The sequence below is a fragment of the Rhinopithecus roxellana genome, chromosome 10 (genome assembly GCF_007565055.1).
Source record: "Rhinopithecus roxellana isolate Shanxi Qingling chromosome 10, ASM756505v1, whole genome shotgun sequence".
Taxonomy (NCBI): domain Eukaryota; kingdom Metazoa; phylum Chordata; class Mammalia; order Primates; family Cercopithecidae; genus Rhinopithecus; species Rhinopithecus roxellana.
The window spans coordinates 56,209,668-56,270,615 of record NC_044558.1 but is presented as its reverse complement, the minus strand read 5'-3'; the positions used below and the strand labels follow the sequence as shown (position 1 = coordinate 56,270,615).

Genomic DNA, 60,948 nt, shown 5'->3' with positions numbered 1-60,948 from the left:
GCTGCATACAGCACAGGGACCCCGGGCTTGGCCCATGAGATCACTTTTTCCTCCTAAGCCTCCTGGTCTATGATGGAAGGGACTTCCATGAAGACCTCTGACTTGCCCTGGAGACATTTTCCCCATTGTCTTGGAGATTAATATTTGGCTTCTTGTTCCTTATGCAAATTTCTGTAGCCAGCTTGGATTTCTTCTCAGAAAATGAGATTTTTTCTTCTATTGCATTGTCAGCCTGCACATTTTCTGAACTTTTATCATCTTTTTGGCTTTTAAAACTGAATGCTGGGAATCCAAGATGGCCAAATAGGAATGGCTCCAGTCTACAGCTCCCAGCGTGAGTGACGCAGAAGAGGTGATTTCCTCCTTTCCCACTGAGGTACTGGGTTCATCTCACTGGGGCATGTCAGACAGTGGGTCCAGGACTGTGGGTGCAGCCCACTGAGTCAGAACCAAATCACTGAGGCAAAACATTGAACAGGACACCAAAAAATGGAAAAATAGCCTACATTCATGAATTGGAAGAACCAATACAATTTTATTAAAATGGCCATACTACCCAAAACAATGTACAGATTCAATGAAATCATTATCAAAATACCAACAACATTTTTCACAGACATAGAAAAGCAATCTAGGCTGGTGTTGAGCATCTGTGGCTTTTCCAGGTGCACACTGCAAGCTCTCAGTGGATCTACCATTCTGGGGTCTGGAGGATGGTGGCCCTCTTCTCACAGGCATCGCCTCACCTGGGAATTGCAAGGGGTCAGGAAATTCCCTTTCCTAGCCAAGGGAAGCCGTGACAGACAGCTCTTGGAAAATTGAGTCACTCCCACCCTAATACTGCACTTTTCCAAGGGTTTTAGCAAACGGCACACCAGGAGATTATATCCTGTGCCTGGCTCAGAGGGTTCCACACCCACGGAGCCTCACTCAATGTGGCAGCGAGGCTGAGGGAGGGGCGCCCACCATTGCTGAGGCTTGAGTAGGTAAATAAAGCAGCCAGCAAGCTCGAACTGGGTGGAGCCCACCACCCCTCAAGGAGGGCTGCCTGCCTCTGTAGACTCCACCTCTGGGGGCAGGGCATAGTGAACAGAAGGCTGCAGAAACCTCTGCCGATTTAAATGTCCTTGTCTGACAGATTTGAAGAGACTAGTGGTTCTCCCAGTACGGAGTGTGAGATCTGAGAACAGACAGATTGCCTCCTAAAGTGGGTCCCTGACCCCTGAGTAGCTTAACTGCAAGGCACCCCCCAGTAGGGACAGAATGACACCTCACATGGCTGGTTACCCTTCTGAGATGAAGCTTCCAGAGGAACGATCTGTCAGCAACATTTACTGTTCAGCAATATTCGCTGTTCTGCAACCTCTGCTGCTGATACCCAGGCAAACAGGGTCTGGAGTGGACCTCCAGCAAACTCTAACAGAGCTGCAGCTGAGGGTCCTGACTGTTACAAGGAAAACTAACAAACAGAAAGGACATCCACACCAAAACCCCATCTGTACATCGCCATCATCAAAGACCAAAGGTAGACAAAACCACAAAGATGGGGGAAAAACAGAGCAGAAAAGCTGAAAATTCTGTAAATCAGAGCATCTCTCCCCCTCCAAAGGAATACAGCTCCTCACCAGCAATGGAACAAAGCTGAGCGGAGAATGACTTTGATGAGTTGAGAGAAGAAGGCTTCAGATGATCAAACTTCTCCGAGCTAAAGCAGGAAGTTCGAACCCATCGCAAAGAAGTTAAAACCTTGAAAAGAGATTAGACAAATGGTGAACTAGAATAACCAGTGTAGAGAAGTCCTTAAATGACCTGATGGAGCTGAAAACCATGGCACAAGAACTACATGATGAATGCACAAGCTTCAGTAACCAATTCGATCAACCGGAAGAAAGGGTATCAGTGATTGCAGATGAAATGAATGAAATGAAGCAAGAAGAGAAGTTTAGAGAAAAAAGAGTAAAAAGAAAAGAACAAAGCCTCCAAGAAATATGGGAGTATATGAAAAGGCCAAATCTACATCTCATTGGTGTACCTGAAAGTGACGGGCAGAATGGAACCAAATTGGAAAACACTGCAGGATATTGTCCAGGAGAACTTCCCCAACCTAGCAAAGCAGGCCAACATTCAAATTCAGGAAATACAGATAACACCACAAAGATATCTCTCTAGAAGAGCAACTCCAAGACACATAAATGTCAGATTCACCAAAGTTGAAATGAAGGAAAAAAAGGGCAGCCAGAGAGAAAGGTCGGGTTGCACACAAAGGGAAGCCCATCAGACTAACAGCAGATCTCTCGGCAGAAATTCTACAAGCCAGAAGAGAGTGGGGGCCAATATTCAACATTCTTAAAGAAAAGAATTTTCAACCCAGAATTTCATATCCAGCCAAATAAAGCTTCATAAATGAAGGAGAAATAAAATCCTTTACAGACAAGTAAATGCTGAGAGATTTTGTCACCACCAGGCCTTACAAGAGCTCCTGAAGGAAGCACTAAACATGGAAAGGAACAACCAGTACAAGCCACTGCAAAAACATGCAAAATGCAAAGACCATTGATGCTAGGAAGAAACTGCATCAACTAACGAGCAAAATAACCAGCTAACATCATAATGACAGGATCAAATTCACACACAAAAATATTAACCTTAAATGTAAATGGGCTAAATTCTCCAATTAAAAGACACAGACTGGCAAATTGGATAAAGAGTCAAGACCCATCAGTGTGCTGCATTCAGGAGATCCAGCTCACATGCAGAGACACACATAGGCTCAAAATAAAGGGATGGAGGAAGATCTACCAAGCAAATGGAAAACAAAAAAAGGCAGGGATTGCAATCTTAGTCTCTGGTGAAACGGACTTTAAACCATCAAAGATCAAAGGAGACAAAGAAGGCCATTATGTAATGGTAAAGGGATGAATTCAACAGGAAGAGCTAACTATCCTAAGTATATATGCACCCAATACAGGAGCACCCAGATTCATAAAGCAAGTCCTTAGAGACTTACAAAGAGACTTAGACTCCCATACAATAATAATGGGAGACTTCAATGCCCCACTGTCAACATTAGACAGATCAACGAGACAGAAAGTTAACAAGGATATCCAGGAAGTGAACTCAGTTCTGCACCAAGTGGACCTAATAGACATCTACAGAACTCTCCATCCCAAATCAACAGAATATACATTCTTCTCAGCACCACATCACACTTATTCCAAAATTGACCACATAATTGGAAGTAAAGCACTCCTCAGCAAATGTAAAAGAACAGAAATTATAACAAACTGTCTCTCAGACCACAGTGCAATCAAACTAGAACTCAGGACTAAGAAACTCAATCAAAACCACTCAACTACATGGAAACTGAACAACCTGCTCCTGTAGGACTACTGGGTACATAACGAAATGAAGGCAGAAATAAAGATGTTCCTTGAAACCAGTGAGAACAAAGATATAACATAGTAGAATCGCTGGGACACATTTAAAGCAGTATGCAGAGGGAATTTTATAGCACTAAATGCCCCCACAAGAGAAAGCAGGAAAGATCTAAAATCAACACCCTAACTTCACAATTAAAAGAACTAGGGAAGCAAGAGCAAACACATTCAAAAGTTAGCAGAAAGCAAGAAATAACTAAGATCAGAGCCGAACTGAAGGAGATAGAGACACAAAAAACCCTTAAAAAAATCAATGAATCCAGGGGCTGATTTTGTGAAAAATCAACAAAATTGATAGACTGTTAGCCAGACTAATAAAGAAGAAAACAGAGAAGAACCAAATAGATGCAATAAAAAATGATGAAGGGGGCCGCGTGCGGTGGCTCGTGCCTGTAATCCCAGCACTTTGGGAGACCGAGGCGGGCGGATCACAAGGTCAGGAGATCGAGACCATCCTGGCTAACATGGTGAAACTCCATCTCTACTAAAAATACAAAAAATTAGCCAAACGTGGTGGCGGACACCTGTAGTCCCAGCTACTCGGGAGGCTGAGGCAGGAGAATGGCGTGAACCCAGGAGGCAGAGCTTGTAGTGAGCAGAGATCGTGCCACTGCACTCCAGCCTGGGCAAAAAAGCGAGACTCCGTCTCAAAAAAAAAAAAAAAAAAAAAAAAAAGATAAAGGGGATATCAACACCAATCCCACAGAAATACAAACTACCATCAGAGAATACTATAAACCCCTCTATACATATAAACTAGAAAATCTAGAAGAAATGGATAAATTCCTGGACACATACACCTTTCCAAGACTAAACCAGGAAGAAGTTGAATCCCTGAATAGATCAATAACAGGCTCTGAAATTCAGGCAATAATCAATAGCCTATCAATAAAAAAGAGTCCAGGACCAGACAGATTCATAGCCAAATTCTACCAGAGGTACAAGGAGTAACTGGTACCATTCCTTCTGAAACTATTCCAATCAATAGAAAAAGAAGGAATCCTCCCTAACTCATTTTATGAGGCCAGCATCATTCTGATACCAAAGCCTGGCAGAGACATAATAAAAAAAGAGAGAATTTTAGACCAATATCCCTGATGAACATCCATGCAAAAATCCTCAGTAAAATACTGACAAACTGAATCCAGCAGCACATCAAAAAGCTCATCCACCATGATCAAGTGGGCTTCAACCCTAGGATGCAAGGCTGGTTCAACATATGCAAATCAATAAACATAAACTATCATATAAACCGAACCAAATACAAAAACCTCATGACTATCTCAATAGATGCATAAAAGGCCTTTGACAAAATTCAACAGCCCTTCATGCTAAAAACTCTCAATAAATTCGGTATTGATGGGAGGTATCTCAAAATAATAAGAGCTATTTATGACAAACCCACAGCCAATATCATACTGAATGGGCAAAAACTGGAAGCATTCCCTTTGAAAACTGGCACAAGACAGGGATGCCCCCTCTCACCACTCCTATTCAACATAGTGTTAGAAGTTCTGTCTAGGACAGTCAGGCAAGAGAAAGAAATAAAGTGTATTCGATTAGGGAAAGAAGAAGTCAAATTGTCCCTGTTTGCAGATGACATGATTGTATACTTAGAAAACCCCATCGTCTCAGCCCAAAATCTCCTTAAGCTGATAAGCAACTTCAACAAAGTCTCAGGATACAAAATCAATGTGCAAAAATAACAAGCATTCCTATACACCAATAATAGACAGACAGCCAAATCATGAGTGAACTCCCATTCACAATTGCTTCAAAGAGAATAAAATACCTAGGAATCCAACTTACAAGGGATGTGAAGGACCTCTTCAAGGAGAACTACAAACCACTGCTCAAAGAAATAAAAGAGGACACAAACAATGGAAGAACATTCCATGCTCATGGATAGGAAGAACCAATATTGTGAAAATGGCCGTACTGCCTAAGGTAATTTATAGATTCAATGCCATACCCATCAAGCTACCAATGACTTTCTTCACAGAATTGGATAAAACTGCTTTAAAGTTCATATGGAACTGAAAAGGAGCCTGCATTGTCATGACAATCCTAAGCCAAAAGAACAAAGCTGGAGGCATCATGCTACCTGACTTCAAACTCTACTACAAAGCTACAGTATCAAAAACAGCATGGTACTCATGCAAAAACAGATATGTATACCAATGGAACAGAACAGAGGCCTCAGAAATAACACCACACATCTACAACCGTCTGATCTTTGACAAACCTGAAAACAAAACAAAACAAAACAAAACAAAACAAAACAAAACAAGAAATTGGGAAAGGTTCCCTATTTAATAAATGGTAGTGGGAAAACTAGCTAGCTATATGTGGAAAGCTGAAACTGGATCCCTTCCTTATACCTTATACAAAAATTAATTCAAGATGGATGAAAGACTTAAATGTTAGACCTAAAACCATAAAAGCCCTACAAGATAATCTAGGCAATACCATTCAGGACATAGGCACAGGCAAGGACTTCATGACTAAAACACCAAAAGCAATGGCAACGAAAGCCAAAATTGACAAATGGGATCAAATTAAACTGAAGAGCTTCTGCACAGCAAAAGAAGCTACCCAGAGTGAACAGCAACCTACAGAATGGGAGAAAATTTTTACAATCTACCCATCTGACAAAGGGCTAATATCCAGAATCTACAAAGAATTCCAACAAAATTACAAGAAAAAAACAAACAACCCCATCAAAAAGTGGGCAAAGGATATGAACAGACACTTCTCAAAAGAAGACATTTATGCAGCCAACAGACACATGAAAAAATGCTCATCATCACTGGCCATCAGAGAAATGCAAATCAAAACCACAATGAGATACCATCTCATACCAGTTAGAATGGCAATCATTAAAAAGTCAGGAAACAACAGGTGCTGGAGAGGATGTGGAGAAATAAGAACACTTTAACACTGTTGGTGGGAGTGAAAATTAATTTTGGGAGTGAAAATTAATGGGAGTGAAATAATAATCCCAAAGGATTATAAATCAGTCTACTATAAAGACACATGTACATGCATGTTTATTGTGGCACTACTCACAATAGCAAAGACTTGGAAGCAACCCAAATGTCCATCAATAACAGACTGAATTAAGAAAATGTGGCACATATACACCATGGAATACTATGCAGCCATAAAAAGGATGAGTTTATGTCCTTTGCAGGGACACGGATGAAGCTGGAAACCATCATTCTGAGCAAACTATCATAAGGACAGAAAATGAAACACCGCATGTTCTCACTCATAGGTGGGAATTGAACAATGAGAGCACTTGCACACAGGGAGGGGAACATCACACACCAGGGCCTGTCATAGCATGGGACACTGGGGGAGGGATAGCATTAGGAGAAATACCCAATGTAAATGATGACTTAGTGGGTGCAGAAAACCAACATGGCACATGTATACCTATGTAACAAACCTGCACTTGCACATTGTGCATATGTACCCAAGAACTTAAATTATAATAATAAAAATAATAAATAAATAAATAAATAAATAAGAAAGCAGAGAGAAGGGAATGGAGACTTAGAACCCACAGGAAGGAAACACCCAGGGCTGCTGGGAAGGTGAATGGAAGGACTTCCACATGCTGGAGTCCCAGGGCTCACCCGCTCACCTCTGGATATGCCCTGTGCCCAGCCCTGGGTGCTGGCTGCACTGTCCTCTGCCCTCCCCTGCCAGGACCCACATCCAGAATCTTCTCAGTGACCAGGGTTTCCTTCAACTGTACGTTGTCAAGGGCCATACACAGGGACATTTCCCAACCTTCACACCCACTGCTCCACTCTTATTCATCCTGAGAGTAACAGGACCCTTGCCTGGGGTGACAGCTGCTCCCCAGACACTCCAGTTGGGAGCAATCCCAGGAAGTCCCAGAGGGGGCATTCAGAGGGAAGAGGTGTCTGGGAGACACCCCCTTACCCCGAATGTGAAATCCCTCAGATTTGCCTCTGGCTTGCAGATTTCTTCCCTGCTACCTAAGTCCTTTGACAACCGAAATGAGTGACTGAGGCTTAAGTCTGAATCATCCAGGGTTACTAAGGCTGCATCAGGGTGTCTTGGAACTGCACCGAGGTTCTCTCGCCCTGCACAGAAAAGCCGAACACTGACATTGGGATAGCAGCAAGGGAAAGTGAGATATTTATTGCAGGGCAACAAACAAGGAGAATTGGGCAGCTCAAGCATAAGACCCTATGTCCCCTATGGCGCACAGGTAAGGGCCAAGATCAGGGGCCAGAAGGGAAGACTCTTGATGTTGGGACTCAAAGACCCCATGCTCCTGAGAGAGGACCAGGACAGCAAAGAGGAGTGAGGCAGCTTCTGTGGCTCCCCTGGCCTCTGTGGGATTGGGCCCCAGTCCCTGCACAGGTCCCTCAGACTAGACCTGGCTCCCTGTCTGAGGAAAGAGGCCTGGAAGGAGGAGAAAAGGAGAGACCCTTATTTTGCTAAGAGTCAAAAATAGGGGCCTTGGACTGGTTTTCACTAGACTTTTCATGGCCATTATTGCTCTGTGGTGACAATGCTCTACCTATGGCTCACAGGAGATGATGTGGGCCGTGGGTCCAGTTTCGGTGCAGCTTCACCTTCAGGGGACCCCAGGCCAGGGTTTGTGCCCTCACCATGATCTGCCTCTTGGGAGAGGTCTCCTGGGGTGAGTCACACCTCCTGCATGCCTACCCAGTGAGTGATGAATTAAATCAGCAATCGTTAATTCATTTTTGTTTTGTGTGTGTGGTTGGCTTTGTGTATGTGTGTCTGTGCACAGGCAAGTGTATGTCAAGAGGGTAAAATAATCAAAGCCTCCACACTATGGAGGCTTCAGATTAAATATCAAGCTTTTGCTTTGCTTTGGGAGTGACAACATAGATTGACCTTGAGTGAGCTGGCACAAGAGCATTCAGGGGCTTGGAGCCTCCTGAGGACTCTCCCTGGTCATATTTGTATTGTTGCCAGAAAAGACGGTGCTGATCCAGACCCCAGGAGCAGGTTCTTGGATCTCACATAGGAATGAATTCAAGGCGAGTCACAGAGCACAGTGACATAAGCAAATTTATTGGAAACTACTCTGTTACAGAATAGGGCATCCTCAGAAAGCAGGAGGAGGAGAGTGCCAGCCTTTGTTAGTGCCTTCCTTAAGACTGGGTACTAGCAAACCAGCAGGAACTATATATATTCTGTATAACCATACATATTCTGTAATCATAATTGGTGGTCAGTTTGAAATGTGCCTATTTTCAGACTGTAAGTATTAACCTTAGAGGTGCCTTGTGAGTGCCGAGCTATTCACTTCAAGATGGAGTCATGCTATCATGTTTTATTAAGCCAGAGACCTGGTAAGCAGGTGTTCCTCTAACAGTATCTTCAACATTCACATGTCTGACACCAACGTTCATTACATGTTCTAAATTGAATGGCCCTGCAACATCTGACCTCACTCTCGGTTTTACAATGAACACCAATTTGTTCAACAACATAGGGTTCCCTAAAGGCTCCATAGGCTGGATTTTCATCCTGAAGAAAGAAAACTAAGATGCCTGGGAAGGTACCTACCAAATAAAATTTATACTGAGACCAGGAATCTGTACCCCTCTCTCCTAATGCTTTCTGTGTTGAGTCCACACTTGCAAGATCATCAGAACACTGAAGACATTGACAGCTGGGGTCCCTGGAAACAATGGCAATTCAAGGAAATTTCTGTCCAGCACACAGCAGGGACTCAACAAAGGGTAGCATAAAGTAAAAGATGAGCCCAGAAGTGACTCTCATTCCCTGCCACTGGAGGAGTGGGTGTGTTGGGATATGGTGGAGGACCTGAGAGATGGCACAGGGAAAGTGCAATGACTTTAAAGTGAGGGCCAGTCACTGAGGGCCACAGAAGGCACAGGTGAGGAGCAGAGGCCTCAGTTGCCCCAGGGAAGGGACCTGGGACCTGCGAGTGCCTATTGACAGCTTCTTGCTGGCTCACCCTTAGGGGTCTATTTCTGTGACCTGAGGATACTCCAGCATCCATGGAAAGAAAACAATTGTTCCTTATCTCGGTGGCAAGAATGGCTGGGAGAGGGCGGGGTAACTTTCCTCTTCAAATCCACTCTCAGGTCATGCCTCTCATCTCTGGCCTCCAGGAAGGCGCCTGCCTCTTCCTGCCACTGTTCTCTAAGGCCACCCAAAATGTAGAAGCTACTTTGGAACTAGGAAACAGGCAGAGGTTGGAACAGTTCTGAGGACTCAGAGGAAGACAGGAAAATGTGGGAAAGTTTGGTACTTTCCAAAGACTTGTTGAATGGTTTTGACCAAAATGCTGATAATGACATGGACAATGAAATCCAGGCTGAGGTTCTTTCAGATGGAGATGAGGAACTTGTTGGGAACTGGAGCAAAGGTGATTCACTACATTTTAGCAAAGAGACTGGTGGCATTTTGTCCCTGCCCTAGAGATTTGTGGAACTCTGAACTTGAGAGGGATGATTTAGGGTATCTGGCAGAAGAAATTTTTAAGCAGCAAAGCATTCAAGAGGTGATTTGGGTGTGTTAAAGGCATTCAGATTTAAAAGCAAAAAAGATGGTAAAAGTTCAGAATATGTGCAGCCTGACAATGCAATAGAAAAGAAAATCTCATTTTCTGAGGAGAAATCCAAGCTGGTACAGAAATTTGCATAAGGAACAAGAAGCCAAATGTTAATCCCCAAGGCAATGGGGAAAATATCTCCAGGGCATGTCAGAGGTCTTCTGAATGGTATTGCCTAGGTTTTCTTGTAGGGTTTTTATGGTTTTAGGTCTAACATTTGAGTCTTTAATCCATCTTGAATTAATTTTTGTATAAGGTGTAAGGAAGGGATCCAGTTTCAGCTTTCTACATATGAGTGGCCAGTTTTCCCAGCACCATTTATTAAATAGGGAATTCTTTCCCCATTTCTTGTTTTTATCAGGTTTGTCAAAGATCAGATGCTTGTAGATGTGTGGTATTATTTCTGAGGGCTCTGTTCTGTTCCATTGGTCTATATATCTGTTTTGGTGCCAGTACCATGGTGTTTTGGTTACTGTAGGCTTGTAGCATAGTTTGAAGTCAGGTAGCGTGATGCCTCCAGCTTTGTTCTTTTGGCGTAGGATTGTCTTGGCAATGCGGGTTCTTGTTTGGTTCCATATGAACTTTAAAGTAATTTTTTCCAATTCCGTGAAGAAAGTCATTGGTAGCTTGATGGGGATGGCATTGAATCTACAAATTACTTTGGGCAGTACGGCCATTTTCACGATATTGATTCCTCCTATCCATGAGAATGTTCTTCCATTGTTTGTGTCCTCTTTTATTTCATTGAGCAGTGGTTTGTAGTTCTCCTTGAAGAGATCCTTCACATCCCTTGTAAGTTGGATTCCTAGGTATTTTATTCTCTTTGAAGCAATTGTGAATGGGAGTTCTCTCATGATTTGGCTCTCTGTTTGTCTGTTATTGGTGTATAAGAATGCTTGTGATTTTTGCACATTGATTTTGTATCCTGAGACTTTGCTGAAGTTGCTTATCAGTTTAAGGAGATTTTCGGCTGAGACAATGGGGTAACTAAGATCAGAGAAGAAATGAAGGAGATAGAGACACAAATAATTCTTCAAAAAATCAATGAATCTAGGAGCTAGTTTTTTGAAAAGCTTAACAAAATTGATAGACTGCTAGCAAGACTAATAGAGAAGAAAAGAGAGAAGAATCAAATAGATGCAATAAAAAATGATAAAGGGGATATCACCACTGATCCCACAGAAATAGAAATACAAACTGCCATCAGAAAATACTATAAACACCTCTACACAAATAAACTACAAAATCTAGAAGAAATGGATAAATTCCTGGACACATACACCCTCCCAAGACTAAATCATGAAAAAGTGGAATCTCTGAAAAGACCAATTGAACAGGCTCTGAAATTGAGGCAATAATTAATAGCTTATCAACCAAAAAGTCCAGGACTAGACGGATTCACAGCCAAATTCTACCAGAGGTACAAAGAGGAGCTGGTACCATTCCTTCTGAAACTATTCCAATCAATAGAAAAAGAGGGAATCCTCCCTAATTCATTTTATGAGGCCAGCATCATCCTGATACCAAAGCCTGGCAGAGACATAATAAAAAAAAGAGAGAATTTTAGACCAATATCCCTGATGAACATCCATGCAAAAATCCTCAATAAAATACTGACAAACCGAATCCAGCAGCACATCAAAAAGCTCATCCACCATGATCAAGTGGGCTTCATCCCTGGGATGCAAAGCTGGTTCAACATACACACATCAATAAACATAATCCATCATATAAACAGAACTAAAGACAAAAACCACATGATTATCTCAATAGATTCACAAAAGGCCTTTGAAAAAATTCAACAGCCCTTCATGCTAAAAACTCTCAATAAACTAGGTATTGATGGGACGTATCTCAAGATAATTACAGGTATTTATGACAAACCCACAGCCATTATCATACTGAATGGCTAAAACTGGAAACATTCCCTTTGAAAACTGGCACAAGACAGCAATGCCCTCTCTCACCACTCCTATTCAACATAGTGTTGGAACTTCTGGCCGGGGCAATTGGGCAATAGAAGGAAACAAAGGGTATTCAATTAGGAAAAGAGGAAGTCAAATTGTCCCTGTTTGCAGATGACATGATTGTATATTTAGAAGATCCCATTGCCTCAGCCCAAAATCTCCTTAAACTGATAAGCAACTTCAGCAAAGTCTCAGGATACAAAATCAATGTGCAAAAATCACAAGAATTCCTATACACCAATAACAGACAAACAGAGAGCCAAATTATGAGTGAACTCCCATTCACAACTGCTACAAAGAGAATAAAATACCTAGGAATCAAATTTACAAGGGATGTGAAAGACCTCTTCAAGGAGAACTACAAAACCCTGCTCTATGAAATAAAAGAAGACACAAACAAATGGAAGAAAATTCTGTGCTCATGGATAAGAACAATCAATATTGTGATAATGGTCATATTGCCCAAAGTAATTTATAGATTCAATGTCATTCCCATCAAGCTACCAATGACTTTCTTCACATAATTGGAAAAAATTACTTTAAAGTTCATATGGAACCAAAAAAAGCCTGTATTGCCAAGACAATCCTAAGCCAAAAGAACAATGTTGGAGGCATCACGCTACCTGACTTCAAACTATGCTACAAGGCTACAGTAACCAAAACACCATGGTACTAGTACCAAAGCAGAGATGTAGACCAATGGAACAGAATAGAGCCTTCATAAATAATACCACACATCTACAACCATCTGATCTTTGACAAACCTGATAAAAACAAGAAATGGGGAAAGGATTCCCTATTTAATAAATGGTGCTGGGAAAACTGGCTAGCCACATGTAAAAAGCTGAAACTGGATCCCTTCCTACATCTTATACAAAAATTAATTCAAGATGGATTAAAGACTTAAATGTTAGACCTAAAACCATAAAAACCCCACAAGAAAACCTAGGTAATACCATTCAGGACATAGGCAGCAGCAAGGACTTCATTACTAAAACACCGAAAGCAATGGCAACAAAAGCCAAAATTGACAAATGGGATCTAATTAAACTAACGAGCTTTTGCACAGCAAAAGAAGCTACCATCACAGTGAATAGGCAACCTACAGAATGGGAGAAAATTTTTACAATCCACCCATCTGACAACAGGCTAATATCCAGAATCTACAAAGAATTCCAACACATTTACAAGAAAAAAAACCAAACAACTCCATCAAAAAGTGGGCAAAGGATATGAACAGACACTTCCCAAAAGAAGACATTTATGCAGCCAACAGACATATGAAAAAATGCTCATCATCACTGGCCATCAGAGAAATGCAAATCAAAACCACAATGAGATACCATCTCACATCAGTTAGAATGGCAATCATTAAAAAGCCAGGAAACAACAGTGCTGGAGAGGATGTGGAGAAACAGGAACACTTTTACACTATGGGACTGTAAACTAGTTCAACCATTATGGAAGACAGTTGGTGATTCCTCAGGGATCTAGAACTAGAAATACCGTTTGACCCAGCCATCCCATTATTGGGCATATATCCAAAGGATTATAAATCATGCTGCTATAAAGACACATGCAGATGTATGTTTATTGTGGCACTATTCACCATAGCAAAGACTTGGAACCAACCAAAATGTCCATCAATGATAGACTGGATTAAGAAAATGTGGCACATATACACCATGGAATACTATGCAGCCATAAAAAAGTATGAGTTCATGTCCTTCGCAGGGACATGGATGAAGCTAGAAACCATCATTTGAGCAAACTTTTGCAAGGACAGAAAACCAAGCACTGCATGTTCTCACTCATAGGTGGGAAATGAACAATGAGAACACTTGGACGCAGGGTGGGGAACATTACACACCGGGGCCTGTCATGGGGTGGGAGACTGGGGGAGAGATAGCATTAGGAGATATACCTAATGTAAATGACAAATTAACTGGTGTAGCACACCAACATGGCATATGTATACATATGTAACAAACCTGCATGTTGTACATATGTACCCTAGATCTTAAAGTATAATTTAAAAAAATGATGTTGTAGAAGAAAATGTAGTAGTAGTTATAGTAGCTTTAGCTAGCCCCATGAAGCCCACACTACTTGCCAGCATTGTTCTAAGTATTTGGCAAATGTTGAATCACTTAAATATTGACAACACTTTGTGAAGTAGGAACCATTATTATCTGTTGCGGGAAGTCAGGGACCCTGAACAGAGGGACCGGCTGAAGCCATGGCAGAAGAACATAAATTGTGAAGATTTCATTGACATTTATTACTTCCCCAAATTAATACTTTTATAATTTCTTATGGCTGTATTTACTTCAATCTCTGAACATGAATTGTGAAGATTTCATGGACACTTATCACTTCCCCAATAAATACCCTTGTGATTTCCTATGCCTGTCTTTACTTTAATCTCTTAATCCCGTCATCTTCTTCATAAACTGAGGAGGATGAATGTCACCTCAGGACCCTCTGATGATTGTGTCAACTGCACAAATTGTTTGCAGAGCATGTGTGTTTGAACAATATGAAATCTGGGCATCTTGAAAAAAGAACAGGATAACAGCAATGTTCAGAGAACATCAGAGATAAGACTTCTGGCCATCAGTGAGCCGGATGGAACAGAGCCATATTTCTCCTCTTTCAAAAGCAAATAGGAGAAATATTGCTGAATTCTTTTTCGCAGTAAGGAACATCCCTGAGAAAGAGAATGTGCCCTGAGGGTAGGCCTATGAATGGTCCCCTCAAAGCATGCCGTCTTTTATGGTCGAAGTCAAAGGGTTGAAATAAGCCCTGGTCTCCTGTAGTGCTCCCAGGCTTATTAGGATGAGGAAAATTCCTGCCTAATAAATTTTGGTCAGACAGGTTGTCTGCTCTCAAACCCTGTTTCCTGATAAGATGTTATCAATGACAATGTGTGCCTGAAACTTCAATAGCAATTTTAATTTCACCTCATCCAGTGGTCCTGTGATCTCACCCTGTCTCCATTTGCCTTGTGATATTTTATTACCTTGTGAAGTATGTGATCTCTGTGACCCACACCCTATTCGTGCACTCCCTCCCCTTTTGAAAATCACTGATAAAAACTTGCTGGTTTTACGGTTCGGGGGAACATCACGGATCCTGCCGACATGTGATGTCTCCCCCGGAAACCCAGCTTTAAATTTCTCTCTCTTGTACTCTTTCCCTTTATTTCTCAAACCAGCTGAGACACCTAGGAAATAGAAAAGAACCCATGATAAATATCGGGGGTGGGGTTCCCCCAATATCTGGCATGCCAACATGGTCTTTGTTTTTTCCTAAGTGCATGTGGGAACCTGATTCCCTTTGGGAGGTGCGGAGAAACAACATCAGCTTGCTTCACAGAAACGTGTGTTCGACTCCCTGATGACTGATGAGTAGTCTGTATATGGTCTGGGTTAACTATCGGTCATGCAGAGTCCAAACAACATGCTTATCTCTGCTATATTAAAATGTTGAAACAGGGTGGTGTTCGAAAATATGGTCACATGGAAAATATGGTCACTCTATTCAGGACAGTGGAACAATACTGTCCTTGGTTTCTTGAAAAAGGAACCTTAGATGTAGAAGTATGGGATCGTGTTGCTGCAGCATTCAGGGAACTGGTCTCCACAGGGAATTATGTTCCTGTCACCATTTGGGGTGACTAGGCCTTGGTACGAGCCATCTTGATGACATACCAATCCTGTGACTCCCTATAGTTACCACAGTTTTCTGAACTGACAACACTCCACCTCCTCCTCAACCATCCTCTCCCACATGGCCTTTGTAATCTGATCAGCCTCTCCTTTCAGCTACTCCTCTCCCACTTGAAAATGTTGAAAATTCAATGTCTAACTCTGGGGACTTTGGATTATGGTCACCCGCTGATGATCTTATTTCTTTTCACCAAGAGCCAGTACTTGCAGCAGCTGCAGCCCCAACTCACACAGCCCAGGATCATATATACACTAATTCTTCTCTTTTCAAACCTCCAGAGTCACCTGATGGCTCTGGGACCAAGCTACAATTTACCTATAATTCTTCAGGCCCTCCCACTTCCACTTCAGCCCCTCACCTTCCTGTCATTTCAGGTCCTCAGCTGGTCACATTGCCATCCACTCAGACTATGGCTTCATATCCTTCTTCACACATGAATGCCAGTAATCACCAGTATACTTGTGCTCCTTCTGCTCCCCCAATCCCCCTTTCTCACACTCTCATTCCAGTCAACCCTCTCAGCCTCAGTTTCCCTTATCTATGCATGCTTTTCCTGTCACTTCTATGCCAACTCCATCTCAGATGCCTACTCTCGAAACTTCAATGCAACACCTACTATGCCAAAACAAAGAAACAAGTGGATTAGACGCGTGGACTTATCTGGTTGCACTAGACCCACCTAACTTCCAAGGGGTACAAATGCGTTATGTACCTCTTAATCTTACCTTTTTAAAAGAATTTAAGGATGCTTGTACTCAGTATGGCCCTACTTCTCCTTATGTTAAAATGGTATTACAAACTCTTTGTACAGTGGTCACTTTACTTCCTTTAGACTGGGACCTTTTGGCAAAAGCTGTTCTGACCCCATCTCAGCATTTACAATTTCGTACTTGGTGGTCAGAAGAGGCTGGTTTGCAGGTTCAACTAAATTGGACTAATGGCATTCTAATTACTCAAGCTCAGCTCACAGGCTCTGATAGTTCCTCTGATACTTATGCCCAATTGAACTTTGATGCTTTTACCACAGAACAAGTAACAAAGGTGTGTATGAGAGCTTGGGATAAATTACGCAAATAAAAACTTGCTGGTTTTACAGCTTGGGGAACATCACAGATCCTGCCGACATGTGATGTCTCCCCCGGACACCCAACTTTAAATATCTCTCTCTTGTGCTCTTTCCCTTTATTTCTCAAACCAGCCGAGACACCTAGGAAATAGAAAAGAACCATCATTATCCCCATGTTAAAGATGAGGAATTTGCAGAAACTATTTCGGTTAAAGGACATGACCAAGGGTCACACAGTAAGTGGCAGAGCCAAGATTCAAATTCAGATAGGCTAGATCCAGAGTCCGCTCTATGAACTGTTGCATAAAGACAAAAGAAATGTTAATCATTTATAATTACAGGAGAAAAGCAGGCTAAAAAACAGTTTGAAAACTGTGATTCTAATTCTGTATCAAACACTTAAAAAATCATATGATTATACACATAGAAAAATTGTTGTGTTGCATGCCATGGTGTTAATAGTATTACCTCTCAGAAGTTGCATTTAAGTGATTCTTATTTCCTTTTAAATAATTTTCTGTAATGTCTATATTTTCTATAATAAAACTTCATGATTTCTCCTTTTGAAAAAAAAAAAAAAAAAGCATATAAAGATGGAACAAAAATTCCAGTCTTGATTTGGTCAATGTGGGTGCTAATAAAAGCAGCTCTTGAGCCATTTCAAACAGATGATGAGGCAGATTCAGATGAGGAAGAGGAGGACAAGTGAAAAGAACTAAATTCAGATTCTGAATGTGAGGAACAGAAAACGGAGGAAATTAAAGAAACGAAAGGGAAACTGAAAAAAGTGTGTTTTACTAACCCGTCAACACCACTTGCTGAATTAAGTGAAAGACCATCTCCTCTCTCTCCCCTTAATGGGTGAGAAGATGAATTAGCTACAAAACTTACTGCTCCTGTAGTTGCAACATTAAAACCTGGAGAAATTGGTGGTGCTATACACAATTCTATTCAACAGGCTAGAGCCAAGGGAGACCTTGAAGCATGGGAATTTCCCATAACTATAATCCAGCAGGGAGGACAGAATATAGCTAATTGGACTACCTTTCCTTTTAAGCTGTTAAAGGAATTCAAGCAAGCCATTAGTCAATATGGGCCAAACTCTCCTTTTGTGCAAACTTTATTAAAAAATGTTTCTCTTGATAATAGATTAATACCATATGATTGGGATACTTTAACAAAATCTGTTCTCACTCCATCTCAGTACTTTCAGTTTAAAACCTTGTGGGTTGATGAAGCTCAAACTCAGGCAAGGGAAAATACACGAACACAACCACCTGTGACTGTTTTCTTTGAACAGTTAATGGGAGTCAGACCTGATTGGGGTTGACTAGAAAATCAAGCAGTAATGGAGGATGTTGCTGTTGCTCAGCTGCACTCTGTATGCTTATGAGCATGGGAAAGGATAAATGTTTTAGGGTGAAAATATCCTTCCTTCAGTTCTATCTGACAGGGACCTAAAGAACCATATATTGAGTCTATTGCTCAGCTCTAAGAGGCTGTGTATAAAGCCATAACTGAAAAAGCAGCTCAAGATGTTGTAATACAGGTTCTTGCATACAATAAGGCTAATGCAGAGTGTAAAACTTCTATTAGAGCCCTGAGAGGGAAGGCTCACTTAGCTGAATATATTAAGGCTTGCAATGGTATTGGAGGTAACTCCAGAAATGAGGCTGGATTATGCCCCATTTCTCAGGCTCTTGTTTCAATTGTGTGCAGTTTGGGCATACAAAAAAGGAATGCAGAAAAGGAAGCCAAAAGGCAAGAGCTACTACCATCAAACAACAGAAAAGCCCTGGTGTATGCCTCCATTGTGAAAAAGGCAATCACTGGGCAAGTCAGTGTCATCGTAAAATTAGCAAAGATGGACAACCTGTCTTGGGATATGGGAAGAGTGGCCTGCCTTGAGCCCCTCAACAAACTGAGGCATATCCAGCACAGCCAGTGCCCTTACAAATGTACAACAATTGTCCCCTGCCACAGTAGGCAGTGCTGTCATAGACCTCTGCAGCACAATTCCCATCTGCTTGCTTCCTGGAAAGTCACCAAAAAAGGTCCCTTTGGGGGTTAAAGAGTTGGTTTATTACTTGGAAAGTCTAGTCTAAGTTTGAAAGTTGTCACTGTGCATATGGGAATAATTGATTCTGATTATACCGGAGAAATTCAATTAGTCATTAGTTCCTCAGCTCATCAGCTCACTTCATTTCATTCATTTGATCTCTATCACTGATACCCTTTCTTCCACTTGATCAAATCATCTACTGAAGCTTGTGCATGCATCCCGTAGTTCTTGTGCCATGGTTTTCAGCTCCATCAGGTCATTTAAGGACTTCTCTACACTGTTTATTCTAGTTAGCCATTCATCTAATCTTTTTTCAAGATTTTTAGCTTCTTTATGATGGGTTTGAACATCCTTCTTTAGCTGGGAGAAGTCTGTAATTACTGATCGTCTGAAACCTTCTTCTCTCAACTTGTCAAAGTCATTCTCCATCCAGCTTTGTTCCATTGCTGGTGAGGAGCTGCGTTCCTTTGGAGGAGAAGAGGTGCTCTGATTTTTAGAATTTTCAACTTTTCTGCTCTGTTTTCTCCCCATCTTTGTGGTTTTATCTACCTTTGGTCTTTGATGATGGTGGTGTACAGACGGGATTTTGGTGTGGATGTCCTTTCTGTTTGTTAGTTTTCCTTGTAACAGTTAGGACCCTCAGCTGCAGGTCTGTTGGAGTTTGCTGGAGGTCCACTCCAGACCCTGTTTTCCTGGGTATCACCAGCGGAGGCTGTAGAATAGCAAATATTGCAGAACGGCAGATGTTGCTGCCTGATCCTTCCTCTGGAAGCTTTGTCTCAGAGGGGCACCTAGCTGTATGAGTTGCCAGTCAGCCCATACTGGGAAGTGTCTCCCAGTTAGGCTACTTGGGAGTCAGGGACCCATTTGAGGAGGCATTCTGTCCATTCTCAGATCTCAAAATCCATGCTGGGAAAACCACTACACTCTTCCATGCTGTCAGATGGGGACGTTTAAGTCTGCAGAAGTTTCTGCTGCCTTTTGTTCAGCTATGTCCTGCCCCCAGAAGTGGAGTCTATAGAGGCAGGCAGATCTCCTTGAGCTGTGGTGGGCTCCACCCAGTTCGAGATTCCTGGTCACTTTTTTTACCTCAGCAATGGTGGACACCCCTCTCCCAGCCTTGCTGCTGCCTTGCAGTTCAATCTCAGACTGCAGTGCTAGCAGTGAGCAAGGCTCCATAGGCATGGGACCCTCTGAGCCAGGTGCGTGATATAATCTCCTGGTGTGCCGTTTGCTAAGGCTGTTGGAAAATTGCAGCGTTAGGGTGGGAGTGTCCTGATATTCCAAGTACCGTCTGTCACGGTTTCCCTTTGCTAGGAAAGGGAATTCCCTGATCCCTTGTGCTTCCCAGGTGAGGTGATGCACCGCTCTTCTCCATGTGCTGCACCCACTGTCTGACTGGTCCCAGAGAGATGAACCCTGTACCTCAGTTGGAAATGCAGAAATCACCCATCTTCTGCATCACTCACACTGGGAGCTGCAGACTGGTGCTGTTCCTATCTGGCCATCTTGGAAGCAGGAGGAACTATTCTACCCTTTATATGCTTTTTAAAAATCTCTGCCAATTCTCTCACATTCATCTAACTCCATAGTCCCTTGTTCCGGAACCATGGGCAAAACTGCTTTACTGCACTAAAGAGTGATAACAAATTCTGAGTACTAACTTTCATTCCCCATCTTCATAAAAAATGCTCTAAGAAATTTAAATAAGCAGAATGTCTGCTTTCACTTTGTCCCATTGTTACTCTGGTTCTTCTGAGCACTGAGCTTTCCTGCCAAGCTTCTTTTAGACGTCTTTGGGTGTCCTTTGATGATGCGTCCTTTGCTTTCACATGCCCTGGTGTTCCTTCACCAGAGTCTTTGTCGCTCCACGTTGGGTGCCAGGAATGTTGGGGCTGCCAGACCCAACACCAGGTCATGGGGGTGACAAAGTCTGGCAGAGTCAAAGGATTGAGAAAAGACAGTTTGAAAGAGAGAAGTGGGACCGGGGGACCATTGCGATTGTGGAGGCTGTGAAGGCTGTCAGACAGGGATGTTTAAGTCTGCAGACGTTTCTACTGCCTTTTTTTCAGCTATGTCCTTCCCCCAGAGGTGGAGTCTATAGAGGCAGCAAGCCTTGTGGTGCTGTGGTGGGCTCCACCCAGTTCAAACTTCCTGGCCACTTTGTTTCCCTACTCAAGCCTCAGCAACGGTGGACAACTATCCTCCTGCTGGGCTGCTGCCTCACAGATCAATCTCAGACTGCCATACTAGCAGTGAGCAAGGCTCCATGGGTGTGGGACATGCTGAGCCAGGCATGAGATACAATCTTCTGGTGTGCCGTTTGCTAGGACAGTTGGAAAATCACAGTATTTGTGCAGGAGTGTCCTGTTTTTCCAGGTACAGTCCGTCATGCCTTCCTTTGGCTAGGAAAGGGAAATCCCCCAACCCCTTATGCTTCCAGGGTGAAGCAATGCCCTGCCCTGCTTAAGCTTGCCCTGCGTGGGTTGCACCCACTGTCCAACCAGTCCCAGTGAGATGAACCAGGTACCTCAGTTGGAAATGCAGAAATCTCCCATCTTCTGCATTGATCACACTGGGAGCTGCAGACTGCAGCTGTTCCTATTTGCCCATCTTCTCCCTGCTTTCTTTACATCTGAGTTTGGATACCCCCATAGGATCCTGCAATCTTTCTGCCCCAAAAAACTGCTATAGCAGGAGGGAACTTGTTCCTGCCCACCCTTTGTCTACTCCTTCTCCTCCTAGAGAGCCTGACCATGCCCTAGTTTTCTGAGGAGTGATTGATATTCTAGGGTGCTGAGCAGGATGAGGAAACTCAGGTTCAGAGAGGGATTTCCATCTAATCTGCCTGGAAACCATGTGTAGCTACCCAATAAGGTCTTTCTATGTTCAAAAGATCACGGACCAGGGTTGTAGGAGTAGGAGATTTGTAGAGATAGTTTTGACCCCTGTACTTAGAGCAGAGGGGTGTGTTTTCCATGGAGGGTGTGTGTGGGCAGCTGTGTGTGAGTGAGCCTGTGTGGGCTCTGTGTGTGTTCCTGTGTGAATATATGTGTGTGCTCCTTCATGGACACAGCATGCATGTAGTGGGCACAGCAAGGCAAGAGAAATCAGGAGACTAAGGACACATTGCCAAGTGATAATATCTTCCTATTGGGCAGGACTTGGGGTGTGCAAAGGCGTGCATGAGTACTGCAGAAGCAGTTCAAAGAGCAGAGAGGTGGGGCCAGAATAAATATGTTGCAGAAAGACAGTCATCAAGGAGGAAAGTGAGGATTCTGACCAAAATGCCTGAGGGTTTCCCTGCCTACCACAGCCCTCTGTGTTCTTAAATCCTCCTGTGTCAACAGAGGCCAGACTCTGGGTTCCCCCACAGCCTGTCTGTGTCTGTCCTCTGCAAAGCCATGTGGCTCTACCTGGCAGTCTTCGTGGGCCTGTACTACCTTCTGCACTGGTACCGGGAGAGGCAGGTGCTGAGCCACCTGAGAGATAGGTATGTGTTCATCACGGGCTGTGACTCTGGCTTCGGGAAACTGCTGGCCAGACAGCTGGACGCACGAGGCTTGCGGGTGCTGGCTGCGTGTCTGACGGAGAAAGGAGCCGAGCAGCTGAGGGACCAGACTTCAGACAGGCTGGAGACGGTGACCCTGGATGTCACCAAGACAGAGAGTGTTGTTGCAGCCACCCAATGGGTGAAGGAACGCGTGGGGGACAGAGGTAACCACCCAGATTTCTCAAGTCTGTCTGTGTCTTCCCTCTGTGTGAAGGGACCACCTCCTGTCTGCTCCCTGGGAAGGTTTCTACAGTGTCTTTCCAGGTTGAAGTAACAGTAGCTTTCTAGTATTTCTCACTAATCAGGCTGGCCTGAGCCCCATCTCTTTCCAATCTTTAACCTATCCCGACATTGGAGGTGTATAGTCTTGGGGAGAGTTTGCCCTGATGAGATTTTTCTCTCCAGAATTCCTCTCTATCCTCTCCCTCTTGTCTAAGCAGAAATCATGGATTGTTTGATGCTGAGAGCCTGGGTTAGAGATCTGGAGACTTGCTGGAGCATGGTTGAGAAGGGAGCATGGGGCTGCAAGGGTGCACGGAGGCTGTAGCTGTGCTGGAGCTGGGCTTGCGTTCCCAGCACTTTACCTTGTTCTTGCTAGGGCCTATCAGCATCCACCAAGAGCTACGACCATCTCCATCTTCAGAGGAGGGTATCAGCATAAGGACTGCTTAAGGAAAGCAGAACTAGTAAGGTGTTACTTTTTCTTTCTTTCTTCTTTTCACTACACTAATTCATCTGTCTTATTACAGGGGAAGAAAGAAACATGGATTTATTTTATGTAACAATAAATGCAGAATATGATCTTTGTTGAAAATAATGAAAAGAATAAAGATGAAAACAAAAGTTTCCCTGAAATTGTCATCCATACATAAGTCCTTTTTACAATTATACATATTTAGGATTTTATATTTTGTTCTTAGTTTCAGTCACCTTAGATTCTCTGGAGAAGATAAACATTTTTACACCATAATGATCATTTTTATAAAATTGTATGTAATTATTTAGAATACTGTATCATTCCAATAGCCTACCTATGTAAACCATACTGAGTGGTTGGATATGATAGTTTTTATCGTCATAAATGTCGTCTTGGTGGACTTTTATTGGCCAGCATCTCTATAAGTGTGAGATGTCTGGGTGGAGGAATCTGCATTTGCATCAGGGCAGGGCCTGTTATTGAGCAGGGGATGGATTCATATGCCTAGGCCAACCCTTCCAGATCAACAACTGCCACCCCCTGCCCGGACTCAAGGGACCCTGTGCTCCTGCCCCCTAGTTCTATGGGTTGAAAGCTCTATTGACTTGAAGTCTTGGGGATCGTGTATTTGCATCTTCCAGAGAGATTTTCCCAGAGCTGAGTGAACTTGGGACCAAAGGGAAGGATGAAGAGTGGGCTTCTGATGCAGTAGGAGGAGAGGGTGACATTTTCTGGGGCAGAGGGTGGAGTCTGTGTACTGAGAGGGATGATGCAACCTTGCTTTCTTCCCAAAGCCTGTGCACTGGAATTCCCCAGTGCTTTCTATAAAAATGTTACTGGATATTGATGCAGGATGTTTCAAGACCGGTGCCCTGAGGTCAAACACAGGATATTCTCCAAGCTCCCCTAAGCCTAGGACTTCAGGTCTGTCTTTTTCTGTCTTCCCTCTCTCCCTCACTCTCCCTTTCTCATGTCTCTTATTCCATCAACAGATGGTTGCAGAACACTCACTATACAAGGCGTTAGCATACCTGAAAATGCAGGTGAATGTCTATAATGTCAGCAACATTCATGTTTAACTAACCAAACATTGGTCTTCATGTTTCCAGACGTGGACAATAGTTCTTTAACATGATTTCTTTAACATGCAATCCTCAAATAGGGATAATAGCTTATTGTCTTTCAGGCAGTGAGCTGGGCCCTGAAGAGTAAATGGAAAAAGAACTGGGTTCCATGGCCCACCAACTGCTGAATGTCCAGACCCAACCCCTGCAGATACTGTGGTGCTTGTTTTACCCTCCTCCCCATCCCACACCTGTCATTCTGCCTTCACTTTATTGGGATGTGAGTTGCACCCTAACTGTCCACCTGCACAGGCACAACACAGTGATGCTGTCTCATCTTCCCACTGTCCCAGGACTCTGGGGACTGGTGAATAATGCTGGCATCTCCTTGCCTGTGGCCCCCAATGAGTTGCTGACCAAGCAGGACTTTGTGACCATATTGGACGTGAACTTGTTGGGGGTGATCGACGTGACTCTGAGCCTGCTGCCCTTAGTGAGGAAGGCCAAGGGCCGTGTGGTCAACGTCTCCAGTATCTGTGGCCGGGTGTCACTTTTTGGTGGAGGCTATTGCATCTCCAAGTATGGCGTGGAAGCCTTCTCCGACTCCCTCAGGTATGGTTCTGGGACGAGGCCCGCCCTAGTCTTCCTGCTCCTGTCTTTGTGGGGAAGTCTTTTCCAGGGAGTTCCTTGAATCCCAGCCTGTAAGGCCCTTTCATGAGATCCCTCTCTGTCTTCTTGTGTGACACTCTTGTCTTCCTCTTTCTGGATTGAGCTGGCCATTCACTGGGAAGCACCTTCCTGAGTGCTGGGTGGCAGGACGGGCCTCAGGTCAGAGAGTTTCTTGAATGATACCTCTTCCCTGGATGGATCTCTTGGTCAGAAACAGCCAGAGGCAGAATTGGACCTGGATCTTTGGCTTCTGATCCTGCCAAGAGGAACACAGTACTGAGGTTCCCAAGCCAAGGACAGGGGAATACTGTGTATCAATGACTAATCCCAGGGAAGGACCCTAAACACTTCTTCCCATTGTACCTTGGTATTGGAGCCACAAAGGCAGACCAGGCAGTCAGCACTGGATGGAAGAATGCTTTGCACCCTAGAGAAGGAGCAGAGAAAGATCAGCTACAACAGTGTGTGTTGGTCCCCTGGCCAGGGAGGCTTTCCCGGCAGCTGACAATGGGCATGTGGCTTGCTCAAACCCCTCTCTTGCTGTAGTAGATGGCCCCCGACCCCTCCTCCCTGGAATCTGAAATACTTGTAAAGCTGGGCCATGCCTTAGTGCCGCAAAGACACACATGCTCATGCAGATGCAAGAGCACTCACTGAGTCAGAAACAGGGAAAGATACTTCCACACCAGGAGATGGGTGCCTGGCTTTGGGGCTCTTCCTCTCTAGGGAGAGAAATGCTTCAAGCCCTAAGGCCATTCCTTCATGGCTCTCTGAAACCCAAAGACAGTATGCAGAAGATGGTCTTTCCCAGCAGAATTCATGTCCAGAGCCCCTTTGACAATGGGTAGAGCATCTGAGTCCACACAGCAGATGCTTTAGGCCCTTGTCTAAGTGACAAAAAAATCCATCCTTAATCAACAACAAGGTTTTGTCTGTGAACTAAATCTTGATACCTGAGAGAGGTACAAGAGATCTAGAATCAACTGCCAATGCTTATAAGGTTGGTGATCAAGTCAACCTTGCTGGTCATGGTACCCATCTGAGTTGGGAAGAGTCTTGGAGATTCTGTCTGAGCTGGGGATTAAGAACTCGAGCTGGGGATTGAGAACTCCACCTGGCAGCCTGGTAAGGAAGGCTGTGAAGGGATCCTGGATGAAGGAATGCGATCAGCCCAGGCTCAGGGTGAGCATTAGCCACCTGCATGTACTGCAGAGTCCTCTTGTGGTGAAGGTCAAGGCCAGACCTGGTGGGGGATGCTGGGCAGGTGGGCATAGGTGGGCTCCTTGATGGCCTGTGAGTCCTGGACAGGAGCTGTGCTTTATGCTGTTGGGAGTGAAACTCCCCAAAAAAGTGATTTGTTCCTTGGTCTAATCAGCTTCTAGACACCCACCGACTGCAGGAAGCCCAGTGGCTGAAAGTGGGGAGCCAGACTGAAGACAGATGCTTCTTAGAGGACAGTTGCTATCACCCAGCTCAGAGGCCAGGGAGATTCCTGGGGCAGGAAAAGGATGGAGGGAACTGAGGACTGGAGAGGAGGCAAAATGTGGGAATTCTGGTGATCCATTGGATGTGAGGGCCATAGGAGGAGACAGCACTAAGGTGCTGCCTTGCTTTGGAATTGGTAGGATTTAGGGCTAGTAAGCTCATGTGTGTAAAATATGGAAACCCCATACAGAGGCAATGATTCCTTCATTATTATGATCCCTTGATTGCTGGAAATTAAATATTCCAAGCTTTCTATCTCACCTGTTGTCCTCATATATTGTGCTGTCATAGTTTTACTTTTATTGTTTGTGTTTTACCTTCCATGACCCCTGAAGTCTTTCCTCTCTGCTTCTCTTTCTTGCAGGAGGGAACTCTCCTACTTTGGGGTGAAGGTGGCTATGATTGAGCCTGGCTATTTCAAGACTGCTGTGACCAGTAAAGAGAGATTCTTAAAGAGCTTCCTGGAGATTTGGGACCGGTCCAGTCCAGAGGTCAAGCAGATCTACGGCGAGAAGTTTGTTGCATCCTGTGAGTAAGCAGTGGAGAGTGGGGAGAGAAGCAAACCCTCATGTGGAATCCCTGGTCTACCATTGGTGTCTGAAGAGCATTAGAGTTTGATCTCCAGGCTCTTCCTTACCCACAAAGTGGAGACCTTTAGCCCCGTTTCCATGATGGGTATTGTGTGGTCAACTGGTCCTGAAAAGCAAGTATCCAGGCTTCTCAGAACTTGGGACCAGTGTCTATCTGAACTCAATATCATTATTGAGGAGCAAAGTGAAGCCAGAAAGGGAAGACACTGGTAACTGATAACAAGCTGGCATTAGAGATAGCTTATTTACATGTGCTGAGACTTCTGTGGGAGGAGACCATCATTTATGTAGTCCAGATATTCCTGAAGAGAGACAGACATGACTTAGTGTGGAACACTTGTTGCTTTCCCATGGATGGGCTCCAACTCAGGGAATTTGGATAAAAGAGATTTGAGGCAATGCTTGACTGGGGGTTGTGGGGTGGCATGAGTTCTTAGACCCTTTCCACTTTAAGTTGAATCCAAAGCAGGAGCAGTTACAGGTGGAAATACACGTGGATCATTTCTCATTCTTAACAGATAAGAAATCAGCTGAACAATTGGAGCAGACTTGCACACAGGATTTGTCCTTGGTGACCAACTGCATGGAGCATGCGCTGATTGCCTGCCACCCCCGCACTCGCTACTCAGCTGGCTGGGATGCCAAGCTTCTCTACCTCCCTATGAGCTACATGCCCACCTTCCTGGTGGATGCCATTATCTACTGGGGTTCTCCAAGCCCGGCCAAGGCTCTATGAAGCCAAGGATCAGGTGCATGGTTGCATGGATTTGGGGTGTGCTGTGAGGGTGATGTATCCTTGGGAGAGAAATAAAGTAGAGGGAGGACGCTGTCAGGTCAGTAGGAGACCGATCTCACCTCCTTCATTACCTCCTGGCCATGATTCTTCTGGGAGATAATTCTGCTCTCTGAAGATGTTGGTAGGAAAGTTTCAAGTTAAGCAGCTGAGAAACAGGAACCAAATAGTGCTCCTGGGTGCATTGTCACCTTAGGTGGCCACTCAAGGGTCCAAGCCTCTTGTGTTAACAACTGGGGTGGGTGTGAGCAGGTGGAAGGAGCCTCAGCCCATGCTATTACCTCCTGCTTCCTTATCAGGCTGTGTGTTAATTCTGGGCCAGTCTGGGCCATAGGGTGGAAATGGCTTGGGAGACATGAGGGGATCCCTTCTCTGAAGATCCCTGTATACATGGTGTTGGGAACGGTAGCGCAACCATTACATGGCCCCATAGACCTCACGAGTCATCCCAGCAGCAGTGGCTGGAAGGTGGTGTCCTCAGTAGGGATCTGTGCAAAGGACAAATAAATCAGTTTTTGATTTGTCTTGAAAGCATGCACTTCCTTTGATAGTTTTGATGTTGAAAAAGTTGATAGTTTCACCCATGTGCAGTGATTTGAATGTTCTTGTGAAGTTACACTTGGATACCAGACACATGAGATTGCAATCCCTCTCTGAGTCTGGGTTCCCTCCTTTGCTCAGGACCCAGAATCACTCCATCCAGAAATCCAGGTCACCGTCAGCCTCTCTAGGACTACAAGTCGAAGGCAGAAAAGAGTGAGCAGGAATAGATCTCCTAATATTGGACTTATCTGCTAGAAGGAGAACAAGATCCCAACAGGGAAGTCTGATCTTAGAGACAAAGAAAGGGGAAAGAGGGAAATGGGGATGGGAACTCCCAAGCTGCTGGGAGGGAGGAATGGAGTGACTTACACAGTGGGTGTCAGAGTTTTTACCCTTTCACTCCTGAAGATGCCATTTCCCTAGATTTTGGTGGCCTTGGGGAGCAATGGGAGGAAGAGGTGTGTGCCTTTCTGAATATCAGGGGATGAGAGGCATGGTCTGAGAATGGATTTGAAGAGAGAAATTGGACTATCCCTGTCCTCTCCCATCCCTTCTTGCCACCAAGGTGAGGGGCAATTGTTTTCTTTCCAAGGGTCCTGGAGTAGACTTGGGTAACAGAAATAGATCCAAGGACAAGCCAGCAAGGTGACCTCAACAGCCATATTGAAAGACAGGCCCCAGATCCCCTCCCTGGGGCAACTGAAGCCTCCTCCCCTCACCTGTGGCCTCTCTGTGGCCCTTAGTGACTGACCCTCACTTCAAAGTCATTGCACTTTCCCTGTGCCATCCCTCAGGTCCCCCACCATGTCCCATCACACCCACTCCTCCAGTGACAGGGAGTGAGAGTCACTGCTGGACTCATCTTTCATATTTTCCCTCCCTTTGTTGAGCCCCTGCTGTGTGCTGGACAGAAACTCCCTTGAATGACCTGGTCCTCATCCTCAGTGTCTTCAGTTTTCTGATGATGTCGCAAGTGTGGACTCAACACAGAAAGCATTAGGGGAAAGGGGTACAGATTCCTGGACTCAGCACAAATGGTAGATGAGGTAACACCCCAGGTTTCTCATTTTTCTTTCTTCAGGGTAAAAGTCTAGGATATGGGGCCTCTAGGAAGCCCCATGTTGTTTAACAAACCAGTGTTTATTGTAGAAACAGAGATTGAGGTCAGATGTTGCTGGGCCACTGAATTTAAAACACGCAATGAAACCTGGCACAGTGATTCATGCCCATAAACCTAGCACTTTGTAGGCTGAGGGGGGTGGATCACCTGAGCTCAGGAGTTAGGGACCAGCCTGGGCAACATGGGGAAACCTGATCTCTATTAAAAATACAAAAAATTGGCTGGGCGCGGTGGCTCAAGCCTGTAATCCCAGCACTTTGGGAGGCCGAGACGGGTGGATCACGAGGTCAGGAGATTGAGACCATCCTGGCTAACACGGTGAAACCCCGTCTCTACTAAAAAATACAAAAAACTAGCCGGGCGAGGTGGCGGGCGCCTGTAGTCCCAGCTACTTGGGAGGCTGAGGCAGGAGAATGGCGTAAACCCGGGAGGCGGAGCTTGCAGTGAGCTGAGATCCAGCCACAGCACTCCAGCCTGGGCGACAGAGCAAAACTCCGTCTCAAAAAAAAAAAAAAAAAAAAAAAATACAAAAAATTAGCTGAGTGTGTTGGTGTATGCCTGTGGTACAGCTACTTGGGAGGCTGAGGTAGGTGGATCGCTTGAGCCTGGGAGACAAAGCTTGCAGTGAGCTGAGATTGTGCCACTGCACTCCAACCTGGTTGATAGAGTGAGACCCCCATCTCAAAAAACAAAACAAAACAAAACAAAAAACAACGAACAAACACACAAACAAAACACACACAGTGAGGAGCTGTTGGAGATAAATGGTGAAGTAGAAGGCTTCACGGATCATTCTCTCTTCCCCATCTCACACCAGGATACCAAGTTAACAACTATCTCTGCATCAAAAAACATGTTCATAAGAACCAACAATCAGGTGAAAACTCTAACCTGGTTTCAACCTCATATTGCTGAAAGAGGCACTGAAGAGATAGAAAAAAAACCAGTTGTGAATCACAGATAGTACTGCTCTCCAAACCCTGGCAGTGGAGGCATGGTGCTGAGAGTGTCTCTGGATGCTGTGGGAGGGAGAACACAGCAATTGTGAGGAACTGAACTCAGTGCTATCCTGTCAGAGCAGAAAGAAAAACCAGACCAGACTCAACTGGTGCCCATGCATGGAGGGAGCATTTAAACCAGCCCTAGCCACAGGGGAATCACCGATCCCAGCAGTCCTGACTTGAGTGCCAGCAAACCTCCATACCAAGGGCTACAACACTCCATGTCTCCAAATAAACTTAAATGGCAGTCAAGACCATAAGAGCTGCAACTCATAGGCGAGGCCTAGTGCCACAGGGGAATCTCTGATCACAGCAGACCTGACTCAAGTGCCTGCAAACCTTGCCACCAAGGGCTACCATGCTCTGTGTCTCCAAGTAAACTTGAAAAGGAAGTCTAGGCCATAAGGACTGCCCCTCATAGGCTATGGGAAGTGCAGTAATAGGCCCAGAGGCACTGGATTAGGAGGACAAGTGACATACTGAGACACAAGCTGGGGCAGCAAAGGGGAACATTGACATCACCCCTCCTCTGACCCCAGGCTGCACAGCTTGAGGTTCCAAAGAAGACCCCTTTCTTCCACTTGAGGAGAGGAGAGGGAAGAAGAGTGGGAAGGATTTTATCATGTATCTTAGATACCAGCTCAGCCACAGCAAGATAGGGCAATGATCAGAATCAGGAGGCCCCCATTTCAATTCCTAGCTCCCATATGACATTTCTAGACAGACCCTGGGCAAGAATGCCACCCAGTGCTTTCAAAGAAAGGACCCAGTGCTGGTAGCATTCAACACCTGCCATCTGAAGAGACCTTGGGCCCCAAATAACCAGCATTGATAGCCAGGTACTACATCAAGGGCCTTGGGTGAACCTCTGAGACTTGCTGATTTCAGGTGAGATTTGGGACATTCCCAGCTCTGGTGGCTATGGAGAGAGATGCCTTCTGTTTGAGATAAGTGAAAGGAAAAGTAATGGAGACTTTGTCTTGCACGTTAGGTGCCAGCACGGCCACAGTGGAGTGGAGCACCAAGCAGACTATTGTGGTTTGTGATTCCAGGAGTTGACTCTTGGATGGCATTTTCTGGATCCGCCCTGGTCCAATAGGGAGCCCACTAATATGAATGGTGTGTCCCAGGCCAGGCAGCATTCACCACAAGCTGACTTAAGAGACCTTGGGCTTTAAGGGAATATAGATGGGAGTCTAGTGGTACTCCATGTGGCCTGGGGTGGTGGTGACTGTGAGGTCAGGCTCCTCTGTCTTTTGACGGGGAAGAGAAGAGTGGGAAGGATTTGTTGTGTGGTGTGAGTGCTAGCTCAGCTGCAATCCAGTAGAATACCAGGTATATTTCTAAGGTTTTTGACTCTAGCCCTTGATTCCTGCACAGCACTTCTGGAACCACACGGAGACTGGGGGACCTCACTGCTCTGACAGAAGGACACAGGTCTAACTATTTTCTTACCTGTTAATTGTAGATCCCTTGGGTCTTGAGCAAACATAGGCAGTAGCCAAGGACTGGTTACAACAGGTCTTGGGTGAGACCCAGCACTGTGGTGGCTTCAAGTCTGACCCAATGCAGTCATAGTGGTGGTGTCACATGGGTGCTTGTGTCACTCCACCCCCAGCTTTAGATATCTCAGAACAAACACAGAGAGTTACTCTGTATGTATGGAAGAAAGTAAGGGAAGAGAACAAGAGTCTCTGCATGATAATCCAGAGAATTCTCTCAGATCTTGTCCCAAACATCAGGGTGGTACCTCTATGAGGTTCTCCAAGAACCATAGCATTACTGGGTGTGGGGTGCGCCCTAGAGCAGATACAGCTTAGATCACAACACTCAAGTCTTTCCAAATGTTTGGTAAGCCTTACAAGAAGGATGGCTAACAAATAAGCCCGGAAAGTGAAGACTACAATAAATACATAACTCTTCAATGCCCAGATACCAAAGAACATCTACTAGCATCAACACCATACAGGAAAACATGACCCCTCCAGATGAACTAAATAAGGGACCAGAGACCAATCCTGGAGAAACAGATATATGATCTTTCAAACAGAAAATTTTAAATAGCTGTATTGAGGAAACTCATGGAAATTCAAGGTAATATAGAGAAGAAATTTAGAATTCTATCAGAAAAAATTAACAAAGAGATTGAAATAATTAGAAAGAATCATGCAGAAATTCTGGAGCTGAAAAATGCAATTGGCATACTCGAAAATGCATCAGAATTCCCATAACAGCACAATTGATAAAGCAGAAGAAAGAATTAGTGAACTTGAAGACAGGCCAGTTGAAAACACATAGAGGACATAAAAGAAAAAAATAATAAAAAGCAATTAAGCATGCCTTCAGGATCTAGAAAATAGACTTAAAAGGGCAATTCTAAGAGTTATTGGCCTTAAGAAAGAGGTAGAGAAAGAGAATACGGGTAGAAAGTTTATTCAAAGGGATAATAATATAGGACTTCCCAAACCTAGAGAAAGATATCAATATGCGAGTACAGGAAGGTAATAGAACACCAAGTAGATTTAACCCAAAGAAGATAATAATCAAACTCCCAAAGGCCAAGGGTAGAGAAGGGACCCTAAAAGCAGCATGGTGGCCCTCTTCTCATAGCTCTGCTAGGCAGTGCCCCAGCACCCCACATTTCCCTTCCACACTGTCCTAGCAGAGGTTCTCCATGAGAGACTCGCCTGTGCAACAAACTTCTGCCTGGACATCCAGGCATTTGCATACATGCTTTGAAATCTAGCCAGAGGTTCCCAAACCCCAATTTTTTAAAATTATACTTTATGTTCTAGGGTACATGTGCACAATGTACAGGTTTGTTGCATATGTATGCATGTGCCATGTTGGTGTCCTGCACCAATTAACTCATCATTTACATTGGGTTATCTCCTAATACTATCCCTCCCCCTTCTCCCTACCCCACAACTGGCCCCAGTGTGTGATATTCCTCTTCCTGTGTCCAAGTGATCTCATTGTTCAATTCCCACCTATGAGTGAGAACATGCAGTGTTTGGTTTTCTGTTCTTATGATAGTTTGCTGAGAAGGATGGTTTCCAGCTGCATCCATGTCCCTACAAAGGATACGAACTCATCCTTTTTTATGGCTGCATAGTATTCCACGGTGTATATATGCCATGTTTTCTTTTTTTTTATAATAAATTATTTTTTATTATACTTTAAGTTCTAGGGTACATGTGCATAATGTGCAGGTTTGTTACATATGTATACTTGTGCCATGTTGGTGTGCTGCACCCATCAACTCATCAGCACCCATCAATTCGTCATTTATATCAGGTATAACTCCCAATGCAATCCCTTCCCCCTCCCCCCTCCCCATGATAGGCCCCGATGTGTGATGTTCCCCTTCCCGAGTCCAAGTGATCTCATTATTCAGTTCCCACCTATGAGTGAGAACATGCAGTGTTTGGTTTCCTGTTCTTGTGATAGTTTGCTAAGAATGATGGTTTCCAGCTGCATCCATGTCCCTACAAAGGACGCAAACTCATCCTTTTTTATGGCTGCATAATATTCCATGGTGTATATGTGCCACATTTTCTTAATCCAGTCTGTCACAGATGGACATTTGGGTTGATTCCAAGTCTTTGCTATTGTGAATAGTGCCACAATAAACATACGTGTGCATGTGTCTTTGTAGTAGAATAATTTATAATCCTTTGGGTATATACCCAGTAGTGGGATGGCTGGGTCATATGGTACATCTAGTTCTAGATCCTTGAGGAATCGCCATACTGTTTTCCATAATGGTTGAACTAGTTTACAATCCCACCAACAGTGTAAAAGTGTTCCTAATTCTCCACATCCTCTCCAGCACCTGTTGTTTCCTGACTTTTTAATGATTGCCATTCTAACTGGTGTGAGATGGTATCTCATTGTGGTTTTGATTTGCATCTCTCTGATGGCCAGTGATGATGAGCATTTTTTCATGTGTCTGTTGGCTGTATGAATGTCTTCTTTTGAGAAATGTCTGTTCATATCCTTTGCCCACTTTTTGATGGGGTTGTTTTTTTTCTTGTAAATTTGTTTGAGTTCTTTGTAGATTCTGGATATTAGCCCTTTGTCAGATGAGTAGATTGCAAAAATGTTCTCCCATTCTGTAGGTTGCCTGTTCACTCTGATGGTAGTTTCTTTTGCTGTACAGAAGCTCTTTAGTTTAATGAGATCCCATTTGTCAATTTTGGCTTTTGCTGCCATTGCTTTTGGTGTTTTAGACATGAAGTCCTTGCCCATGCCTATGTCCTGAATGGTACTACCTAGGTTTTCTTCTAGGGTTTTTATGGTATTAGGTCTAACATTTAAGTCTCTAATCCATCTTGAATTAATTTTCGTATAAGGAGTAAGGAAAGGATCCAGTTTCAGCTTTCTACTTATGGCTAGCCAATTTTCCCAGCACCATTTATTGAATAGGGAATCCTTTCCCCATTTCTTGTTTTTGTCAGGTTTGTCAAAGATCAGATGGCTGTAGATGTGTGGTATTATTTCTGAGGACTCTGTTCTGTTCCACTGGTCTATAGCTCTGTTTTGGTACCAGTACCATGCTGTTTTGGTTACTGTAGCCTTGTAGTATAGTTTGAAGTCAGGTAGCGTGATGCCTCCAGCTTTGTTCTTATGACATAGGATTGTCTTGGCAATGCGGGCTCTTTTTTGGTTCCATATGAACTTTAAAGCCGTTTTTTCCAATTCTGTGGAGAAACTCATTGGTAGCTTGATGGGGATGGCATTGAATCTATAAATAACCTTGGGCAGTATGGCCATTTTCACGATATTGATTCTTCCTATCCATGAGCATGGTATGTTCTTCCATTTGTTAGTGTCCTCTTTTATTTCACTGAGCAGTGGTTTGTAGTTCTCTTTGAAGAGGTCCTTTACATCCCTTGTAAGTTGGATTCCTAGGTATTTTATTCTCTTTGAAGCAATTGTGAATGGAAGTTCATTCATGATTTGGCTCTCTGTTTGTCTGTTACTGGTGTATAAGAATGCTTGTGATTTTTGCACATTAATTTTGTATCCTGAGACTTTGCTGAAGTTGCTTATCAGCTTAAGGAGATTTTGGGCTGAGACAATGGGGTTTTCTAAATATACAATCATGTCATCTGCAAACAGGGACAATTTGACTTCTTCTTTTCCTAACTGGATACCCTTGATTTCTTTCTCTTGCCTGATTGCCCTAGCCAGAACTTCCAACACTATGTTGAATAGGAGTGGTGAGAGAGGGCATCCCTGTCTTGTGCCAGTTTTCAAAGGGAATTCTTCCAGTTTTTGCCCATTCAGTATGATATTGGCTGTGGGTTTGTCATCAATAGCTCTTATTATTTTGAGGTATGTTCCATCAATACCGAATTTCTTGAGCGTTTTTAGCATGAAGGGCTGTTGAATTTTGTCAAAAGCCTTTTCTGCATCTATTGAGATAATCATGTGGTTCTTGTCTTTGGTTCTGTTTATATGCTGGATTACGTTTATTGATTTGCGAATGTTGAACCAGCCTTGCATCCCAGGGATGAAGCCCACTTGATCATGGTGGATAAGCTTTTTGATGTGCTGCTGAATCCGGTTTGCCAGTATTTTATTGAGGATTTGTGCATCGATGTTCATCAGGGATATTGGTCTAAAATTTTCTTTTTTTGTTGTGTCTCTGCCAGGCTTTGGTATCAGGATGATGTTGGCCTCATAAAATGAGTTATATGCCACATTTTCTTAATCCAGTCTGTCATTGATGGACATTTGCCAAACCCCAATTCTTCACTTCTGTGCACTGGCAGGCTCAACACCATGTGGAAGCTGCCAAGGCTTGAGGTTTGCACCCTCTGAAGCCATGCAGAGTGTTTTCCAACTTGGTTCCATTTCCCCCCTCACTTTCAGGCACTCTGATCAGATGTAGATTTGGTCTTTTCACATAATCTCATATTTCTTGGAGGCTTTGTTCATTTCTTTTTACTCTTTTTTCTCTACACTTCTCTTCTCACTTCATTTCATTCATTTGTTCTTCAATCGCTGATACTCTTTCTTCCAGTTGATCGAGTCGGTTACTGAAGCTTGTGCAATTGTCACGTAGCTCTTGTGTTATAGTTTTCATCTCTATCAGTTCTTTTAAGGTCTTCTTTGCATTGAATATTCTAGTTATCCATTCATCCATTCTTTTTTCAAGGTTTTTAGTTTCTTTGCACTTGTTACGTAGTTCCTCCTTTAGCTCTGAGAAGTTTGATCGACTGAAGCCTTCTTCTCTGAACTCATCAGAGTCATTCTCCGTCCAGCTTTGTTCCATTGCTGACAATGAGCTGCGTTCCTTTGGAGGGGGAGATGCATTCTGATTTTTTGAATTTCTAGCTTTTCTGCCATGCATTTTCCCCATCTTTGTGGTTTTATCTGCCTTTGGTCTTTGAAGATGGTGACGTACTGATGGGGTTTTGGTGTGGGTGTCCTTTCTGTTTGTTAGTTTTCCTTCTAACAGTCAAGACCCTCAGCTGTAGGTCTGTTGGAGTTTGCTTGAGGTCCACTCCAGACCCTGTTTGCCTGGGTATCAGCAGCAGAGGTTGCAGAAGATAGAATATTGCTGAACAGTGAGTGTTGCTGTCTGATTCGCACTCTGGAAGTTTTGTCTCAGGGGTGTACCCCGCCTTGTGAGGTGTGAGGTGTCGGTCTGCACTTAATGGGGGATGTCTTCCAGTTAGGCTACTCAGGGGTCAGGGACCCACTTGAGCAGGCAGTCTGTCCGTTCTCAGATCTCAACCTCCATGCTGGGAGATCCACTGCTCTCTTCAAAGCTGTCAGACAGGGGCATTTACCTCTGCCGAGGTTTCTGCTGCTTTTTGTTTAGCTATGCCCTGTCCCCAGAGGAGGAGTCTACAGAGGCAGGCTGGCCTCCTTGAGCTGTGGTGGGCTCCACCCAATTCGAGCTTCCCAGTGACTTTGTTTACCTACTTAAGCCTCAGGAACGGTGAGCGCCCCTCCCCCAGCCTTGCTGCCACCTTGCAGTTAGATCTCAGACTGCTGTGCTAGCAATGAGGGAGGCTCCGTGGGCATGGGACCCTCTGGGCCAGGTGTGGTATATAATCTGCTGGTGTGCCGTTTGCTAAGACCCTTGGTAAAACGCAGTATTAGGGTGGGAGTTACCAAGTTTCCAGGTGTTGTGTGTCTCAATTTCCTTTGTCTAGGAAAAGGAATTCCCTTCCCCCTTGTGCTTCCCAGGTGAGGCCATGCCTCACCCTGCTTCAGCTCTCACTGGTTGGGCTGCACCGGTTGACCAGCGCCAACTGTCCGACATGCCCCAGTGAGATGAACCCAGTAACTCAGTTGAAAATACAGAAATCGCCTGTCTTATGTGTCGCTCATGCTGGGAGCTGGAGGCTGGAGCTGTTCCTATTCGGCCATCTTGGGCACGCCCCCCTTTTTTTTTTTGAGATAGGGTCTCACTTTGTTGCCCAGACTGGAGCACAGTGTCATGATCCACCTCCTAAGCAATTCTCTTGCCTCAGCCTCCCCAGTAGCTGGGGTTACAGATGTGCGCCACCATGACTAACTAATTTTTGCATTTTTAGTACAGATAGGGTTTTACCATATTGGCCAGGCTGGTCTTGAACTCCTTGCCTCAAGTGATCTGCCTGCCTTGGCCTCCCAAAGTATTGGGATTACAGGTGTGAGCCACCACGCCTGGTTAGTTCCTAAGTTTTAATAGTTTTTCTTTTTAGTAGACCACTCAGTATTTTATATATGCCAGGTCATATCATCTGCAAATATAGTTTTACTTATTTCTTTCCAATCTTGATATTGAAACTTGCCTACTTTTTTCTTGTCTAATTGCCCTAGCTAGACTTCCAAAACAATGAACAGAAGGGGTAAAAATAGGCATTCTTATTTTTTTCCTGATATTAAGGGGACAGCATCCAGCTTTCACCATTATGATGTTAGCTGTAGGTTTTTTTGTAGATGTCTTTTATCAGGTTGAGGAAATATCCTTCTATTTCTATCTTATTCTGTGTGTGTGTGTGCACGTGCATGTGTGTATGTGTTTTAATCAAAAAAGGGCACAGGTTTTGTCAAATGCTTTTTCTGTGGTTATTGTGATGATCATGTGGTTTTATCCTTTATTCCTTTAACATGGTGCACTCCATTGATTGACTTTTTCATGTGTTGAAGAAGCCTTGCATTCTGGGATAAGTCTTATTTGGTCATTGTATATCTTCCTTTTTTTTTTTTTTTTCCTGGCAGTTATGTGCTGGAATGGGAAGTACTTTCCTTTTTATATGTTGTAAAATCCCATTGAGATGGAACCTACATTTATCATGATATTCCCCCCTTAAATAAAGTCTACTTTAACAAGTGTCATAAATATTTTCTTCTTTAAACAGCTATGGTGTCTGTGACTCAGGTAGAATCAGAGTCATCATCATTGTACCCCGACCTCTCATCCAGGGCCTTACATGTGTTCCTCTGAACCCTTTGTCTTCAATCCCCAGGGACTGTTCAGGAATCTGTTGGTGAGTCAGATTCCTGAACCATTGCTCTGGATGACAGTTCACTGAAGCTAAGGACAGATTTTGATTCTTAAGATTCTGAGTATACTAAAAAACCTGGATTAGAGTCTCAGAGCAACAGAAGCTGAATTTGAGGCCCAAGTTTCTTTGTTTGCAGGAAGTTGGGCTATAAGCAGCTGCTTATAAGAAACTAGGTTAGTCCCAGGTAAAAGGAGGTGGGTTAGAGCCCTAGACTGCTTGGTTTGAAAGATACCTGCTGGACTAGAAGTCTCTCTTCCTGCCTCTCTCTGTCTTGAGTGAGGATTGATCCCTGACTTCCTGGGTTGGTAGTTTTCTTCCTGGCTCTCAGTCTTGAGTGGGAAATTTTTCTTGGCTCTTTGTGAGGCCTCTCCATTCTCTCTATTTTATCCTGTCTATCTCATGGAAAATTCTCAGTTGGCTGAAACTCCCTTCTTGAACTCCTACTGACTATATGCTCTACCAATCTGTCCACCTTCTTCCTGTTGGCATAAATTTGCAGAGAATAATTTGGAACTTCATTGTCCTCTTTGGGAAACTTATGATCTCCCCAAACCGGCTTCTGTAAGGCCTCTCCCTTCCCATTCCTTCTTTGTTCTTTAATCACTTTTGATCTTCCCTTCAGCTTTCTTGAAGCCTTTGATATGTCCCCTTTTTAAGTCTACCACCTTCATCCCTCTGTTCATTCTGCCAGGCTTTTCATTTTCCACTTCAACCTCTCAGCTCCCAACAGTCACTTGAACTGTAGACCCCTTGGCCTCCATTGGGGGCTCTCCTTAAGAGACTGAGGGATCCCTGAGGGATCCCCAAAAGCAATGATTAGAGGCTGAAAACAGAAAAAAAACTTGGGAAACAGACTGGATGTTTTGTCCACTCAGGGTGTTGGATACACACAAACAGCTTCGTAATAATTCACTGAAATTTTAGTCCACAACTTCTCTAAGATGACAAAGAAAGTCTTAAACATTTCTGCTGCAAGTGTTGGTGAACAGATGTCCTTAAGTTGTCCTATTTGCCAGAAATGCGATTTGGATAAAAATATAAACTAGAAGAAAGGTGAGAGGCAATTATTTTACATAAACCAGAGAATTTTGTATTACTAACTTATGGCTAAACTTTTAAAATGAAAGCACTAAGATCTCTACAGTCTGTATGTTTCTGTATGTGTATATCCATGTATGTTATGTTTATGTGATTTTTTCTACTCCCAAATGGTATTATCAAACTAATTTATGGAATTTCTTAGAGGAGCTCTATGCAAATTGACTTAGAGATAAATGAATGCTTATATAAATATTCCTAAAACTCACAGAAATTTAGAAACTAATTCAAATGTCTTTCAAGTTAATGAAAGTCTTTGGTAAATAAGATTAGTTCAATATTGTTAGTTTAGTAAAACAGCTGTGTTCTGGGTTATCAGCATTAAGTATAATAGAAACACATTTATATTCTACTTGGGTTTAATAGTCATATAAGGTTAAAATAGTTAAGAGGGAAATAACTTGAGATGATGACTAACTTTGCTTAATGTTCCACTAAGTCTACCTGAAAAATAGTTTCTTTTTGGTAACTTGAAACCTTAAGTTATCCTAAGTTAAATGATGCATACTCATTGAATATCTAGATTATTTCCAAATAAGATAAAATACTGAAACGATTACTGAGCATAAGTTTAAGTTTATATATTTTTGGCATGTTGCTTTTATACAGTATAAAGAGACTGAATATATTTGAGTCTGTTAATTTTTGTCACATTGAAAAATTATATTATGAGGAAGCATATGCCTCTAAAATTGTGAAATGGTATATTCATCACATTTGCAAGCTTGCTACAGAATGCTGCTATGTAGCAAAGACAATTCACAATTATCTACCTCCTAATTTTCTCTATAAAAGAAAGCTTACTAATGGTTAAAAATTACAATAAATATGTGAAAATAATTAGGAAAAAAATTCTTCATCAAAAGTTTTCGGGGAAAATAGGATATATCTTTGATAAGGAAAGATATGAGTATGAAGGATGTGTTTTTGTTAAGGGAAAAAGAGAGTAATTTTATCCTAAAGTTAGATGACTAGTTGTTCCAGAATGAGGAATAAGAAAAATACAGAGCAAAACTAAAGGATACAGGAAGTTGCAGAAGGCTTGTGGAAAAGGAAATTTATGTGTAGTTAAGCTGGCTAAGATTTGAATTCCTTTGTTTATATATTTAAAAATATGAGACTTAACATCAAAAGTACACGAGTGCAAAGCTAGAATATGGTTTTCTATCTGTTAAAAAGACAAATTTTGGGTGGGGTTTGCCCTTAACAAGAGATTGTGAAAGACTTATCTTTAACTTTTGCATAATGTGTCTGGGAAACCAATATTTTGTGTCTTTTCTGAATAATTTCCTCTGTTTTCTTTATTGTGTCTTTGATTACTTAAGAGTCTTTACAATATTAAAAGAGCTAAGGGTTTTGTTTACAACTATGTAAGCTTCTGTATTTGTCTTTAAAATCTTTTATTGTCACTTTAGTTAAATGGATAACTATTGTTTCATGGTTGCCTGTGATCCTACTTACTCATGTATTTAAACCTTTTGACCTTCTTGACAATCTCTAACAATCAGATTCTTTATGAGGTCTTTTTGACCTAAAACTGACTGAGACATCACAGACGGCCCCTGGAAAATATTCAAGAGTATTTTTCTTTCATTTTGCAGAGTAAACTGGTAAAAATAATTTAGTTTATTTGATATGTTAAGTTGCATGAAAATGTGTCAAATAAGAAGTGATGCTTAACCTTCTCTAGGTTACATTTGTGTGGGTAAAATGCTATTTTCAAGAAATCATATAAAATTTCTAGAAATTTCACATGTCCTGGTATGAAGTGATCAGTTATAATTCCAATTATTATTTTAAACTTTGTATGTCACAAAATAACCAAGTTTTCTTATTAAATGAACTATCATCAGATCTTTAACCTGGATTTATATTTGTTTTTCTTTTTAAATTCTTGTACCAGTACAGCACTGTATTGGTTACTGTAACTTTATATTAATTTTTGATAGCTAGAAGAGTAAGAGCTGCTGGTTTGACTTTCCTTAGAGCTGTCCTGGACATTCTGGGTCCTTTTTCCTTGACTTTTTATGTATGTTTTAATAAAGCATATTCTTTAATGCATGCATTCGTATTCACCTACACACACACATCCAACCTTTTGAAATTTTGATGAGTTTTGCATCAAATATGTAGAATTATATGAGAAGAACTGGAATTTTCTAATCTATGCAATGTTTTATTTCTTAGTTTATTTTTCCCTTTATTTACTTTCAATAATGTTTTCTAGTTTTTTGTATAGATGAGATTCACATATCTTTACAGTTATACACACCTTTCCAATACTTGGTATTTTCAGTTCATAAAATTTCAACCCATCTGATGATGCATAGTGCTATCTAATTGTTTTAATGTTTTTCCTTAAGTCAAACAAATTAGAGCACATTTTCATAAATTTATTGGTCATAAAGAGGTCCTCTTTTCTGAAGTCTTATTCAAAACTTTTCCCCATTGATTATATTGGATTATCTTTTTCTAAGGAATTTATAAAATAGTCTACTTAACAGTTGTTTGTTAATTACATGCATTATTACTGTACCCTCTAAATGTGTGGCTTGAATAGTGCTTTGGATGTAAGAGCTTTTATACTAGTTTAATTCATCAATCTATCTCTTCAGGGTTAGTGCTTTGATTTTGTTCTATATAAGAAATATTTGTGTGAACTTCATGAACTTATTTTTCTATATTATCTTTTAGAAGGTTTACTGTTACACTTATTATTTAGATATATTATCTAAAGAATAAACTATTTATTTGGAATTTATTTTAGTGTATTAAGTGAAGTTGAGTATTTTTTGTCTTCTATATGAATCTTGAATTTACCTATCAGCATTTTTAAACCATCTTTTCTTCACTTTATTTTAAAATTGAGTTGGTCACTGTATATTTATGAATTAGTTTCTGCTCTCTCTCTTTTCATCGTCTAATTATAAATCCTCATTACAAGCCATACTGTTTCACTGGTGCAATTTTATTGTATTTTATTTTTAAAATTTATCTTTAAAGTTTTGTATATTTAAGGTAAACAATGTAATGTTTTGATACACACAGTGAAGTTATTACCACAACTCAACTAATTAGCATAACATTCTCTTTACATAGTTACTTTTTTTGTGGCGAGAATACTTAAAATCTACTCTCTTAGCAAATTTCAAGTATACAATAAAGTATCATTAATTATAGTGACCGAGCTGTATATCTCTAGAATTTATTCATCCTACATGACTGAAATTTTATACACTTAAAATAAATATATTTTTTTTATTTCAATAATTTAGGGGGTACAAGTGGTTTTTGGTTATATGGATGAATTTTGGTGGTGAAGTCTGAGTTTTAGTGCACCTGTCACCCGAGCAGTGTGCATTGTATCCAATATGTAGGTTTTATTCCTCACCTTCCTTCCACTGTCCTCCATTCTGAGTTTCCAATGTCCATTAAGCCACTCTGTATGCCTTTGAATATGGATCGTTTAGCTTCCGGTTATAAGTGAAAACATATGGTATTTTGTTTTCCATTCTTGAGTTACTTCACTTAGAATAATGGCTTCCAGCCCCATCCAAGTTGCTGGTTGCTGCAAAAGACATTATTTCATTCTCTTTTATGGCTGAGTAGTATTCCATGGTGTACATATACCATATTTTCTTTACTCATTCATTCGTTGATGGGCACTTAGATTGGTTCCATATCTTTGTAGTGGTGAATTCTGCTGCGATAAACATATACACACAGGTGTCTTTGTGATATAATGACTTATTTTCCTTTGGGTAGGTAGCCAGTAGTGGGATTGCTGGATCAAATAGTAGATCTACTTTTTGTTCTTTGGGAACTCTCCGTATTGTTTTCCGTAGAGGTTGTACTAATTTACATTCCCATCAGCAGTGTGTAAGCATCCCATTTTCACCACCTCTATGCCAATATCTATTGTTTTTTTGACTTTTTCATGATGGCCATTTTGGCTGGGGTGAGGTGGTGTCTCGTAGTTTTAATTTGCATTTCCCTGATGATTAGCAATGTTGAGCATTTTTTTTCATACATTTGTTGGCCATTTGTATATCTTCTTTTGAGAAATGTCTATTCATGTCATGCGTCCACTTTTTGATGGGAGATTATTATTATTATTTATTATTTTTTTCTGGCTGATTTGTTTGAGTTCCTTGTATATTCTGGATATGCCCTTTTTTGGATGTATAGTTTGAGAATAATTTCTCCCATTCTGTGGGTTGTCTGTTTGTGCTGATGAGTATTTCTTTTGCGTTAAGAAGCTTTTTAGTTTAATTAGGTCCCATTTTGTTGTTGTTGTTTTTGTTGCATTTGCTTTGGGGTGCTAAGTCATAGATCCAAAAGAGTTTTTCCTTTGTTTTCTTCTAGAATTTGTTATGGTTTCATGTCTTAGATTTAAGCTTTTAATCCATCTTGAGTTGATTTTTGTGTATTATAAGAGATAGAGATCCAGTTCCATTCTTCTACATGTGCCTATCCAGTTCTCTCAACACCACTTATTGAATGGGGAATCCTTTCCCCATTGCTTGTTATTGTCAGTTTTGGCAAAAATCAAATCGTTGTAGGTGTGAAGTTTTATTTCTGAGTTCTCTAACCTGTTCCATTGGTCTACATGTCTGTTTTTGTACCAGTATCATGCTGTTTTGCTTCCTATAGCTTTGTAGTATAATTTGAAGTTGGGTAATGTGATGCCTCCAGCTTTTTTCTTTTTGCTTAGGATTGCTTTGGCTATTTGGGCTCTTTTTTATTTCATATGAATTTTAAAATAGTATTTTCTAATTCTATGAAAAACAGTGTTGGTGTTTTGATAGAATTTGCATTGAATCTGTAGAATGCTTTGGGTAATATGATCATTTTCATGATATTGATTATTCCAATCCATGAGTGTGTGATATGCTTCCATTTGCTTGTGTTATCTATGATATCTTTCAGAAGTGTTTTGCAGTTCTCCTTGTAGAGATCTTTTATCTCCTTGGTTAAGTATATTCCTAGGTATTTTGTTTTTTTTTGCAGTTATTGTAAAAGGGATTGAGTTCTTGATTTTATCCTCAACTTAGTCATTGTATCTGTATAGCAGTGCTAATGATTTGTGTACACTGATTTTGCAACCTGAGACTTTATTTAATTCATTTATCAAATCTATGAGTCTTTTGGAAGAGCCTTTAGGACTTTCTAAGTATACAATCATATCATTGGCAAACAGAGATAGTTTGACTTCCTCTTTTCCAATGTGGATGTCCTTTATTTCTTTCTTTTGCCTGATTGCTTTGACTTGGACTTCCAGTACTTTGCCATACAGAAGTGGTGAAAGTGGGCATCCTTATCTTGTTCCAAGTCTTAGTGGGAATGCTTTCAACTTTTCCCCATTCAGTATGATGCTAACTGTGGATTTGTCATATATGGCTTTTATTATTTTGAAGTATGTCCTTCTATGCCTAGTTTGTTGAGGGTTTTTATCATAAAGGGGCAATGGATTTGATTGAATGCTTTTTCTGTGTCCATGACTTTTTTTGGTGTTTTTATGTTTTTACCATTGTTGCTTTAAAGCCTGTTTTATTTGACATAAGAATAGCTACTCCTGCTTGCTTTTGGTTTCCATTTGTGTGGAATATCGTTTTCCACCCCTTTACCTCAAGTCTATAAGAATCCTCATGGGCCGGACGTGGTGACTCATGCCTGTAATCCCAGCACTTTGGGAAGCTGAGGCGGGCAGATCACAAGGTCAGGAGATCGAGACCATCCTGACTAACATGGTGAAAACTCATCTCTACTGAAAAAAAAATACAAAAAATTAGCCGGGCATGGTGAGCCAAGATCACAGCACTGCAATCCATCCTAGGTGACAGAGTGAGACTCTGTCTCAAAAACAAAAACAAAAACAATCAATGTTTATATGTTAGGTGAATCTCTTGAAAACAGAAGATACTTGGTTTGTGATTTTTTAATACATTCTGCCAATTCATATCTTTTAAGTGGCGCGTTTAGACCATTTACATTCAGTTACGTTCATATAGGTATTTAACATTGAGACGTGAACTAGTAGTTTCAGTCATCATGTTGATTGTTACCTTGATACTTTGCTATCTTCATTGCATTATTGTTTTATAGACTCTGTGAGTTTTATGCTTTCAAGAGGTTCTATTCTTGTGCATATCCATCTTTTGTTTCAAGATTGGGAACTCCTTTTAGCATTTCTTGTAGGAATGGTCTGGTAGTGACAAACTCCCTCAGCATTTGCTTGTCTGAAAAAGACTATTTCTCTCCATTTATAAAACTTAGTTTTGCTTGATACAGAGTTCCTTGCTAACAGTTATATCATTTAAGGAGGCTAGAGAGAGGACCCTAATCCTTTCTGGTTTGTAAGGATTCTGCTGAGAAGTCTACTGCTAGTTTGATATGTTTTCCCTTATAGGTTATCTGATGCTTTTTTCTCACTGCTCTTAGAATATCTTCTTTCACATTGACTTCAGATGGCCTGATGACTGTATGTCTTGGTAATGTCTTTTTGTCATGAATCCCACAGGTGTTCTTTGTGCTTCTTATATTTGTATGTTTAAATCTTTAGCAAGGCCAGGGAAGCTTTCCTCAATTATTCTCTCAAGTAAGTTTTTGAAACTTTTTGCTTTTTCTTCTCCCTCAGGAGCACAAATGATTCTTAGGTTTGACTGTTTTACATAATCCCATATTTCTTGGAGCTTTTGTTCATTTCTTTATATTCTTTTTTCTTTATTTTTTCTGATTGAGTTACTTCAAAAGGCTTGTCTTTGAGTTTCAAAATTCTTTTTGGTCTAGTCTATTGTTAAAACTTTCCATTGCACTTTGTAATTCCCTAAATGTGTCTTTCATTTCCAGAAGTTCTGATTTGTTTTTCTTTAAGATATCTATTTCTTTAGAAAATTTTTCATTATTATCCTGAATTGTTTTTTAAATTTCTTTATGTTGAGTTTCACCTTTCTCTTGTATTTCCTTGAGTAGCTTCATAATCAACCTTTTGAATTCTTTATCTGGCATCTCAAAGATTTCATACTGGTTTGGATTCATTGCTGAAGAGGTAATGTGATCTTCTGGATGGGTTATAGAACCCTGTTTTGTCATATTGCCAGAATTATTTTTCTAGTTCCTTCTCCCTTGGGTAGGCTATTTCTCCTAATTATTTTAAAATTTATTTTTAATTTTAGTGTGCTTTCTTACATTTTTTTCTCCTTGAGGATGTGACCTTATCATTGCAGTTTATTATAACTTAATTTGGCTCTGGATGCTTTCAGAGATGAAGACTCTGTAGGAATTCCTTGGTTATAGAGAGTCTTTGTATAATGCTTACCCAGATACTGGTTGTAGTACAATATGCTTGGTGTGTGAGCGGGTGGGATTGGAATGGTGGGTGTGTCTTGAAGCTTATCTCATTCTCCAGTGGTATGCACTTATTTATTTATTAATTTTCTCCCCCAGTACTTTATTTACTAGATTGAACAGTTCAGGCTTCTGGCCAGTATAGGAGGTGTCCATGGGTATCAACTGGCTGTGACTAAAGCAGGTGGGTAAATGCAATATCCAATTGTGGACAGAGATCCCAGCCTTGACAGAGGCAGTTGGGGGAGGTCTCAGTGAAATGCACTGAGGTCTTTTCATGGAGGTAGGGAGGGAGCCACCTCATCCTCCTGTCAAGTCACAGGAAAATTATTTGCTTCCCAGTCACACTGCTGACTAGTGTTTCAGCTGTTTAGATCAGACAGGTACCTCTTTCCATCTTCAGGAATGCTGATGTTCCATGTAGAGAGGGATTGTGAATATTCATTGTGGAAGCCTGAACCTGGAGGACACTCCTTGTGTAGGGATGTAGTCACCCTGAAGTGTTCCAGAAAGGCTGTGTACAGGTGCACCCATGGACTGTGTCAGTTGACCTCTAGCCAGGAGGTGGCACTTGCAAAAGAGCACCAGCTGCGGTGGTAGCAGTGGGATTGGTGCTTTCCTTGTATTACCCAAGGGAGGTACTTGGTGCCTCAGGCAATGAGCGGGGTCATCAAGTTCCCACAAGTTTCTGTCCTTCGCAGTAAACCCCACCCAGCTCCCACGCATTTGGCAAAGCAGGCATGTTCCAGGGAGGAGCACAGCTGCCTCTGCCACACAAAAGAATCCACATGGGGAGTGGGGAGTGGGGAGTAAACATTATGCCAGCAGCCAGAGAACTGCCCTCCAATCCCCACTGGGGTCACTGCTTACACCCACATATGGATAACCAGAGTGTGGGACTTGCCTGACCCAGCCATAACCTGGCTTTTCCCCTCCACCTGCCCTGGTAACTTAATGCAAAGGACAGAAACTTGTGGGAACTTTATTACCCCGCTCATTGCCTGAGGCACCAGAATACCTCCCTTGGGTAATATAAGGAAAGCACCAATCCCACTGCTACCTTTTGCAAGCGCCACCTCCTGGCTAGAGGCCAACTGACACAGTCCATTACGGTGTCTGCAGGCAGAATAATACAGCATTCTGGAAGGAAACTTATTCGTATCATCAGCTATCACCATTGTCTGCATCACTCTGGCTAAGCAGGAGGTCCTGAGTCTGTCTACATGACCAGTTTATTATTACTGCAGCTGGTATTTGAGAAAGCCAACACACTAAGGCTGTTTATAACCAAGGAATTTCACAGTAAACCCCACCCAGCTCCCATGCATTTGGCAAAGCAGGCCTCATACCTGCAGTATTCCACTAGTAGCAGCTAGCAAGTTTCCAGGTAGTCTGTGCTCAGAACTCAAAACTGCCCCACACCATAAACCTTCCCCAGGGATGAAACTGTACAATTTGACCAGCATCTCCCCTTTTCTCTCACTCCTGTGTCCCTGGTATCCACCATTCTGCTCTCTGCCTCTATGAGTTCAATTATTTTTAAGCTTCCACATGTAAGTGAGATCATATAATATTTGCCTTTCTGTGCCTGGTTTATTTCACTAAGCATAATGTCCTCCAGGTTCATCCATGTTGCCATAAAATGGAAGAGTTTCCTTCTTTTTTTTACCCTAAATAATATATACGTGTGTGTGTGTGTATATATGTGTATATATGTGTGTGTGTATATATATAGTTATCTATACATATATATGTAGTTATCTGTCTGTATCAGAATTTCTTTATGCATTTATTAACTGACACTTAGATTGTTTTCATATCGTGGGTATTGTAGAATGATGCTGCAATCAACATACGAAGAGGCACAGATATCTCTATAAGACGCTGATTTCCTTTGGGTATATACATAGATGTATTGCTGGGTCATATGGTAGTTATATTTTTAAGTTTTTGAGAAACCTCCATACAGTTTTCCATAATGGCTGTACCAACTTACATTCCCACAAACAGTATACAAATGTTCCTTTTCCTCCACATCCTCACCAACCCTGCTATACTTTGTTTTTTTCAATAATAGCCATTCCACCACGTGGGAGGTGATATCACATTGTGGCTTTGATTTGCATTTTTTCTGATAATGAATGATGTTGAACAGCTTTTCATATCCTTGTTGGTTATGTGTCTGTGTTCTTTGGAAAAATGTCTATTCAGGTCCTTTGTCTACTTTTTAATTAGATTACTATTAGTATTTTTAGTTGTTGATTTTGAATATTAACCCTTTATCAGATATATGATTTACAAGTCCTTAGGTTTCATTTCATTTTGTCAACTGTTTCCCTTGCCATGCAGAAGCTTTTTGGTTTGATGTAGTCCCATTTATTTTTGCTTTTGCTGCCTGTACTTTTGGTATCATATCCAAAAAGTTGTCACCATAATCAACATCCAGCAGGCTTTCTCTTATGTTTTCTTCTTGGAGTTTTACAGTTACAGGCCTTAATAATTCTATACAAGTATTAGAACAATTTCTATAATTTTTCTTCAAGATTATCTTGGCTATATGTGACTTTGAATTTTAATATAGAAAAGAATCAACTAATTAGTTTCCAAAAACAAATTCCCTACAATTTATGTAATTGCCTTCAATCTATAAATTACTTTGGAGAGAACTACATCTTTATAATATTGAGTTTTCCTGTTCATTTGTATTTTATCCCTCCATTTATTTTGCTTAGTTCCTACAGAGATGCTTTGAACATCTGTATTTATTGCTATTTACTTGGTTACATTGCTGTTACTGTAAATTATATCATTAAAAATTCTAGTTGTTTGTCGCATATATATGTATAAATACAATTTAGTTTTGTATATTGACCTTGTAGATAGAAAGTGGCTATGGTCAATTTTATTTTTATGTTTAAAATTTATTTACTTTTAATTGACAAAAATTGTTTATGTTTATCATGTACAACATGTTTTGAAATTTATACTGGGGAATTGCTAAATCAAGTTAATTAGCATATGCATTACCTCATATACTTTTTTTTGTAATGAGAATCCTTAAAATGTACTCTCAGCACTTTTCAAGGATAATATTTGTCTTTCTGTGCCTGGTTTATTTCACTAAGCATAATGTCCTCCAGGTTCATCCATGTTGCCATAAATACATACATTGTTATAGTCACCATTTTATACAGTAGATCCTTGAACTTATTCTTCCTGTCTAACTGAAACTTTGTATCCTTTGACCAACATCTTATAGTTGATTTTAAATTCTCATTGTTTTTCTGTAGATTGTTTTAGAAGTTCGATGAACACAATTGCTTCATCTATAAGTAATTATCTTTTCATAATTTCTTTCTATTCATCTTTTCTTTTTTTCTACTTCCTGCCTGATTGCCCTGTTTGAATCTCTAGCACATTATCGATATACAGTCATGCACCATATAACACTGCTTTGGTCAGCAACAGGTTACATATAGGATGGTGGTCCCATAAGATTATAATACCTTGTTTTCACTGTATCTTTTATATGTTTAGCTACATTTAGATACACAAATATTCCCACTGTTTTACAATAACCTGCAGTATTCAATGTAGAAACATGCTGTATAGGTTTGCAGCCTAGGATCAATAGGCTATACTATATAGCTTAGGTGTGTACTAGGTTATAATATCTAGATTTGTGTAAGTACACTCTGACATGTTTGTGCAATGATGAAATCACCTAATCACCTAATAACATATTTCTCAGGATGTATTCCCATTCCCATCATTAAATGATGCAGGACTATAAATGGTATCCATTGTTGTCCCAGGAGAATGCTTGTGATACTTCAGTCATTAGTATGATGTTTGCTCTTAATTAGGATGATACTTTTCTATTTATATTTTTGTAAAAGCTTTAAAATAATGAATAGGTATTGAATTTTATCAAATGCTTTTCTGCATCAATTAAGATAATCCTATGATGTTTAAAAATTCTGTTAATTAGATCTTTGATAGACAGAATATTGAAAACCCAAAGACGGTCCACATTTTAATGCCCGAAATCTGCATTTATGTTAGATGGTATGGAAAGGTGTGATTAAGGTCATAGATGAAGTTAAAGTTGTTAATTAGCTGAACATATAATGAGCAAATTATCCTGGATTATTCAGGTAGGCATAGTGTAATTGCAAGGATCCTTTAAATGTGGAAGAGGGAGACAGGAAAGTCAGGGTCAGGGTCATAAAGAATGAGAAAAACTCAAACAGTCATTGCTGCCTCTGAGCTTAGAAAAGGCCCACAAGGCAAGTAATGTGAGCAGCCTCCAGAAACTGTAGAAGGAAAGAAAATAGATTCTTCTATGGAGCCTTCAGAAAGAATGCAACCTTTGATTTTGGCCCAGAGAGACCCATTTCAGACTTCTGGACTCCAGAACTGTAAGATAATACATTTGTGTTGTTTGAAGGCACTAAGTTGGTGGTAATTTGTTATGCAGAAATGGGAAAGTGATACACTGACATTCGTTGATTTTCAAATATTGATCCTATCTTGCATTCTTGAAATAAATTGAATTAGATAATATAGTCTTAACCTTTCTATTTATCACTGGATTTGGTAATTTATTGTTTATTAATTTTGCTTTTATGGTTATAGTAATGAATGTTTTGCAAATTATCTTTCTTATAATATATTTTTGAGGCTTTGGCATCAAGGATATACTGGTGTCATCAAATTATGTTGAAGTCTTCCATCATTTTTTCAACATTTGGGAAGAATTTTGATAAGATGAATGTTTTCTCCTTTTCAAATTTTAGGTAGAAAGTCTTGATGAAGCTACATGGGGCCTCAGATTTTTTTATTGGAGGATAATGTATTATGAATTTAATTTATTTAATAGATCTATGGCAATGCAAATTAAGGTTTCTGTTAGATAGATTTTTTTTGATGCCCCGAGAAGTTGTTGAGGAACAAAGCCCTTATGATTCCTAGAGGCTTCATGCTTAACAGGGATGACCCATGACACACATTTATAAAGTCCTAAGACAGCCTAAGGATCTAGCTGAAAGGTACTATGTGACACAGAATTTCTGAGATCTTAGCACAGCATCTTTTAGGTGACGTGCACCTAAAAGAGAAACTGATGACACTTTTGACATTTTGTCAGGAAATCTCCTTATCTAGATCTAGCAGTTCATTAGATATATTTTTATGTTTTACCTTTCTTTAGGCAAGAGTTTTGCCAATTTCTCCCAGCCTTTAATAACATCTTACTCAATTTCCTTAAAGCCCTCAACAACAAGCTTTAGTCTTGTCAGGTGTTGGACTATTTTCTCCTCATATCTTTTACATCTTCTTTCTTGCAATTTGTCCAAAGCCAAAGCTACATGTTTTATGTTTTTGTTATTACAGCATCCCAATTTTGGTGCCAAATATTATTTTGATCATTTATTTCTGCATAAAAAAGCCACTGCAAAATATCATGACACTATACAAAAACTGTTTTAATAGACTCACATACACTGTGGGTGAAGAATCTGGGTAAGGCACTGAAGGAATGTCTTATCTCTTCTTGACAATGTATAAGGCACACTTGGGACTATTTAAATGGCTGGAGGTAGAAATCATTTGGAGGATCCTTCAGACATATTTCTTGTACTTGGTCTCAGATGACATTAAGGTTGAGCTCAGCTGGGACTGTCGACCAGAATGCCTACACGTGGCCTTTCCTTGCAGCTTGAACTGCCTCAGTATGATGACCTCAAGGTACTTAACACAATGGAGATGGTTCATTTTCTTAGTCAGATACTTTCATTATGTATATTTTGTTACTGAGCAATGAGCTCTCTGCCCAACGCATATAGCAGTCAATACTATAGCACCAGCTTTTGAGAAAAGGAGGGCCTTTATAGTGAGTTGACTGGCAAGGAGACAGGCGGTAACACTCAAATTTGTCTCCCTGACCTGTGGTCTTGGGGCAGATTTTATAGGCAGAGAATAACAATGAGAGAGATAGGAAAGTGCAACAAGATGTGATCTGATTGGTTAACGCAAAGAGGTGACGATGGCTTCCTGTCTCTTAAGTCTGTTCTGCAACAAAACAAGGCACCCTTCACTTCATAATTTGGTCCCCATTCTCAAACCAAGTACTTAGATTCTGCTTGTGGTTGGCCTTTTTGTTCCAGCTGACTCTGGGGTTACCAGTAGGGTACACTTGGTTCATCTGAGCATGCTCAGGTTATGTGATCTGCAACTTGAGGGCCATTGCACTCAAAAACAACTCATCATTTGGTTACATTTTGTTACTGACAAAGTGAGCTGGACTGGACTGGTTCTGCTGTTATAATTTCTGTACTGCTAAATATTTAGTGTATGTTTTAGCCAAAATTTTCTTACATACCTACAGTACAGTTTTCAATTTTAGTACATTTAACATGGGTACAATGCGTACTTTCTCCTCTAAAAGTGTTTCTGATGTTATTTTTGATTCAGTGAATTTCCTTATAAAATTGTTTTTCTCCAGTACATAATCAGGTTCAAGATCATATACTGCATTTAACTGCCTTGTCTCTTTTGTTTCCTTTATTCTGCAAAAAAACTTGTAGCTTTTTTATGTTTTAAGACATTGACATTCAGGAATACATTTTTTAAAATAAACAAAATATTCCTCATTTGGAGTTTGTTGGATGATTTCTCACAATTTGAGTTAGGTTTTGCATTCCCATCCAGGCAAAAACTACCAAAATGATCCAAAAACTTGACTAAGTTTCTGAATAAATATTTCACAGTGTGCAAAGTAAACATCCAGCAAGTACAATGGTCGAAGACCGACAATGTAAGTGTTAGGGTAGATGGAGGTTAGCTAGAGGAATAGTCTCCCTTAAGCATATCAGAGTGTCAGGAAAGAGACTTGCAAGTGTTGTCAATGCCCAGAAGGGTAAAGTGATGATCAAAGACTGACAGGGTGAGTGCAATGGTAGAGAGAGGTAAGGGGAGAAAGAAGGAGGCTCTCCTAAGTCTTTCCAGGGTGGGGCTGACAATGTATTTGAAATGATATTTCCTCAAGGTGTTAGGGAGAAGATTCACAGACTGTAATTATTTTCAGATTTTCAGATAGGGAATTGTGGAAGCCTGCACATATTGCACAGTTTACAACATTTATTTGAATAAAATAAAGGCAATGTGTTAGCAAAGCTTGAGATGGGGTAAAAGATGATCTGACTGATAGGTAAACTGAGTATGAGAAAGACATTCGGAGAGACAGAGAGACATTTAGAGAGAAAGAGTAAGAGCTGCAAATTCAGAAAAAGGAAAAGAATGCAACAAATAATACAGGAGGAAGAAAGAGTGTGAAAGTTCTCAGAAAGAAGAGTGAAGTGATAATGATACAGGAGTGGGGTGGGGAAGTGCTGGGTAGAGAACAGCAGCATTCCTGGTGAGGGCTCTACCCTTGGGCCTGTCCCCGCAGACCTAAATGAGAACAGGCACTCCTGTTTTCACACCCAAATGTTGCATTTTCCAGGACTGCTCTGGCCCACCACATCCCCCATCTTGTGTTCATGTAAACACCAGACCTTAGCGGGCACAGACAAAAGCAACTGAATATTGAGAGGAGTAGAGGAACAGACCAACAGACACCAGCAGAGACCAGTACAGCAGCAGACCAGTGATGGTGGAACTGAGGCAGAGAAAGAAGGGATATCTGGATGCCCAGAGGAATCAGGCGGGGTTGGGGGGAGGTGGTCAGAGAAGAGTCTGGCCTCTTGGCGGCCTGACTCCAGGGGAAGACCACCTTCCCATTCCATCCTCCCTTTCGGCTCACCATCCATCTCACTGGGAGCCACCTTCACCACTCAATAAAACCTTGCACTTGTCCTTCGTGATCCAGTTTTTCAGGTACACTGGGCGAGAGCTTCGGATACAGAAAATGGTCACACTGGCCCTCTATGCTTGCCATAGGCAGAGGGTCCACTGAGCTGGTTAACACAAGCCATCTGCAGATGGCAAAGCTGAAAGAGCACATTGTAACACACACCCTCTTGGGCTTCAGGAGCCACAGACACCCACCCCTAGATGCTGCCATGGGACCAGATCCCAAAAGTGCTCCCCATGGCCTCTGCACTTGCCCGTCTGCATGCTCCTCTTAGGGGTTTGAGTATGGAGGCAACCTAAGGAGTGAGCCACATTCCTGTCGCATGTACTGCGAAGGGGATCAGGGAACTCTCCCATTTCAATAATAGATGGAAATATCACTCTTCTGATTGTTTCGCTTCATGGGAGAGTATTTTGTGGTTTGTTCTTGGGTTTCCAGCTTGGGACAGCCCTTCAACATTAGTGGGAGCAAGATAGGGCAATGATAGGAAATGGGTATAAAGGAGTGAGTGGGATGAGCCAAGACTGGGGAAAGAATGAGAAGTAGGAGAAAGACTGGAAGTTCTTTTACTTAACTACAAAGAGCCAGTGGTGGAGAGAATTTGTGTTTAGGAAAGATCTTTCCTGGTGTTAAAATAATGAATCAGGATACACAGAGCTCTGGAAAGAACTTCCCTTGACTTTCATCATAGGAAGTGCCTGTGAGGTCTATTAGGGTGACTGAAAATGACTATGCTCATTTGTGTAGGTAACTTGTACCTTCAGCTTTAGGTGTATGCTGTTTTTGCTGTGTAACTGTTTATTTCCAGATTTCTGGGACTATGAGATCTTTCAGATAACAAAACATTCCTGTACCTAAACAGTATTTGAGTTTTATTTAGCTAATTCTGTTTATAGTTTTCCTGCCTGCCTACCCTTTCACAGCCTGAGGTTCTACCTTCCAAGATATCATCCACATCCTGCTTAGTCCTTTTCCTAGACCTATGCTCCCTCCTCAATACTTCATGAAAAGCCATCCCTTTTCATTTTAAGCTTATCATACGAATTTGTCTTGCTTCTTTCAGCCTGTCTGACTTCCTTCCTTCTTTCTTTCCCTCTAGTTAACTCTCATGTATCAAGAACTAACCAAGTGCTTGGCACTCTTCTAAGTATTGTGAAACAGTGTTGAGCAAAGAACCTCTTTTCCCCTTCTGTCTCTTAGAGCTTATTTACTGAGAGGGAGGCAGAAAACTGACAAGCAAAGAAAGACTGGGCACGGTGGCTCATGCCTGTAATCCCAGCACTTTGGGAGGATGAGGTGGGTGGATCACCTGAGGTCAGGAGTTCAAGACCAGCCTGACCAACATGGTGAAACTCTGTCTCTACTAAAGATAGGAAATTAGCCAGTCATGGTGTTGTACGCCTGTAATCCCAGCTACTTGGGAGGCTAAGGCAGAAGAATTGCTTGAACCCGAGAGGCAGAAGTTGCAGTGAGCCAAGATCATGCCATTGCACTCCAACATGGGCAACAAGAGCGAAACTCCATCTCAACAAAACAAAACAACAAAACAAAACAAAACACAAAGAGCAAAGAAAGAAAGAGACAAGCAAATATCAGGCAATAATGGGTATTATGATAAGAATAGAATCAAATTATGTAATGATAACTTTGGGGATTACTTTAGTTTGGAAGGCATCGAAGGTTGCCTGAAGATGTATTTAATTTGAGATTGAATGGCAATAATGTATGACAGAAGTTACGGGTCATGCATTGAAGAAACATGCTGTGTCTATATATCATGCTTGGGGCACACATTCAGGTTTCTAATGCTAGACAGTCACTGCACAGCGCTGTGTATACCCCAGCTCCCTTGGCATGAGCACAGGACGACATATTACCCTTGGTCCTAACAGCAAATCCTATTTCATCTCCCATCATCCTAGGACTTCCCTTCACCTCAATTCTTTTTTTTTTTTTTTTTTAAATAAATGCAGTATCTGAACCCATTGTTAGTCTGTGTCTAGTTAATTCTTGTTTTGTTGAAACTCAGCCGTGTGTCCTTGATGATCCCAGGCCAGGGCTGCTGCAGGTTCTTCCAACTTCTCTGTGGCATATGGTGAGGAGTGAGGAGTCTGGTTTTGGACCAAGTTCCTGATGCTCCCTGAAGACCTTTTTTCAGGTTGGGGCTTCTGTGCTGCTTTCTCTGAGAGCCTGTCTCCCTTTGTGATATGCTCTAAATTAGAGTGTGCAGTAATGATTAGGGGCAGGTTTGTAATCCTTGAGTAAATCTGGGGATTAATAATAGATATGATTTTTGTATGGAGGAATATTAAGTCATCACAGTTATAAGATGACCCAGTTGTGTGTTTTTCAAATTGTTTAATGTAGAAATTATAATGAAAATGATAGTTCTACTTAATTTAAAAGCTCTAATCGTATATTGTGAATAAAATTAAAATAGATTGGAAAACTCTTTGATTTTTATAAAAGATAATACGTTAATATTTCTTATATACTCAGAATCCTTAAAGGGATAAACACAGGAAACGTAACAGATAAAAAGATTACAGTATGTAAATCGTGGAAGAGGAAATTCAAGTTGTCAGTAAGCCCGAACTTATTGCACTCAGGGAAATGCAAATTAACATAACAAATATTGCTTGTGGCATAACAGTCCGGCAAAATTCAACCGAAATAAACTTTACTACTTGCAGAAATGGTCATAAAAATATGCCCTGGTATTTGTTTTTGTTATTTTAATTTTTAGAACTGTTTGAGAAAGCTGTTGGCAATACATATCAAATTAAGTGTGTACATATATTGTGACTCAAAAACCTCTGAACATTTATCACATAGAGACTTTGTACATAAGGGTACTTTAAAAAGTATATCAATGGCTTCATGATTTAATAATCGCAAAAGAATACAAACGACTTGAATTCCTGTAAGCAGGTAATGCTAGAGTAAATTATGATATAACCAAGTTACTGAAAGGAAAGGTACAGATATATAGGGACTGAGTTAGAGTTCCAAGAAGTATGTTGAGTGCAAAAAGGAGAAAGAATGGTTTATAATTGAAGTCCATTTTGTACAGCACTTTAAAAGAATTTGTGTACAAACACAAATATATGGTCACTTGCATCTACCTATATTTGCCTATTATAATAGGAATATAGGGAAATTTATTTAACATTTGCTTTTTGATATTGATGATAGCAGTGTATAAAATATTAAGCATAAAGGAATAGGAATAAATAACTACGTGTAAGTTAATATATGCATAAAATTTTCATAAATATATAATCACCAAGTAAAAATGGCAGTTATCTCATTGTTTTGGTCCATCTAGAGACTTTTACTTTCTTGCGTATACTTACATATACTTACTATTTTAATTTTTATAAAAAATGCAAAAATAACCTTGTAATGGTAAAGAGCAGTAGGAAAAAGTTTTGGAGATATGTCATCTATTGAATTTCACTTTTAAAATTACATATCTACTAGTATATAGTGTATACATATATAGAGAGATAAGGTTTGGTTATACATACAATATATGATTTTATATAGAATATATTGCATAATATTTGACAGATGTTACAAAATGGAATGATTTGTAGATATTAGAAAGATCTCAGTTTAATTTTAATATAACATGCCCTATAATATATAATGCTGTTCATTTTAATGAACAAATTTGGTGTTAGATCTGAGTATATTTTATATACTCACATATGATAGTTTCTGCTTGAATTTTAGATCCCTCTTAAAGTGATACTATTAAAAACCTACAATTTGAAGCATTATAATATTATCAAAATCCAATAACTTCAGAAAAATAAAGCCTCAAAACTGTTGTAGGCCCCACAGGGCTCCCCTACACCCTGAGCCTTCATGTCCTCTGCACACTCAGGCCACCGGTTGCAGGTTGTCTGCTTCCCCAGTAACTGCAGACCAGTTTCAGCTTGGGCAAACCAGCACACTTCTCTGCCACCCAGAGGGCTGCTTCTCCAGTGAGTTCTGAATATCAGCTTCAGGGAGGAGGGCTCTTTCCATGGTTGTCTTTCCTTGGATATTCTCCCTCGACCCTAGGGTTTCACAGAACTTCCTTATAACTACTCATTTATCAAACTTTAGAAATTCTTTGTATCACACTTTTCCTGTTTAATCCACTGTGTGATTTTGATCTCTTGAGGGGACCCTAACTGATACATATGTTTAATCTTTTCTCTTTAGCAAGCCAGTCATTGCCTTAAGTCTGTCTGGTGGGTCTCTGCCTCTGTGGAGGGACACAGTGGGCTCTCAATAAGTAACCATCTCCTAGAAGACCCTTCAATTTGTGTCGGTTTTGTTGGGAGGCCTTACGAGGGTGACTGCAGGGCTTATTTTCTACAGGGTATAATCAGATAGTACCTGATTTTTAAGTCTTCCTTCCTTCTTTGTCTCTTTTAAATACTTCTCTCTTTCACTTTTCCTTCAGAATATGTGTTTTTTTCTTAGGTTTTTTTATGCTAACCTCTCACCATATTATGACAACTCTGTGCCTCATGGGAGATAATGAGTTTACCCAAGACAAGGGCATTGACTTGCCTTTCCGAGGTTGAAGACCACTCTCTCAGGAATTTCCTCTGCCTTTCTTCATTCATCTGATGAGGATCTCTTAGCATGTTTTGGGAAGTAGACTGGTTGCTCTTATCAGGCAGACTTTCCAATAAAAGAAGAAATAGATGTTCAATGCTGTTCCAGGTTACAGAGATCCTTCCAATGAGGGTATGACCCAAAAAGGCATACTTTTTATGAACAAGAAGAACTTTAAAGCAAGGGAAATCTTTAAAATGTAAGAATTCCCTATGATTCTGGGTATTCCAAGTGTTCATCACCCCTCTTTGAGGCCTCGGTTGGGTCCAGCACTTGGTTGTGCTGTAAATGTGGATTGTTTTCCTCCCTTGCTGTCTTTACTTAGCAGCTTGGATCCATTATGACAAAGGACCAGTAGATTGATGTAACTTGGTGCAGTGCTGGGCCCTACTCAACAACTGCAGAGAGGTCTGGATGATCATATTCGCCATGCACTCACCATTCCTTTCCTTCAGACTGACCATTTCCTTTCCGTTGCATTGTCCAAACATACCACGTTGTTGATTCCTCAGCTCCTTAAGACCCTGTTCAAATATCACCTATTCAGTAATGCCTTTTTTAGTCACCTTATATAAAATTGCTCCCCATTTTCCATCTCTAAACTGACTCTCCTTTCTTCTTCCTGCTTTCTTTTTTTTTTATTAGGCCTTATCACCTCACACATAATACATGGTATTTTCTCTTTCTTTACTTTTTTAGTGTATGAATCCCTGCAAAACCATGTATGAAATAAAATTCTTGTGTGCTTTGTTCACTGTTATTTTTCTAACATCTAGCATTGTGTCTGGCACACAATAATGCTCAATGAATGTTTTTTGAATGAAAAAATTGATTAAATGGATGCATGAATTAACAAATGTTAGTTTATTCTGTATACTTACTCCTTGATTTTGAATTTTTACACAATGGTTGCTAAATCCAGTAAGGTCATATTTGGTTCTTTAGATCATTCAGTGTTGGACTCACTCTGCACCAGCGTCAGATGACCTAATTACATGTCCAGGAGGGAGGCCATGACTTGAAGAATGCACAGGCTGAGTTACACAGGATGGTCTTTGGATCAGGCTGCTCTAGCCTGATCATTCCCCTTGGGGGAGACAGAGGGCTAAGCACTCTGTAAGTGTATGACTCCTAGAATCTA

General features: G+C 41.3%; 1 protein-coding gene across 1 annotated transcript; it reads left to right on the top strand.

Annotated features, from left to right (window-relative positions):
• Positions 1–19,293: 19,293 nt before the first annotated feature.
• On the top strand, positions 19,294–28,244 carry LOC104675289 (retinol dehydrogenase 16). The gene is made up of 5 exons (XM_010379777.2): positions 19,294–19,797; positions 20,881–22,579; positions 24,530–24,788; positions 26,695–26,858; positions 27,439–28,244. The coding sequence occupies exons 2-5, from the start codon at positions 22,267–22,269 to the stop codon at positions 27,654–27,656; spliced, it is 954 nt and encodes a 317-aa protein (XP_010378079.1). The 5' UTR covers positions 19,294–19,797; positions 20,881–22,266; the 3' UTR covers positions 27,657–28,244.
• Positions 28,245–60,948: the final 32,704 nt, after the last annotated feature.

What these genes read in the sequence shown, in the direction of transcription:
- LOC104675289 (XM_010379777.2), top strand. Translation starts at nt 22,267, where the DNA reads ATGTGGCTCTACCTGGCAGTCTTCGTGGGCCTGTACTACCTTCTGCAC. An exon ending in GGAACGCGTGGGGGACAGAG is followed by an intron (nt 22,580 to 24,529) that starts GTAACCACCCAG and finishes CCACTGTCCCAG; the next exon opens with GACTCTGGGGACTGGTGAAT. An exon ending in CGAGAAGTTTGTTGCATCCT is followed by an intron (nt 26,859 to 27,438) that starts GTGAGTAAGCAG and finishes CATTCTTAACAG; the next exon opens with ATAAGAAATCAGCTGAACAA.